This window comes from Rattus norvegicus, chromosome 3, assembly GCF_021556685.1.
Source record: "Rattus norvegicus strain SHRSP/BbbUtx chromosome 3, alternate assembly SHRSP_T2T, whole genome shotgun sequence".
NCBI lineage: Eukaryota > Metazoa > Chordata > Mammalia > Rodentia > Muridae > Rattus > Rattus norvegicus.
Genome location: NC_141536.1, coordinates 159656771 through 159728859, shown reverse-complemented (window position 1 = coordinate 159728859; position 72089 = coordinate 159656771). Strand labels below are relative to the sequence as shown.

The following is a 72089-nucleotide window of genomic DNA, read 5'->3' as shown; positions in this document are numbered from 1 at the left end:
AACTGCCCATCCTGGGGGTTGAAAAAGAGCAGCAGACTTCCTGAATTACTCAGCTGTCTGTCTTGATAGAGTCAGCCTGGGATTTTCAGAGTCCCAATTCTCTACGGTCTTAGAAATATATTCTCAGAAGAAATCAGTTCAAGGGGGAAAGGAGAGGAGAAGTCAAAAATCTTGCTGAAACATAAAAAACCTACACAGCTCCATAAATTTAACATACGCGGCATATTCCCGCAGAACTAATTTGGTTCCAAGAGGCAGGCTTTAGCCTTCAAAGTCATTTGTCAACATTTGACAAGGATAGGTCCTTTCTGATTTTTCTGAGATCTCTTTGCTTGTGTCTATGTGTGTTCCATCGGCCGCCTGTAGGAGAAGAGGTACCCAGTGTGTGCACCACGCACTGCTCCTAAGTTCAGAAGTGAATGCGGCTGCAAAGCTACACGTTGCTTTGCAGCAATAGATTGAAAGGCCAAGGCCAAGGGCAGCCATGTTTTTCAACAGTCCTCCAGCACATCAGCCAAACTGAGGCTGTCATTTACATTTAGACAAGCTGTCTGTGGCCATCCTTCCTTGGGAGCTCTTAAGGGAACAACGCAAATGATACAGGAAACTTTGGTTTCTTGTTTCCTGAGGACCAATCTTGACTTGTTAGGAAAACCTGCCGAAGTCTAGTACCTACTAAACTATGGTCAGAGACCTTGTCGATGGACTTACACAAGTTGAAACTGTTTGGTTTCCTGATAGTTTTCTTACTAATATTGTGTGGATCGAATAGTAGCAGGAACTACTCAGGGAGCCCCACCAGACACTGTGCGGCAGGGAGGAAACTGTCAATCCATTGCTGACCTCATTCGCTGACTCTTACTGAAACCCGAAGAGAGAAATTAGCCAGTAGCATCTCCAAAACCAGAAAACGCAGGACTTCTTATTGTACAATGCATCTTCTGCTTGCTAATTGCCAAACACAGATGCCTCTCGTTGGACAGGAAATCAATGACGTGGCTTTGTAACTAGAGAGCCGGGTGCCACACAATCAGACAAAAGCAAGGTGATTTAAGCTGAGGTATAGCGCAAATGAAGAAGACCTTCACCTAATGTCTGTGGGCAAAAATGGTTTTGTGCCCTAAATAATGCATACATTTGTCATACTAAAGGCACGTTCTGTTCTGTGTGTCCCACTCCTGAGATGCATACTGCATGCATCACAACACCAGTGGGCCGTGAATAGAGATGTGCCGTGGCTATTATAGTCACAACACGGGTATGGCTTCCGGTTCCAAACTAATCCGCATGAGAAGGTTATAGACCACCATGCACGTAAGCCGAGACTAGAGCCATTTATATTTGTCTAGAGCCCCTAAAGCCTCTAGGTCCCGAAACAAAGGGCATACAGTGATCTTTAAGGCAAAAGACGACACCAACCACTATCATACCAATCTTAGATGAGCGTCAGAGTCACATGACTCTGTTTGATTGATGACCGATGCCTTTATTAATTATTTAGTTTGTGTCTCATTTGTACAAACGTTTATTGTTTCGGCTTGTTCATCTGGACCAGGGCCACAATCAATCGCAAAAGTGCTGCAAGGGCAGACACAGCCACTGTGATCACAGTCACTCAGAGCCATTGTGAGGACAGAGGGCTGAGAAGGCTCTAAGCAGACAAAATGGCGTCGGGACAAGACGGTGTCACCATAGTTCCAGAAGAGTCCATTTGCAGGGAGGCAGCCTAGCAGCAAGCATGGAGCAGAGAACAGAGATCACATCCTCAGTGCCAACAAGAAACAGGGAGAGCAAACTGAGAGTTGTGCGAGGCTCTGAACTCTCAAAGCCTGTTTGTCAATGATGTGCTTTCTCCTGCAAGGCCATGCTTCCTAAACCTCTCCAAACAGCGCCACCTACTGGTTACCTAGGGCTCAAACGCACGAGCCTGTGGAGGGCGTTTCTCATTTAAACCACCACACAGGCCCTCTTCATCTTTTATAAGCGAAATAAACTCCTGTATTTGCTGTCATATTTCTTTATTAATAGGTAACACCTTTATGTGTGCTGGCATTGAGATTTTAGAGTTATTGTTATTATTGTCATCCTGATTACGTACTTTGAGTGGTTTGCCTAACTTTATTTTCCCCACAAGCCCCATTATTTTTACCAAGTAATTCTGCAAGGCTTCCCGGGAACACACATACTGCAGTCTGGTAATACGGATGGACAATATATATGGCATATAGATCAGAGAAGGGCTCTCACGAGACATTTACCTTTCGTTCAGCTCCGGAGGGCTGGCGCCTCTTGGAAAGAATGACTTCATCCTGTGAGCAAGGTAAACTCTGAAATCTACCTTTTGATATTAGGCCCGTAGAGAAACTTAGGGCACGCTCTGTCAATTGCGTGGGTAGGGACGATCTTTTGTTCTAAACCTATTGCTTGCTTCCTGGATTTCTCATGCACTGCTTAATGGTGAGTGTGGAGGATCCATTGCTCTCCCACCCACCCCCACCCCCACCCCCACCTAAGTCCTTTTATGATTCCATTACTTCATATGTGTTCTTCTAAGCTAAGTATGATATTGTCTGGAGACAGGAAAAAAACCCATTCACATAAACATGTGCACTCACGAATACATATCGTCACGTAAGTAACACGCGTACCTGCAGATGTCCCTGTTCTGCGCTTAGAACCACTCGGTTGTTTAAATGGAAGTCGCGGGTGTAAAGTTCAAAGTAATTCATTTGGAACTGAACGGAAAGACCGGTTGCTGACCTGCTTCCTGGCTGTTTCAGAGTTGTGAAAAGTCGGCCTCTACGGCCCCACTAGGATTCTGCTTGTCAGGCTGGAACAGAACCAGAATCCCCTACAAGCATCCTGGGTTCATTAAGAAGTTAACGCACCCTCAAAGTCCCCGACTCACCCCGAGTGAGCGGTAACAACCCCAAGCGGTGCTGAGTCAGCAAGCCATAAACTTTGCGTGCACACAAATGAGCGGGAACTGAACGCCCAGAGCGTTCTAGTTGTAAAAGGTAAGCTATTACCAAGACACGGGACAAAAGAGTGTCATAAAATGCCCATCACCTCAGCTCCACGATAGTCCCCAAAATGTAAAGGACAGTAAATAATTTCAAAACGTGCAGGACCGTAACTTGGGTCGCTCGGATGGAAGCGGGACGAGACGACGGAACATCACGCCTTTCTTCAGTACCTCAAGAGCGTCCTGTGATAGTGGGTGCAGGCTCCCTTTTCTCTCTGCCTCACAAGATTCCCCTTTCTAGGGACTCTACTCATTCCATGTCTGTGTGCAATTCCTATCCACAACGCACAGACTCCCCTCCTGGAGAACTGCCCCAGCTCTGGGCACTACTATGCATGGCGGTGACTGACCCGGTGCTTGTTGGGTTTGTCTTCAAAGTAAGGTGACTGTTCAGTCGAGTTCTTCCCCCAGGGATGCTCACGAGAACAGGGTGACGAGGGATAACACACAGTTCCAGTAAAGGCTCTGTCCTGGCTTTGGCACTAAAGGCTCTGGGAATGTCACGTCAGTAGCAAACAGGAAAATTGGTCACTCTGGAAACAGAGCCACATGTCTGCTATTAGGTTCTTCCCCAGTTAACGTTCTGCTGCCTCTGTCTTCATAGTCCTCTGCCCAATAAAGCACACGCACACAAGAAATCTCACCTCAGCCTCCACATCTGGACAAACCAAACCGAGATACCCACTTGCTCTGTGCCTAGAAAAACTCTGAAAAGTGTTTTCTCGGGAAAGCAGGCAAGCGCACTGTCCTGGTTACTTTCCTGATGCTGTGGTCAACACCATGACCAAAAGCAAGGTGGGGGAAGCAAAGGCTTGCTTAGCTCACAGGTTACAGGCTTGCCTTGAAGGGATGCAAGCTAAGAATCTGGGGCAGTAACCAAAGCAGAGATCGTGGACCGATGCTGTTTCTTCCCCCTTCCCTCAGAGTTTGTCGTTTGTTTTCTTATACAGCCGGGTACCATCTGCCCAGGGGTGGCACTGCCCATGGTGCTAGCAATCTAATCAATTTAATTTCCTCAATTAAAAGCACCTCTTCCCAGGTGATTCTAGTTTGTATCAAGTCCACAAGACTAACCAGCATGTATAGTTTCACCAAGGGACTGACACTTTATTGGTAAAGGTAGATATTCCAGGATGGCGTCCAGGATCAGGTGGACATAACAGTAGACAGGGCCAGGGAAAGGCCTCTCTGAGGACCACTTTGACTTTGACTAGAAGCAGCAAGAAGCACATGGACACAAGCATTCTGGGTACAGGACACAAGGATGTGGCATCCTGGGCCTGAACACACTTTAAGAATCCATAGGATGCCCTCCTTTCCGATGCTCTTTCCTGAGATACTGGTGCCATCAGCACAACATCTGCCATCTTCCCTTCTTCCATGCCCTTTGCTCTACAGTAGGTGAAGCAACAGTCAGGTGGTAAACTCAGGCAGAATCATTTGGATCCTTTGTCCTAGGAGCAAGTCCAAGAGCTGCTGAGCGAGGAGCTGTTTGTCTGGCTTCTGTAGAGGCTACTCTGCCCAGCTGAAGCATGGAGAAACAGGAACGCCACCTTGATATGGTGGTACAATGTGGCCTCCAGCTATAGCCTCCAATTTAGCCTCTGTGGGAATCAAGGGGATGTTTGACCTCAGTTTCTGCATCTGGTTTTCAATGTGTTCGGAACCAAAGCAACATAGGTCTTCCGTACCTGGGAGCTGCAGGATGGACACTGAACGTCAAGTTGCGTCCAATAAAGGACTCTTCCAAACACAGGATGGAGGAAAGATGTCAAGCCGCCTGAACTAGACAAGCATTGGTTAAGCTTCTATTCCACACAAAACTTTTCAATGACTGTCCTTTAAAAAAAAGCTAAGTCCTGGCTAATCTCTCCCACACTGCAAGATTTTTTGTCGCCCTTTTATCAGTGCTTTCTAGTCACTCTAGATCCTTTAAATGTTTTTACATTATTTTATCTGTTTAGATATTTTGGCTGTATAAATCTCCATGCAAACACATAGGTGAGGTGCTCATAAGGCCAGAAAAAGGCATGAGATTCCCCTGGAACTGGAGTTAAAGACAGTGGTGAGGTAGGTGCTGGGAATCAAACCCAAGTCCTCTGGCAGAGCGGCCAGAGCTCTTAACCTTTGAGTCATCTCTCCAGCACCTCTTTTGGGCTCTTGATCATGTATCACCTCTTTGTTGTCCCAGCTCACTACTGTCTAGTTTCCTTTCACGGGAGATTATTGGACTTCATCGGCCCATCATTCTCACATCTGGATCTTCATTTCTTAAGGTTCAGTGTCAGTAGCACTACAGGAAGGAGGGCTCCCTAAAACATGCTTAGTTCCAGAATGCAATTTCCTGGTAACTTGATGTTGTTCATTTGGGGTTTTTGTACAACAGTCTGGAGATTCCTAGGAGTTTGTTGACCTGTGCAGTACCTAGTGCCTCTATTTCCCAGAATTCTGTTGAGCTGTGCCTCTATTTCCCAGAATTCCACACACTCAGTGACGCCTCAGTCAACCTTTCCCATCTCCTGTTTATCTCTAGCACCCAATGCAGTCGTAGGCAGAGGGGAGATGCCCCATTAATAATCTGTCAGCTCTGTAAAAAACAAGAGAGACATATAGAATTTGTGTGGACACGCGTTTCCAAATTGCATTCTACAGCACCTCACCATGGGGTGTGCCAGAAGAAAAACAGGGCAAAGCGTCCCTGCACCCAAAGCCGGCTTCATGGGGGAGCATGGCCTCTCACCTGTCTTCTCCAATTCAGACTTCTCAGCAAGGGTTCACTTGAAAGATTTGCATCCAAGTGAAGCCAGACAAAGAGACATTCAACCAGAAGAAAGAAAATTTATTAAAAGAAATTTGTGCTTTGATAATTCTGATAAAAGTTCTCGACGTAGATGAATAGCACTGACAAATGGGTGTTATTCAACTTGACCTGTATCTTTTCTAAATCTTCCCTCCCCCAAAGAATTATGCACGGAAAATTACCAGTAGAGTTAAGCTGAGCATAAAGCTATTCATGCTTCTGCATGCATTGGCCTCTGTCTCCACCATGGTTTCTATGACTATCTAGGATTTTGTGTCCACTAGAAAGTGATTAAAAGTCCAGGAGTAAACCAGTGCTTTTCAGGAGGAAGGCTGCAAGCAAGCAGGGCTCACTCTGTTCATCTCATTCCGTCCAGTGTCTCCTGTCTTAAGATGGACGCTGTTCTCAATGTGGTTCACAAAATATCACATGGATGAGAATTCCAGAGCAGTGAAGAGCTGGAAAGAAATCTCAGAGACCAACCTTACTGAGGGACAGAATTCTAAGCAAGGAAGGCAGAGGTAACAAAGTCCTTGTGTCGAGTGCGAATTCAGTGAGTGAATTTATTAAGTGTGTCAGCAGCTGAGCTTTCACTGTTGAAGGAAAAAAATTAAACATTTGAAAGAATGAGGAGTGTTGATGGAGTCAGATATATAGATGCAGATTGATAGAGAGAGATGCTTGTGGTACAATAAGACCTTTCTCCTTTCTCACCCCTACCCCTGAGTGTGACCTCTGAGAAGGGTCAGGGAGTGCTGATAACCCAAAGACAACGAACACAGCTGTGTTCACCCTATGGTTTCTAGCTGTTCTCTTCTGGAAGTAAGAAGTCTGGGACAGAACAGAACCAGGTAACATCGGAAAATTTGAAGCCAGGGCAACAGGTACTCTGAAATGGAACCTGGGTCAACCTCAGGACTCCAACTGGACATGACAGCCAGTGACACCCAGTGAATTACATACAAACCTCTGAGCTCCTGCTGATCCAAATAAATGGGGAAAAGCAGAAATGGCTTCCTACAATAGAATATAAGAGACGAAATGTACAACGGAAGTATAATGGAGTTAAACACTCGTCTGACAGCCATGTGTAATACTTCAGTCTCAGAACGTGTGGATATCGAACTGGGCAGTAAAAATTTAATGATAAATTGGATGTTCGTGCATTTTCAAGTTATACAAATATGTCCCCCTCTGTACTAATTTTTTGAAAATTCACTAGATGTGAGCATGGCACCTTGACTATCCAGCCCCTTACCCCCTCTAGCTACCCTTAGATCCCCTCTCCAATATATTTCCCTTCAAGCTTCAAGACTCCTTTTAATTGTTTATTATCAAGTGGATTCAATTAGTGCTGTTTCTTTGTGGAATTACCTACTGTGCTATAGAGAACCTACCAGTGTCTAACCCCCACCCCAGAAATTTGAATCTCCTTCCTTATCAGCCTCCAACTCTCAACGGTAAGGATGGGACTTTGGGAGCCACTCCCAATGCCATTCTGGGTTTTAAATGGTTGATTCTGTACAGATCTTGCAATCATGACCACAGTTGCTGTGTACAATAGCCATATCATTACAAAAGGAGATCGTTTGCCATAGGAGAAGCCTGGAAATGATTGGAGGGCAGCCCAACAGCAGCAGAACAAATGTCCTCCATGAACACCAACCAGAAGCATACAGAAGCCCAATCTGTGACTTTCTGGACTCCAGAGTAAATCCTGAATAAAATGATGAGGAGGCATTGGGGAACTCTGGGATAAGTGCCTACTGTATGTTTCTGAATTGTTACATGAATGCTGTGGAAGTTAAGCTGAGATGGAGGTGCTGTTGCATAGTCCAGAAGGAAGGGGACATAGGTCATTGTTCCATAATGAAGAAGATAGAGGGGACATAGGACCTGCAAGGATTCCCATGCTCTAAATGACATCACTGAAAAGTCTGGAGATACCAAGATTCCATGCAAGAAGGAGACAGAATCAGTATTGGTGTCAATGGCCTGAGTTCGATGTCACACTGCACTTATGTAGAAGAATGTCTTCACATGTGGGATCAGTAGGTGCTTTTGGGGGAGGAGTATCCTGTCACCAACTAGGCCTCTTGGGATTGATGAGCAAACTATTTTTTATATTAAACTTTCATCTAACTTTTAACTTGTTTCAAAATTGAAAGAATGCTTGTAGGTACTGCTTTAAATGCTCTGAGTAATGCATTCTATCGGTTCATAAAAATCAAGACAAATTAAAATGATGTGAGATTTTTCTTTTATGTGGGTCAGAAGAGGCATTTTAATTAAGTATTTCTCTTCTTCCCATAGAAATATACTTCTCACTTGACAAATATTTATGGACCACATCCTGCATGCTTCTTGCTGTTCCAAAGAGAGCGGATAGTAAATGAGCCCTTCCCACCTCTAATGAGCAATGCATCTCCTCTCTCTCTCTCTCTCTCTCTCTCTCTCTCTCTCTCTCTCTCTATCTCCCTCTTGCTCTCGCTCTCTCCCTCTCTCTTGCTCTCCCTCCCTCCCTCCTTCCCTCCCTTCTTTCCCCCATGAACACTTTCCTTGGGTGCTATCTCCTGGAGAGGTTACATAAATTTTTTTTTATATAAGAAAATTTAAAAAGAACAAGATGTAGGCGTGTCTTCAGTTCTCCCATCTGTCCTTGCCTCTGGACCATGTCACTGGTCTCCACAGCTTGATGAGAGCACTCCCTGAACTCAACAACTCACACAAAAGATCAGGGAACGTGTCCAGCGCATTCTTGATTATTGTTAAATGTAGATATGTCTTTGACCATTTCCGATGAATTTAGAGAATTCTCATAGGGAGAAGATGCCAGCACAGAAATGGGCCCTACAGTCCACCTTCAGACGGCCTAAGGAGGAGGCAGGGAGACGGCAAGACCATGGACACATGCTTAATTGCTTTTCTTCTTAATGAGGACACAACACAAGGATGGGATTAAGAATCCTCTTCCAGCATGGGTGGGAGGGAAACACCATGGTACAGCTGACATCGCAGGCGTAAAATCCTTCTGAGGATATCATGATACGGCTGTCAGAATGGCAGGTCTGAAACAAACCTGCAAAACTCTGCAGTGTGTCGTGGGTGCTCAGGTTGGGGTCGTTTCGTGACTTAATGTTTATTTTATTTATTCAAGAATTTCTCTATCCTTTTGATATAGGCTAAAATAAAATGGTACCAAGACTTGCCCCTCGTGTGCATGAAATACTGTTTTCTGTTAGGTTAACCTTATTTTCATCGCTTTTCTGTATATTCAAATAATAAAGTCCATTCCAGGAAATTTATGACACACAGAACAGCATTCTGTGGAAGTCTGCATATGGCCACTGTGGGTGTTTCAATTTACATTTGCCAATCACGTGCTAATGCAGACATATTAGCTCACAGAAGAGAATCCATAAAGTCCGAGGGTTCTTTATGAACTACGTGGGGATGGGATGTGTTTTTAATAAAAACATGTTCAATGAATCACATAATAATTCTTTCAGTTAAACCCTTTGCTTTTAGACATTAAAATCATTTCAAACTCTGGCCGACATGCCTGCCAACAGAAGTATAGATAAGATAATGTGATGTGAACACACAATGGAGTCTTTTCAGCCATAAAGGGTTAAAGCATGTAGAATTCTGGGAAATGGACACACACACATATACACACACATACATAAATTACATATATATGAATATATACACACATATATATTTATATATAAAGTATATGCATACACATCATATATATGCCACATATATTGCAAATATTCATGAATATATATGCACACATGTATGTATATACATACATATATACACACTACAAATATATGCAAGCATACATAAACACACACACAATGGAAGTAGAAGGAAGATTTTAAAAAAGAAGAAGACAAGTGGGATTGAGAAGGGGAGAGGAGGGAATCAGTGTGGTTAGTGGGAAGAGTGAATACAGCCAAAGTACATGAAATACTAAAGCAGACTTATATGACACTCAATATTATTTGAGATGAGCTGAACGTGTGCCAATAAAAATTACAAAACAATTTTCAAGGCTCTTTTCATGAATAATGCTGTGATCAATATATAAATATATGATGATTACACTGTACTTCATTATGAAATCATAAATTAATTGGCCAAGCTCCTCTCTGCATTTGGAAATTATTCGTGTGTGTGTGTGTGTGTGTGTGTGTGTGTGTGTGTGTGTGTGTGTGTAGAGAGAGAGAGAGGGGGGCATGTGGGGAAGAGAGAGGGGGGGAGAGAGAAAATTATAAGATTTACTAGGCACGAGTTAGTATGTTTAGGTGGAAAGCCACTTGATGTTGTAAGCATGTGCATTTCGGATAAGAAGCATGAAACACAGGACACACATATGTTCTAGGCATCTTCCTCTTCAGGCTAACAAAGGCAGCAGCAGCCCTTTTCGGACTCTTGAGCCACAGACATCCTGAAGTCACCTTGCTTTGTCTTTGGGCAATTTCTAAGTGTCTTGCCTTCCCATCGTCTTGAAGTTGATGCTAAACAGTTACTTTTAAAGCTTGGTTTTGCTTTCCCTCCGTGCCTCTGGGACACATGCCTGGCTCAGACACTTTGGTTCTCCAAGTCACTGACCAACCCTTGGAACTTTGGGGCAGCATCTCAGCGAGCACATTTACTATACAGAGCTCTGACCTCTCAGCCACTGGGGACCGGACCCCAGTATATACTCAGGCTATCCTAGGCTACCTGTCTTCCTTCCATGACAATTCCTAATTCAGCCCAAGACATTTAATGTGCAGCCTAGAGCAGAGAACAAGCAATATTCCAGAGGCAGATGTAGACATTTCCAGCCTGTTCTGTAGTGCTGGAATCATCCAGAGAAGAGAGAACTGTGGCACAGAGAGGAGCAGAGAGCTGGCCCAGAGCCAATGTTGTGAAGCCTGAATTTGGCTGTGTCATTCCTTCCCTGGGTCACAATGATAAAACCCTGCAGAAGACCTCCTTGTTCACACTCTACCCAAAGTTCCCAGCAATAAAATAATAGTGTTTATAACTGGTACAATTCTCCTGGTCCCATGGCTGAGATTAGCATATTTTAGAGCAGCTTGTCCAATGTAAGTATTTTGTAATAGAAAGGTCCAGAATTGAGCTCACTGTCTCCTGTGTGATCTGTGTTTCATACTGGTTCTGTGTCCATTGCATGCTCCCTGTTTTACCACCATCTACCAGCGGTGATTTTAAAAACATGTGTGCAAACTGTATACATACAAGGATGAGAGAGAAGATGAGACCATTAGTTCATCATCCCACCGAAGACCCTCAGGGTTTTCCTGTGTCTGTGAACACCTTTGCGTGAATCTGTGTGTGCATGTGTGTACACATGAATGTGGAGGTCAGATGCTGTCTTTGTGAGTCATCTCCAATCCCTCTCTACAACATTAGATTTAGATACGGTCTCTGAGAGAGCCTGGAGCTCGCCAAGTGTAGAATAGCCAGCTGGTAAGACCCAGGGATCTACGTAAAGTCATCTCTCTGGTGCTGGGATTATTTACTGAGCCATTTCCCCAGGCCTGACTATGAACATTCTTGTGTTCCTAACATTGTTTAGGGGTGAGAGAGAGAGAGGGCATTAGAGCCAGAGAAGCCAGAAGAAACCCAACCTGGGAAGGCAAGAATAGACAATCACTGAAGACTTGACCTCCCTCCATATATTTATGTGTATATATACATGTGTGTGTGCAAGTGCATGTACATGTGAATGTGTGCATCTCTCTATATATGTATATATGTATATGTGCACATACATACATACATACATACACATACACACATATACACATATGTATATACACACATGTGGCTGCTTTCAGGCCATTCACACTCTAAAGACATTCTTTCTTCTTTATCTTTCTTCAGAAGAGCAAGGCACAAGTTTTAGTCTCTGAGGCAGACTAGAAGACGTCAAAAGAAAACACCACTATTTCTCCATTAGTCGTGGAAGGAATGATCTGTCATTTGTTGTGTTTCAACATCTGTGCTGGCTGGAGACAGTTAATGAGAAGTGTTAAATTTCTTCCCGGCCTCCGCAGAAGGAAAACAGCATTGCATTAATGATTTAAACAACAGCAGCTAGAACTTGGCCTCCGGTTCATAAGTTAATCAAGAAAGGATTAAAAGGGAGGCTGAAGATCACATATCCCCTTTTAAAAAAGAAGCCTACTGAGAGACCAGCAGGGTTAGCCATCAGGGACCTGCCAGGGCTGCTATCTGTCCTCTTCCACCTGTTCTCTTTGTTTTAACCATGTGACTGAGGAATGACACCCACAGTATAAAACTCACCTGTTCAAAATCTTCCAGCTCCACAGTGTTAGCGCATTGGAGAACGGTGGGACTGTAATCAAACCCTAAATGCAGATTGTGCTTGCAAAGTCCCCACTGCCAGGATCAGTCACATCCCGTCCCCTTTCCTCCCAGCTTCTGGGAACCATCCATCAATTTCCCATCCTACTGATCTACTTATTTTGAAGAGTTCCCATTCATCCTGGCTAGTTTTCTGCCACTGTGCTCTCCACGTGTGAATTCTCAGGGACTGCCACAGACTCAAAAACAGCAGAAAAATGAGTGAGTTGAGGAGTGCCGGCCACCCCAGCACAGAGCTCAAGGCCATCTGCAACTACTTAGTGGGTTTGGATCCAACCTGCGTTAGACAAGACCCTGTCTCAAAAGCAAGTTAAATAATAAATATAAACCAATTAAAGGACAGGGCTCTGAATCCCCACAATGATGGATTTGTGAGAGTCACCCTGTCTTTAGGTCATGACCTTGAATACTTCGTTGTGAGTTCAGATATCACAGACAAGCTCTGGACAAACATTAATGTCATAAGACACTTGCTTCTGTGGGCACCTTGAATTGAGAACCAGGGTTTGAATAATGGAGAGGTGGGTCCTGTGTGGGTCTCCGTTTTCCTCAGTAACTGTTGGCCACCAGATTATGTGTGTGGAGGGTGGAGAGAGCAGAAGCTGCAAGAGGAGTTCAGTATGGCTGAGAGTACGGTGAAAAGAAGCCAGCCTTTCCCAGAGTCAGCTTCAGAGAGACAGCTCATTTGATTGTTCTAGGGGCAGGGAATATAAGGGCTCTTAGGGTTAAGGTCAGGAAGGGCTCATTGGTCATAGCACAGTACCTAATTAGCATATAGGCAGGAGGAAGGAGCTGGACTTACATGCAAGCCATGGAGCACTTGCAGAAAGCTCTATACAGTGTCATCCTCCAAATAGGGTCAGGCATGGAGCTCAGTGGTTTTAGTGCATCGTAGGGTAGTGTATGTAGAGTTTTAGTGTATTGGTGAGACTATAATCAGACTCAACCAAGGTCAGACTGAGAGCGGGAAGCCCCGTGGACAAAGGGAGTCCTCCATTTTGAGCCGAGCTTGGAGAGCCATCCATACACAGTAGACTGCAACCTTAATAGCCGGGTTCTCCAACAGTCCTGCATGTAGGTAGGGGTGGGGTGGGGAGGAGGGTGAGGGGTGGGAGGTGGGGTTGGGGTGGGGGAAATTGTCTTTGGAGAATTTTTGAATGACAAAGTGACTCAGAGTTGGACCTGCTATAAGACCTCTAGACTCTACTAGTCACAAAGACAATCCTCCCCAGAGACACTTACCCTATCTTAGTTGCAATTGACTACTGCGATTGCCAGCAGGCTTTATTTCACAGTGTGTGAGAACTTCACATCAACCCTGTGTTTAGGAGGCGCCTTCCTCCCTGGATGGTAACTGGGAAAACCCTTTCAAATTGGCCCTACACACCCGCAGATTCGGCTGCATGAATTTATTCTGAGAATACATTCTAGACTCTTCGGAGCCCTTCGGAATTGCTTCAGGCATACCTCCTCTCCGCCCCTGTGGAATGACGCGCTTTTGCCCTGAGACGGGGCTTAAACTCCACTCGCCCAGAGATTACAGTTTAGTAAAAGCTGAGCCGGGAATGCTGTAAGTCTGTCCCTTTATCTGACCACTGGAGCTTTCGTGTTTAAAATATTTATGATGTGCTTCGTGAACAGAAGCCCTGAAGTTACTCGTTATGTAGAAAGACACGTAGGTACAAATCCCCCTGGTAAAACACCAACTCGTATAATTAGAAATGATTACTTGCTATTGGCACGGTGGCGCATTGTCTGCCAACGCAGCACAGAGACGGCTAAGGCAGGAGAAGTGGGGATTTGTGGCCAGCCTGGGCTGTGTGGAGACAAACATTTATGGAAGGATAATGGAACTCTGTCCCCAAAACAAGTAAGATTTAATATACTACTGTTTCGGACTTTTTTCTCATGGCTGTTTGTCATCATGGGTAAGGGTTTACTGTTTGTTTGGCGTGATCGGGCAAAAAAAAAAAAATAGTACAATCCGTCTGCATAAATCTATGTCAGGATTTTATTTGTTTCATGTGATATGGCTCCTTGCAAACTCACATGGAGGAAGGAGGTAAAAAGGATGAAAGGCACAAGGACCGGTGTGCATAAGAGGGCATCACTCACCTAAAAGTGTCTGTAACTATCGAGGTATCACTCACTCTGATGCTTCGTATATGCTCCGCCCAGGGGGTGGCACTATTACCACCCCCTGGGCAAATGGTCGGAACTGGGAAATATCATCCTGAGTGAGCTAACCCAATCACAGAAAGACATACATGGTATGCACTCATTGATAAGTGGCTATTAGCCCAAATGCTTGAATTACCCTAGATCCCTAGAACAAACGAAACTCAAGACGGATGATCAAAATGTGAATGCTTCACTCCTTCTTTAAATGAGGAAAAAGAATACCCTTGGCAGGGAAGGAAGAGGCAAAGATTAAAACAGAGACTGAAGGAACACCCATTCAGAGCCTGCCCCACATGTGGCCCATACATATACAGCCACCCAATTAGACAAGATGGATGAAGCAAAGAAGTGCAGACCGACAGGAGCCGGATGTAGATCGCTCCTGAGAGACACAGCCAGAATACAGCAAATATAGAGGCGAATGCCAGCAGCAAACCACTGAACTGAGAATAGGTCCCCTATTGAAGGAATCAGAGAAAGAACTGGAAGAGCTTGAAGGGGCTCGAGACCCCAAAAGTACAACAATGCCAAGCAACCAGAGCTTCCAGGGACTAAGCCACTACCTAAAGACTATACATGGACTGACCCTGGACTCTGACCCCATAGGTAGCAATGAATATCCTAGTAAGAGCACCAGTGGAAGGGGAAGCCCTTGGTCCTGCTAAGACTGAACCCCCAGTGAACTAGTCTATGGGGGGAGGGCGGCAATGGGGGGAGGGTTGGGAGGGGAACACCCATAAGGAAGGGGAGGGGGGAGGGGGATGTTTGCCCGGAAACCGGGAAAGGGAATAACACTCGAAATGTATATAAGAAATACTCAAGTTAATAAAAAAAAAATAAAAAAAAAAATAAAAAAAAATAAATAAAAAAAAAAATAAATAACAAAAAAAAAAAAAGAAGGTGTGGCCTAGTTGGAGTAGGTGTGGCCTTGTTAGAGTAGGTGTGGCCTTGCTGGAGTGGGTGTGGCCTTGCCTGAGTGGGTGTGGCCTTGTTGAAGGAGGTGTGTCACTGAGGGTGTGGACTTTAAGCCCCTCATCCTAGCTGCCAGGAAGCCAGTATTCTGCTAGCAGCCTTCAGATGAAGACGTAGAGCTCCTCCTGCACCATGCCTGCCTGGGTGCTGACATGTTCCCACCTTGATGAGGATGGACTGAACCTCTGAACCTGTAAGCCAGCCCCAATGAAATGTTGTCCTTATGAAAGTTGCTGTGGTTATGGTGTCCTTTCACAGCAGTAAAACCCTAACTAAGACACCCACCCACAAAGATTTGTTTAAGCCCAAACAAATCCAAGGATGCCAATATCTTACTAAAATATTTATTTTGAAGTTTTCAAGTTGTATATATTTGTGTGTCTCTGTGTGGGATTCGCTCCCTTGTAAAGGGCCCTGGGGGAGCTTCCAACTTCCTCTACCGTGTAAGGAAAAATAGAGAACAATCTTGAAACAGAGCACAACCCAACATCAGAATTGGCCACACATAGAAAGTTCTGGAAGGAGTCACAGAGCTCATAGCCAACGTCACTGGCCATGGCAAAACAGGAGGTTCTAAGATGAGGAGGGGCTTCATTCTCAGTAGACAACCTCCTGAATCATGAGACCACTTAACAATGCAGCTACACTGCTCTTCAGTCAAGAGGGAGAGACGCTGCTGCTGGTTAAGGAGACATCAAGCCTCGTTGATTGAGGCTGGCTGCATTCAACCACAACTGTTCTCAAGAAAGGCTCAGCCCTCTGAATGGAGCCAAATCTCAAGAATCAAATGCTCAGAGTAATCAGGACAATTAAGATGTATTTAAACATCACTGGGCGGAAGAAACATGGATTTTTTTTCCCTTGCTGCTGGCGATGTGAACAGCAAAAGTCCCACTCTCTAACCAACTTAACTTGGGGAAACCTGCGACTTGCTCAAAGAACAAATGATTGTAATTGAGCATCCCAATAGCTTCTTGCTGATTCGATTAACGTAATGCTCATTTAACAAAATCCACCAACGTTATTAAGCTGCACTGATGAAACACAGGCCAAACCCTGTCCAGGGATTCAGGCCTTGGAAACCTCTGCCAGTTGGTACAAGGTTGAGCATCTTATTGCTTCCATCCCAGCTGGTTTTTATATGAAATTGGAAAATAAACTTCCAAGCCTGAATCCATGCTCTCGGAGAAAAATCATGTTGAAGTAAAGTCCGTCGTCCTTTACCAAACGGGGTGATTTTCTCCCATCACAACACTACTCTATGGGCTGGAGAGATGGCTCAGTGGTTAAGAGCACTGGCGGCTCTTCCAGAGGTCCTGAGTTCAAATCCCAGCAACCACAAGGTGGCTCACAACACTACCCTGTTTCCCTGAAGGAACGAACATTAGGCTCCTTGTTTGTTTCTTTTCTGTTTGTTTGTTTGCTTGCTTGCTTGTTTTCAGTATGGAAAAGGAAACTAGAAGAGGTGTTACCTGGGGTTATTCAAAGAATGGTGGGGATCCACTGACAGCCAGTGTCATTCGTATCAGTATTCAATCATCCGGGGCAGTAGGGAGGGTCTAGGGTCATGAGGTTCGGCCTCTCCATGTTGTCATCAAGCGTAGCCCAGAAGGAAGGGGTGTGAACCCTCACAAGCTGAGCAGCTCACCCTGTGTCTGAAGGAGCAGCCACTAGACTGCTTGCTGCCACAGCATCCCCAAGGGCTTACAAGAGCCCACCTCAGTCCTTGACCAGATGTCAACGGCTCCCCAGTGTCATTCCATAACTGTGGTGTGGCATCTGTGTTCAGCAGAGCCTGTCTCTTCCTGTCTACAGTCCTATGGCGTCCTGCTTCTCCCACTGTGCCCAGACTGAGCCAGTGCTTGCCTTATCCCCAAACCTTTTCTTCCCTCTGGTGTCTATCTGGTGCTGGGTGTTTGAAAGGCTCTTCCAAGTGCCCAATCTCCAGCTGGCAAGGTTTTACCCACACTCCCGATTTTAGATCACAAACGGTTTCTCAACAAGTCCGTTTCCAAAGCGAACACCTGCTCCAGGTCCACCACTGTTAGTTCTTCTTGAGTTTAGAACCCTGTCCTCATAAGACTTACAGAACTCGTGTCTTCATACATTTGACACTCTCCTTCCTGTTAAGGTCTCTCTTTGGCTACTGACTGGCACATAGTAAGCCCTCCCCAGGCAATTCACCAACACTGCATTATGATATTATGAGGTGCTTATTGTGTAGCAGGAACGTTGAGGGGAAAGAGAAGTGGGTTAAACATGAACTCCTTCCCCTAAGACTCAGAGGTCAGGATGTTTGCAGCAGACTAGCTGTGTGGAGCTGAGACTATGGCTTAGTGGGGAAGGTGATTGCTGAACAGGCACAGGGACCTGTGTTTGATCCTCATACCCGATGTGAGAACGAAGGCATAGCATTGCATGTCTGTAACCCCCGGGTGAGAGACAGAAATGGGAGGAACCTTGGTTCTGCTGGCTGCTCTATCCAGATAGCTGTTGATGTCTAGGTTCAGTGAGAGACCCTGCTTCAAAGCAGTAGAGTGGATAGTTACTGAGGAAGATAGCAGAAGGTGACCTCCGGCCTCCACAACACAAGCACACGTGTGCTTACTGTCACACACGCACATGTGCACTACAAACAAAAGTAACACAGACACATACATTCCATTGACAGGGAGCCTGTCATTTCACTTATACAATTTGATTAAAAAACAAAACAAAACAAAACAAAACAAAAAACCACCCAGACATGGGAGTTTTATTTCAGAGCTGTGCAATGGGGCTTCTCATCTTTGCCACATGTTATTCCAGGCTGAATGGGCCAATAGCCGTAGAGTGTAGAAATAGCCCACTCTTAATATTAATTGATTGCAGTTCTTTATAAGCTCGCCACAACTTCTCGTTTCTTTTTAGGGCGTTCTAGAAGGCCACCCATCAGCAGCTGCTCAGGGCTGGCATGAGGCAGCTTTTCAATCTCTAGATCCAGTCCTCTAAACCCAAGCACAACTGACATGGTGAGAACCAACTACTGTTCAAAATGGGATGCTCCCCCACCCCTACCTCTGAGGTTCAGGTTCGGACATCCCCCATGGAATAAGCTGCTCATGGCAACACTGCAGACAATTCTCTTCAGTACAGAGGCTGTCAATCCCTCAGGCATCCTCAGAAAGTTGCTGGGAAGAAGGGTTCCATGGCAGTGGGAGGGACAACTGAGGACAGTGGGGTATATAGTGTCAGAAAACACTATACATGTGCAAAATCTTCACTAAAACTTTCTAGATGTACTTCCTATTGTCTTCAGTTATTGAATCTGTGTATGCATGTGTGTATTTGTGTGTATGTGTATGTGTGCACGTGTGTATATTGTGTGTGTGGTGTATGCATAAATATGTGGGTGTATGTGTGTATGTGTATATGTGTATGTGTATGTGTGGGGGGGTTTATGTGTATGTGTATGTATGTGTGTGTATGTGTTTATGTGCATATGTGGGTATGTGTATGCATGCGTATATGTGTATATGTGTATGAGTGTATATGCTTCTCAGGTGTCCTCCAGTTTTTGTTTTGCTTCCTGAGAAAGGCTATCCTTTTGGTCTGAAATTCACCAAGTAGGCTAGACTGGCTGGCCAGTAAGCCCCAGTGATCTGTCTGTCTCTGCCTCAAAGGCTGGGGTTACAAACACAGATCACCCAGCCTAGCTTCCCAGGGTTAACTTATTTTTATTTAAATAAAATCTAATTCCATCCTTCTACTCTCCCTTTCCTCCCTCATAACTTCCCGAGTCCCCTGTCTAAAACTCACAGCCTCCTTGCCTTTAACCGCTTTGCTAAACACACCTATGATCGAGCAAATATAAAAGCACAACTTGCTGAGTCTTGCCTGCACGTGTCGGTGCAGTGCATAAAGGCAAACACACAAGTCCGGTGTGCTAGCCTCAGAAGCCATGTAGAAGTGGAAGGAGGGAACCCGCCCCACAGGGGCCTGCATCTCCTGTGAGCTCTGGGATCAAATTCCGGTCTTCACGCTTTTAAGACCTCCCCTGTAGAGTATTTTTGAGAAAGGGCAAAGTTCCCAGAGAACTTACTTTAAAGTGCTACTTAATTCTCAGTAGGCCCAGGAAGACCACACCTTAGCCATGACCCATGCATCCCTGAGTTCTCCCTTTGCAAGAGGACAGCCGCATGTCGGCACGCTTGCAGGGCACATTAATTCATAAGCCATCACGGCTTTAATTACTTATTTATGAATCTAATTATCCCCTGACACAGATGCGTGTGACTCAGCACAGTATGCATTCTCCATTAAAGGATTTCGAGCCATTAGTGGAAAATCCATAGGCAAATTAAGTCTGGAGCCCAACTCTGTGTGTTTCGTTGGTGTAAGTACTTACATTCCAAAGGAGGCTGATCTGATGGTGCTCAGTGTGTGTGTGTGTGTGTGTGTGTGTGTGTGTGTGTGTGTGTGTGTGTACACAGGCTCTGAATGAAACTTCCTGAGCCTTCAGCTCTTCATAACACAATCAGATAAATAAAAGCCGCATTAATATTTTATATATTATTAAAAGGATTTTAAAAAGGAGAAATCAAATTATTTTCCAATTAAGTCTAAAAAATAATTTTAAAATAACTTAAAGCATTGGCTCAAAAATTCCCGTTCTTCAAAACCTAGAGACAGCACCTAAATTTTAAGAGCTTCTATGAGAATTATATAATTACAATAATTTAATAACACATTTGCTTATATGCTTATTAGTACTATGCTAATCATCTTACATACTGTGATTCATTGTGTCTTCAGAACAATTATGTTAACATCTCTGCTTTATGAGTAAATGAAGGCACAGAGAAGCTAAGTAAAACTCCCAAAGCCACACAGCTGGAAGGCCAGTTGCCTGACATCATCCACCTAGGTGACTTGGGTCGAGTCCATACTCTGAATTCCCTCACTGTACTGCCTCTAAAAATGTGCACAAATCTTTTATCTTTTCTGTGCACATGTGTCTGGCACTTGTGTGCATATTTACATATGTGTGGGGGCATGTGTCTATATAGGCTGGAAGCGGAAGTCTAGTGTTGCCCTTAATAGCCATTCCTTATCTGTTGAGGCACGGTCTCTCAGCAAACCTAGAGCTCTATGACTCAGCTATTAGCCAAGCAGCTTGACCCGGGATCGCCTGCCTCTGCCACCCAGGAACTGGTATGGCTGCCAAGCCACCACACCCATCCCTCATTCCACAGGTCCTAGAGCTCTAGACTCTGCAGCGCTGCATTGTATCCCATGAACCATCTCCCCATCCCCTTCTTTTATTTTTTTTTAATAACAACTATAAACACTATTGCCTTCTTTAATGGATTTTTTTCTTTTATATCAGAAAAGACCAGTACACATTCTTACATACAAAGCCTGGATGAGACATCCCAATGTTGTTTCCTCACTGGATTGTGAGTTCTGGGACCCTTAGTATCCACGGATGCTAAACATGTACGCGGATTGCTTCTTCCACATTTAAAACGATGTAGCAGACAGTCACTCAGCATGTGGAAGGATTTCTCCTTAGAGCCTGAGAAAGTGGCTCGGTGTGGTTAACTCCAATGTGTCGGTGCACAAACAAAAACATCCTCTGTGGAGCCGAGTATCCGGAAACAGATGTTTGGACTTAGAGCGAGTTATTAGCCTTCATTGCACGGCACCACTGTCTTCGAAGACATGGTGGGGGTGTAGATAATAAAAACTGAGCTGTCAATCAGATAAGTCCATAGAAAAATGGGGAGGAGCATGTCCTGGAAAAGTTTTAAAAATTAGTATTAAAGTAGCTAACATTTCCTTAATTTGTATAGAGCGGGGAGAAAAATGGAAGAGACCAGACGATGAGCACGGTTGGAAACAGCTATTTTCACTCTGAATGTTGTTTCCCCGCCCCCCACCCCACCCCCGCTCCCCCTTTTCCCCGCCCCCCGCCCCCAGCCGCCGGAAGCTTCCGTTTGTAATGACTCTGCAGCTTGCTCACTTAAATGTGTTTCTGTCTCTATCTGGTAAAGGCATGTTCGCCATAAAGCTGTTGTTTGTCAGGCAAGCTCAATACCATCCATGCTTAATGGTTCACGCATCCATATTTTCACCACAGACGCTGTGTGTCCCTAGAATGTTGCCGTACATTCGAAGGAAAACCGACAGTTTCAACCGTCTTCCTCGTGCCAAAAGTCAAGTCTTCATACCTGCATTCGCCTCTCTTCCACGTGTATTTCTAAACTTCCCTCGTGGAAGGCTATGGCAGGTAATGGGTTGATTTCTTCTCCTTCCCTATAATTTTGATTGTGTTGTGGTTAGTACACTTGGCATGAAATCTACCACGGAGAGGTGTATGTGTGTGTGCAGGTTCATGTAGGTGTGTCCTTGGAGTTCATGCACATAGATATACATGTGTTTGCAGAGTGTGGAGGACCAGTACTGTGTTCCTCAGGCTCTGACCATCATTCCTTTTGTCACTGACAGAACTCACCCAGGAGGTCAGGCTGTCTGGCTGGAGAGCACTGAGGATCCACCTTTCCCGCCTCCCTGGATTGAGATTACAAACACATGCTATTATGTCTGTGTCTTTTGCATGTGCTGTAGGCTATGAACAGGTTCTGGTGCCTGTAATGTGGCCCTTTTCCAGTGTTTTATTTTGGAAGTGCATTATCAATGACTGTCTTAGTTAGGGTTTACTGCTGTGAACAGACACCATGACCAAGACAACACTTCATTGGGGCTGGCTTACAGGTTCAGAGGTTCAATCCATTATCATCAAGGCAGGAGCACGGCAGCATCCAGGCAGGCATGGTGCAGGAGGAGCTAAGAGTTCTACATCTTCATCTGAAGGCTGCTAACAGAATACTGACTTCCAAGCAGCTAGGGTGAGGGTCTTAATCCCATGCCCACAGTGACACACCCACTCCAACAAGGCCACACCTACTAGTGCTACTCCCTGGGCCAAGCATATACAAACCATCACATTCCACTCCCTGGCCCCCATAGGTCTGTCCAAACACATGAGTCTATGGGTGCCATAGCAAAATGCAAAATATATTTAGTCCAACTTCAAAAGTCCCCATAGTTGATCGCATCTCAACAACGTTAAAAGTCCAAAGTTCAAAGTCTCTTCTGAGATCCATCCAATCGCTTACCTGTAATTCTCAAAGCAAGACAGGAAACCAGCTGGGCAAACTCCAACCTCTGCATCTCCATGTGTGATGTCAGAGTGATTTTCAGATCTCCAACTCCCTTTTCATCCTTGTTGACTTCAACAAACTTCTTTCTCCTGTGCTCGTTCTACTCTCCGTTAGCAGCTTTCCTCAGCAGATAAACCATGGATCTGGCATCTCAAACATCTTGGGGTCTCCAAGGCAACTTCAATGTTAAACTTATTTACACCTTTTGTTTCAGTGTCTGAAATCCACACATGATCTTCTGGGCTCCTCCAAAGGGCTGGCATCACTTCTCCAGCTCTGCCCTCTGTAGGACTCCAAATTTAGGTTGATCTCCTCCATTGTTGCTGCTGTTCTTAGTGATCATCCTATGGTCCTGGCATCTCCAATACTCTGGGGTCTTCTGCTGCAACCAGGCTTCACCAATAGCTTCTCATAGGCTCTCTTCATGGTGCCAAGTAAAGTCGTTTGCATGACCCCTTTAGCCCTGGGCCATCAACTGTAACTAAGGCTGCAATCTCACCAATGGCCGTCCCTGGCCTCTCACTGTGCCCAGTCTCAGCTGCTCTTCATGACCTCTTCATACACTCAAAAGCAGTGTCACCTGGGTGACTATTACACATTACTAAGTATAGCTGCTTCCAGAGGTACAACCTTGGCTATCTCTGGAACACAGCTTCTTTGTGCTCTCAGAAAACATTTCCCAGAAGGTTTCACCTCGGTGACGCTGGTCTCTTCTTAATCACCACTAATTTCTTAGCTCCAGCTAACTTGACTAGGTAGGATCTTGCCCCCAAGTCCCTTAATCTGCCATCTCCTAGAAAATATGCTTCAGTTCCATTTCACTTCCTGGTGCCCCTGTAATACTTGAACCATATATTTTATATTTTTCCTTTCTAAGCTTGTTATGCTTGTTTAAAATACTCTTCATGAGACTTAACCAGAGAACAGAGTCTATGTTGGGCATTTCAGAGACTTCATTGTCAATGCAATTAATCTGAGTCTCTTCACCTTAGCCTTAGATAGACTCTTCAGACAATGGCCACATTCTTCACCAATGTACCACAACAACAGTCTCTAGGCCACATTCTGAATTCTTCATTGAAATCTTTTGAGCCAAGTCTGCACAGTTCAAATCATACTCAACATCAAATTCTTCCATATTCCTGCTAAAATAGCCCATTGAGCACAACTTAAAGCATTCCACTGCTTTCCAAAGTCCCCAAATCCACATTCCTCCAAATAAAAGCATGATCAGGTCTTTCACATCAATACCCCACTCCTGGTACCAACTTTTGTCTTACGGTTTTACTGCTGTGAACAGACACCATGACCAAGGCAACTCTTATAAGGACAACATTTAATTGGGGCTGGCTTAGAGGCTCAGAGGTTCAATCCATTATCATCAAGGTGGGAGCAGGGCAGCATCTAGGCAGGCATGGCGTGGCATAGCTGAGAGTTCTATTTCTTCATCTTCATCTCAAGGTTACTAGCAGAATAGTGACTTGCAGCAGATAGGGTGAGGGTTTTATAGCCCTTACCCACAGTGACACACCTACTTCAAGAGGGCCACACCTAGTAGTGCCACCCCCTGGGCCAAGCATATACAAACCATACCAATGGCCATCCCTATGCTGTGGTACAGTGGGTCTCCAAAACCTAGTCATCTTAACTTAGAATATTTTTCTTGTCATTCAGTGTCTTCCCACTTCTTACTTCTACTAGACCTTGGTGGCAACATGCTTCTCTTTGACTATAAATCCATAGCTTCTACTCATGGCCACACACATCTGAGGGTCAGTTTATTTCACTGACCACAATTTCTTTAGGTTGCTATTATTATTTGCCGCCATATCTCCTTCAGTTTAAGACTGAATAGTATTATCTGAGTGTACTTCAACCACATTTGTCCACTCATCTCTCATTGCACTTAGGGTAGACCTATATTTTAGTTGTTATGATTATCAAGGTATATATACCAGATTTTCGAAGTAATGACTTTCCTAGAAAATCCTTTGCTGAATTCTTTTTATCTCAGCACATTAAACATAAGAACAACTTCTTCTTCTTCTTCTTCTTCTTCTTCTTCTTCTTCTTCTTCTTCTTCTTCTTCTTCTTCCTCTTCCTCTTCCTCTTCCTCCTCCTCCTCCTCCTCTTCTTCTTCTTCATATTCTTCTTTCTGCTTCTCCTTTTCCTACTCCTCCTCTCTTCCTTCTCCTCTTCTTCCTCCTCCCTCCCTCCCTCTCTCCCACCCTCCCTCACTCCCCCCACCTCTCTGTTTCTATTTCTCTGTCTATCAAGCTGTTGGCTGGAAAGCCAGCATGAACCACCAAACTTGCCATCTCCTTAACAACCACAGTGGAAGCTATGGAGTTTCTGTTCAGCATTCCATGTCAAATGAGCATCTAATTACAGCAGAACCCTGGTCTTCTCAAAGGATACATGTGTCTGCCTTTTGAAGCCTCCCTCACTCCACACGTTGCATCAAACTTCCTCAGTCAATGCTGTAATTGCAAACTGCAGTACTTGGTGGTGGTCAGCCATCACGTGGGAGATACTAATAGAATGCCGGTAATTCACGAGAAATGACAACACCAGGAAATTGACTGTGCTCGAGCCCTGATGCAAAGCCCTTACACACCCATCACAGCAAAGGAAGTTTAATTTTGTGTCTCAACATCTTTTATTGTAAAAGGCTCCAAACAGCAGCTTGTAACAGGAAGGCTCGTATCAGGCAATGCGTTCATCGGCTGCTTGGATGCACACATCTTAGGCTGCAAGGTTTGCCACCATCCTTTCTAAAAGGAATAGTTCAGTCACAATTCCAGCATGGATAGGGGAGCATTTCACTCTCCCGGTAGCTCCTTGTTTCTAGGGAAGAGTTTTCCCCAGGGATGTTTCTCCTGGCAGGTCACCCATGTTCCGGTGGATGGCCCACATCTGAGCACATACGGGCAGCATTAATCAGACTCTGTTGTTATTAATTACATTTAACATACTGACAAGTTCAATTTTCCTACAGCTTTATTAGCCAAATTACTTACAACCTGGGAAAATGTCAAGCCTCTTAAAGGGAAGGGTAGGAGTAGCGGATAAGCACATTTGTGAGGTCTGAGGAAGAAAGCCCTGGTGGCTTCTCTTGGCATTCTCTGATTGGCTCTCTCCAGAGTTTTTGTTTCAGGTTTGTCATTTGCATGAAAATCACTAGTGCTTTGGTTCTCTCCCTTGCTGATTATTAATTTGCTGGGTGAGTCAGCCTGTTGAAGCTCACTAGTAAATATCTCATTGAAGAGCTTGTTGGAGGAAGGAAAGTGCTAGCTGTGTGCCCATGGTACAGGAGACCTCATGTGCGTCTGGTCGCCTTCACAATGATCATGAGGGCTGAACAGAGTAGGGGAAGTGCTTGTCACGGAAGCATGAGCGCCTCAGCTTGAAGTCAGAATCCACATAAAGAGCCAGGAGTGAGGGTTTGTAATCCCAGCACTAAGGAGTTAGACAGGAAGTCCCCTGGGGCTTTCCGGCCAGCCTAGCTGATTCAGAGACCGCAGGTCCAAGAGAGCGACTCTGTCTCAAAAAACAAGGAGAACCGTAGCTGAGAACAGCTCCCAAGAGCACTGGCTTACACGGACCCACATATCTTAAAAGTATTCATGATAACTAGAAAGACATACTCACTGTAAACTACTCTGAGGATAAAACTTGGAACTTGAAATTGAACTAATAAACGTCTTTCGATGTTCAGTGTTGAATGATGGCCGACAAACCCCTGTGCTGAGGAACAGGGAGCCATTATTTTGATTTCAATTATTAGGTCACTGTGGCATACATCAATAAGCAGTCTGCTGCCTCAGACACAAGGTTCATGGTGAAGATCTAATGAGACTGTGCGAGTCCAAAGATGACATCTTTCCTAGCTGATGTGGGACATGCTGGTTTTAGCGATGAACCCCAAGGTAGTTGCTGTGGTCCATGTTTTTAAGTCCAGACCTGGGGATGTAGAACCAGGGTATTTGTGAATTTAAGGTGATCTGGGCTGCACTGTTGGAACCTGACTCAACAAGGAAACACACACACACACACACACACACACACACACACACACACACACACACCTTCAGAGCCAACTACACTAGAACTGCAACCCTTTCATTGTTAAAAATATCAATGTATTTAATTTGGCCATATAACCTGGAATTAAGTTTTAAAGCATGCAGAACAAAGATCACAGTAAAACTGAGAAACCGTAGAGAAGAAACGAAGGAAGTGTAATGAACCGGATGAAGAGAAAGCCCTGTATGAATGAATCAGTCTTTTGATCACATCAAATATGAAAGGATTAAAAAGAATCCTAAGATGTCTCTCTTACATATCATCCCATCTCACGAGAGAAAATGAGTTTGAAGAGATGATCTGGTGAGCCCTCAGCAGCCCGTGCTACTGTGCCATTCTTTACAAAACTCCTACTGAGATTTACCTAATGATAGCTCACGGAACACAGCGGTGACGATGACGTGCTGGATAGTCTCCATCTGCTCTCCAATTATGCTATAACTCTACGTCTGATTGATGTGGATCTTATAAGGCTACGTGATGTGCTTCTGTCACCTCGAAGACCTTTATAACGAGGGCGCACACAAGTGTGTGGGAACGAATGGCCTCTCGTTATTCGAATCGATCACTCTTGACCCATGAAGGCTTTGAGAGGTTTGCTTTCGGTTTGCACAGCATGGCACACTGCGATTTCTGCTCACATTCTGGTGGGCAAAAGTAATATTCTCTGTGCAAGCTCAGTAAGTAGTAATAGAGCACTTGGGAGCTACCCCAACCTAACACTGTAATCTGCTATTGATTGGCCATGTCAAACCTGAACAATATGCACTCAAGTCTCTCTTTGTCTCCCAGTAGAACAGTGAGGTTCCAGGCTTCATAAAATTATTTAGCTCACTTGAATTTGGTGTAGATGTCATTGTTAGCTTTAGCTATCATCTTGGCACAAACCTAGAGTCACCTGAGAAGAAGAACCACCTGGATCAGATTGGCTTGTAGCCATGTCTGCAAGGCATTTCTTAACTGCTGATTGATGGAGGAGGAACCCAGCCCACCGTGGGCGGTGCCCTCCCTAGCCAGAAAGACCTGGTCTGTATCCTAGGTACTGTATACACAAAGGGAACTCAGCAACCCATGGGAAGCAAGCCAGTAAGCAGAGTTTCTTTACTTAAGTTCCCTCCTCAAGTTTCCTTCTTTGAGTCCCTGCCTTGGCTTCCTTTGATGGACTGTCACTTTTAAAATTAAATAAAGCCTTCCCTCCTTAATTGATTTTACTCTCGGTGTTTATCACAGCATCAGGGAAGCAAACTGGAACAATAGACAGAAGTGTTAATTCTCCAAGTTCTCAGATTCTCATCTACATAACAGTTTATATAATAAGAGTGATAACTCTGTAAATTGTTAGCAAGGTCCATAAACGGAAATGCATATTATGTCTGTGGCTGTCCACGGGACTCAGAAATTGCTTTACCTATCGTTAAAGTTTATTACAACCAAAGATAAAAAACAAAAAGATGGATAGGAAACAGGTGCATTTGGCAGAGTTGAAAAGTCAAAAATGCATAAGTTAGTCTTCTGTTGCTATGATAAAATACCATGGCCCCAGCAACTCAAGAGAGAAATGGATTTTTTTTTTACTGCCAGAGACGAGAGAGTCCATCATGGTGGGGAAGGCAGGAAACTGCAGGGCCACACAGGGGAGGGAAAGAGGGAGGGAGGGAGGGAGGGAGGGAGGGGGAGGGAGGAAGAGAGGGAGTGGGGGAGGGTCAGACACAGACACAGACACAGACACAGACACAGACACAGACACAGACAGATGTGGAGCAAGGTTCTCAAAAGTCTTCCTTCAATTTCTTCCTTTCTCCAGCAAGTTCCACCTCCTAAAGGGTCAGTAACCTCCCCCAAAATTCCACCACTTGGGGACCAAGTGCTCAAATATGGGAGCCTATTCAAAGCATCATGCAAGAGTACATCTTAATGCTCTCCCCTGGAGCTGCATAGGACACATGTTATTCTTAAGTAAGGAACTGAGGCCACACATGTGAAGCATTTTCAAACAGAGGACGTTGTTTAATCCTCTGAGCCTAGGGTTTTGCTTGCATTCTACAATCAGGGACACATCTTCATGATGGACTAGTCACGGCAAAAATCCCATTGTTTACACAAACTAGCTTCCTTAACTCAGTGTCCTGCAAGCTTCATATATCACAACAGCATCAACATTTGAGAGACTTGACTGAGTCCCACTCCCAGAGGCCAGTGTCCTGCTCACCTTTCTTCATAACCACCTAGATTTGCAAACAGTCACTACGGTCTCTGGAAGCATAGGCTTGAAATCCATGTCACTGTCCAGAGAAGGTGAATGGGAGGGGAAGCTAGGTGGATGCCTGAAATGGCCCAAGGAAGTCTGAACTGCTGACTACGGTTCTTGCTAACACGACTGCGCACACTCTGATCAGAGCTCAGTGGGCCATCTTGGACTGTGAGCTAGTGAAACAGGACTGACAGCAAAAGCTATAGTGGGCAGATTGCTTTAGAGTCTGACAGGAAACACACAACGTGTCAGCACGTTTTACATGTGCTTGTACAGTACAGGAGAAAAATAAATATATATAAATTAAAATAACATCCTATCTATGACTTATGTGTATTTGTGTGCATGTGATATGTGTATGGTATGTGTGTGTGTGTATGTGTGTTTTTTGTGGGTGTAGTGTGTGTGTGTTGTCACTAAGGACAGTGTCTTCCTCCTTGAACAGACGAATGGATGTCTATCTGTAAAGAGCCTAACTGATATTTGTAAGTGGATGATTTGCCTTCCTACCTCCCCACCCTAACCTCGCATGCCCAGTGGTTACAGTACAGACCTGAATCCTCCCCACAACCGTGGATTGCCTGCAGAGAAAATAGGGAGCGAGCACTGTGGAATCATGGTGTTAGCCAAGAGCTCGCTCTCGGGGTAGAAATGCAGAATATTCTCCTCACAATGTTGCTTTAAAGTGACTTCTCACAAGCCTCTTTATTCAGATATTTCTCAAATATGGAAATTGCAAATTCTACTAAAACCAGATTGTATCTTCTTCTGTGTCTCTGTGTTCCTATTCCACTTCACCTCCTCAGTGAAACAGATACAAACCAAATAAACGCGTCCACACAGGAAGCTACCCACTTCTGCAACAGGAAGTGGTCGTCGGCTTTCCACCAATGGGAAGCAAGCTATTAGTGTTTGCTTCCTTGCTGCTTAGCTTTTAAACCCTGCTACGCTGGGGCATGAGTTCCACCACGAGGTTCCTCAGGAAGCTACAAGAGCAGCTGGATGGTGGAATAAGTGGGTGAACAGAGCAGAGTTGTGAATAACTTCCGTTGTCAGTTCTTGGAGAACGAAGCATGTTTGAATACACATGTCGACGAGTATAAAGGAGTTTATTTCCTCATCTCATAAGGAACACTAACTTTTCGTGGTATTCCTCACTGCTGTTTAAAAGCCCCTATGGCTTCTAATGGCCGAATCCTGAGTGGCTATAGGTTAAAGTTAAAGGGAGCTCTATCTGCATCTTCTTTCCCCAATGTATTCAGCCCTTCCCTCTCTCTCATGTTCCCGTTCAAATTTTCCTATTCTCAATAAAGCCTCTGCTGCCCATTTCATTTAAAATTATAGCTCAGATCCTTGGATTCATTTTCTGACTTATAATATGCATGGCCCCATGTAATATAAATGCATCCATTTATTCGTTGCTCTCGGTACCCATCGCTTCTCCCCACGTTAATATAACGTTTATGATAGGAGCTTTTCTTAAATTTCTCTAGGCCCTGGAACAGAGTTTGACACACAGCAGGAGCTCGATACTTATATTTTTTAGTGGTCAGAATAAAACTGTTTCCTAATTTTGTTTTTCCACACCCTTTGCAGAAAAAGAAATGTTCTTAAGACTCGGGGCACCTCATCCCCCACCAAACTTAGAGACAGCGGGGCTTTAACTTAGCAATATCATTTATTAGTTATAGGTGTGAGGCAGTGAGACAGAGGGAGGGAGGAGAGGAGGAGGGGGAAGGAGGGAGGAGAGAGATTATTCTCACTCCTCGGCACATCTGTGGAGATCAAAGAACAGCATTTGGTGTCTATTTTCTCCTCCCACTCTATTGCCACAGGGTCTCTCCTACAGTTTCTCCCATTCTACATGACTCAAGCTAATTGGCCTGGGAGCTTCCAGAAGATTCTATTGTCTCGTCTCCCACCTCACTGCAGCAATGCTGGGACTGAAAGTGTGTGCCGTCACATCTGTTCCTTTGTGTGGCTTCTGGGCCTTGAGCTGGAACCATCGGATCTGTATAGTAAAGTGCTTTTACCCACAGAGCCATCTCAATGGCCCAGATTTGATATTTTGGAAATTACCAAGTAGCCTGCGACACTTAGGGCCCGTGTCCTTTACGAAACTGCTCAGGAGACACACAGCAGTACTCCATATGCATTGCCCAGATGAGAGCCGGCCTCCCACTCCTGGATTTCGTGAGAACAGTCCCAGTCATCATCATGGGTCCAGCATAATCACATGAGCCTTACAGGGTGGAGCGAGCGGACGGCCACACAGAGTTGAAGAGCAAACAGGAGATGAGGCAGAAGAGAACGCCAGATGTTGAGAAGCTGCCTGGCTTTGACTTTGCAAAGAGAAATAGCGAGCTGTGAGGCAAGCAACTCGGGCAGCCTCCAGATTCCTAGAACAGCTCCTGGCTAAGCCAGTGAGGAACTGGAACGAAGCCCTCAGTGTTACAAATGCTTCAGCTGAGTCCATCCAACAATGTGACTGGAATTGGAATTAATGCTTCTCCAGATCCCAAGGACAAAACCATATCCTTCCCAATTCCTCAATCATGGCCTTGGGAAAGAATCTGAAAGAAAGACCTGACCCAGAGATATTCCTTTTCTTCTAATACCTTCTTTTCTCCTCTAATGAAACCTTTGGGTTCACGTTGTATGTTTTTATTTTGCTTTGTCACCGCGTCAATATTTCATCCTTTCCTGGATAATTTCAAACTGCAATGTCATTAGACACCACAGGAAATAAGTAATAAACTGTTGGTGTGTGTGTGTGTGTGTGTGTGTGTGTGTGTGTGTGTGTGTGTTGCTTAACATATTTCTTTTGTTTGCTTTGATTGTTTGTCCTTTGTTGTGAGGAGGAAATTTCAGAATCTCAAATAAAACAGGTAGCTTCATGAACTACTGATGGATATCTAAGACAGGGCAGTCTCTCCACAGGCTCATTTGCCGTTAGAAGTTTGTGATGGTTAAATTTGTAAACATGACACAACCTAGAATCACCCAGGAGTAGTCTCAATGAGGAACAATTTTACACTGGGTTAGACTGAAGGAAGTCCATGGGGAATTACCTTGATCAATTGATATGGGAGGAGACTGCTCACTGTGGGTGGCACCATTCCCTAGGTAGGTGAGCAAAATCAAGCAAGCAAGCAAGCATGCATTATTTTCTCTCTGCTCTTAACTATGCACAGGATATTGTTAGCTGTTTGAAGCGCATCTAGACTTTCCCTCAATGATGAACTGTAGCACAGCACTCTGGGCTAAAACATCCTTCCTTTCCTAAGTGGCTTCTTGTCAGGATATCTTATCACAGCGACAGAAATGTAATTGAGACAGTATTAGTAACTTCCAAGTTCCCTCAGATCCAACTGTTCCAGATCAGGAATTTCTCATCAAGGAACACAATGGTGGTAGCAAAAGACACACAGACATTTCTATTGCATTAGTATTTAAGGTCTAACAAAACAGGCCAATTGCGTACCAGTCCAGAGAAGATAATCATTTAAAATGATGAAGAAAATAAAATCACAAACATGTAAATTAAATATAAAGCAGCTATGTTGCCCAAACACTAATATAATGTAGCACACACTATGTACCTGGTTTGTAAATTGACTTCTCTCTCTAAAGCTAGATAGCTACACAGACATACACTAGACAGATAATTCCAAAGCATAAAGGCAATATAGCTCTTTTAAAGTTATTTTTGTTTCAGTTACATATATACCTGTATATCTGTGTGTGGGTGTGTGCACATGAGTGCAATTTCCATAGAGGCCAGAAGAGGGCATTAGATCCCCCTGCAGCTGAGGCTATAGACAGTTGTGAGCTGGCTGACTTGGGTTCTGGAAACAACTCCAGTCCTCTGCAAGAGCACTACATGCATACTCTGAACCACTGGGCCATCTCTCTGGACCCAGGTTTTTGTCTGAAAGGGAAAAAATAATAATAAAAAAGTGCTATTTCAAAAAATAAAGAGATAATGTAGTTTGGTAGTGTTGTCTGTTAAAAATTTAGAAATACTTTCCATTTTCATATAAAGTTGAATGGTGGGATTTACTTAGCAGGGAGGATGAGGATATCCTCTGCCTGCATGGCTTTGTTTCTTTGTTTTTTGTTTCCACCTGCCTTTTCCTCAATGCTGGAATTAAAGGTGTCTGTCACCACTGCACAGCTCTATAGAGGAATAATCATATAATTGCAAGTCGGCTGCCTCCTGACCCGCCACATCTGCCCTCCGGCTCCACTTGCTTAGGCTTCTCCACAGAGCTGGCTTTAAAGGGCACAGTGACAAAAAAGTACTCAAGGGTAATGCCAGTAAGAGGAAAGCACTCGAGATTTAACGTTGGGGAGTAGGGGGTGGGGGAGTGTCTCTAGCTTTATCTGAGCTAAGCCAGCCAACACTTTGTTTCAAAACCATAAAGGTGAAAATCCAGTTTGGGTGCTTGGTTTTCTGTCCAGTGTAAAGCTGTCATAGCCAATAGGGGTCCAGTAAGAAATGACTTGTGACAAGTGGCTTATCTGAAACTTGCAGGGACGGCTTTAGGAGACACTTAGAGTTCTCTTGATTTTCTTCATCAGATTCACCCCAGCTGCTTCGCCTCTCCTGTCACCCATCAGCACATCTTCATCTCTTACCCTATCCCCGACAACCCCTAGCCAATCAGTTGAGCATCTGCATTTGAAAAGGAAATTTCTCCCAGCTGTCATGTACCAGGGACAGCTTGGCAGATGCTCTAAGATCAACAGATGAATTCTTCACCACAACTGATAGGTTTTCCATGCCTGGCAGGGAACCCAGAGAGACTGACAGCGTTCAGACCAGCCCATTCTGCTAGACTTCCTTTAATAGCTTTGATTTAATGCCAGCCCTGATATGTATATTGTGTCCCATGTGCTTTCCTTAGCTCTAAAACCTTCCACTCTGAGGTGAGGGTGACATTTCTTTTGACACAGTGTGACAGGTCCTCATCCATGCACTACTCATAGGGTCTAAGAAATGGGGTGGGGGTGGGGGTACAGCTAGTGTGGATCACAGGCTCTCCACCTGCATCTCAGATTTTCTCTGCCTCTGCATTATCCTTAACACCAAACATTTAAGAAGCCAGATCCCCCTGTGTGGGCCTGCTGTCTCCGCTTTAAAGTACTGATGGTCCACACACCTTGTGGGACCTGATGCCGTCAAGCCAGAGTGTGCCGACAGTGGTGCTCTATCTGGTGAGACTGCACATTCTATCCAGCAGCACAAAGATACCCCTCAACGTTGCGTGATACAGGCTGGATCTCCGCTGGGCCCACCAGCACTTCCTGTCTTCAGCTCCTCTCTAAGGTACACTAGATGAGTTCTGAGCTATTCTCACTGTCTGAGACTTCCCACCTGATGTCCAGAAATATAGACCCAGATTTCAATAGGTGACTTGTCCCTCCAAGAGAATAAATCAGTCTCAGTATCTACTGAAGACACTAAGACTCATGTTGCCCTCTGAGTCTGCCTGTTCTTTCCTGTGTTGCACACTTGTCCCTGAGTGATATGGGAATACAGGGTCCAGGCCAGCTATAGACAGAAAGGACATGCTTGAGACATTGAAATGTAGGTACTGTCTACCACTGAGTAGACAGTAGCTCCCTTGGACTCCCTAGGAAATCACAACTGGGTCTCCATCATTTTATGTATTTGTGCCTTGGCTTTTGTGAGACAGGGTGTCACGGAGCCAAGACTAGCCTTGAGCTCATTACATTGCTAAGGATGAATTTTGAATTCTGCCTCCGCTCTCCAGAGTACTGGAAGCGTGAGTACAACCCCACCCAGTGTGTGGAGCTCTGGATTCCAAAGTCAAGGCTTTGTGCAGACCAGGCAAGAATTCGACCAACTGAGCTACATCCCCAGCCCCAGTCCCAACTTTGGTTTTTGACTATGAAAAAATTTATACAGCAGTCCCAGAAGTTTCCAAATACAACTGTGTGGAATGACTTCACGGTGTCACCAGTGTGTCCTCAAAACCACTCATTCCTAAGGCACCATCACTTCATATCACACATTTTGTCAGACCTGTCTTTCCAGGAAGCCCAGCAGGCTGGCCTCAAATATACACTCCTCTTGCCTCCACCTCCCAACTGCTGCCGTATACTGCCACTCCTAGCTACACTATAGGTTGTGCTCTTCTGTTTCTGTCACAGGATGCTTGACAGTGTCAATCCAAGGGTCTGCCACTCATGGTGTTTGCTTTTCCAGGCACAAAAGAAGTTCGGGGTAAATGTACAGTGATGTGTGCTAATCCTTTGGTCTTGGCAATCACGTTAGATAATTTTCAGTTCCAAAAAGGAAGGTGTCCTTTGACTTGAAGTTTCTAACATGTCTGTGTACAGCACGGTTCTCAACCTTCCTAATCCTGAGACCTTTCCTCATGTTGTGGTAATGCCCCCAGCACAAAATTTCACTGCTACTTCCTAACTGTCAGTTTGATATTCTTATGAACCATAATATAAACATCTGATATGTAGGATATCTGCTATGAGACCCACAGCGTGAGAACTGCTGGTCTGAGGTGATTATTTGTTCTATTAAACATTTTTCCAAGTTACGAAATGAACATTTATTTATTCTATTTGCATATATGGTGTATATACGCACATGTGTGCCCTTGTATGCACATGGAGGTCAGATAATGATTTTTGGGTTTTTTCCTACTGACATTCAGGTTTGGGGACTTGAACTCAGGTTGTAAGGCTTGGAAGCGAGCATCTTTACCGCTGTGGGATGACTACTTTTGTCAGCTCTTGGTGAAACTGCCTGGGGGATCACTAAAGCACATCTTCTGGGCATGACAGATCTCATGAGTTCTCTCATCTAAGGAACTGATTGACCCTTTGATGGACTCATAATATTGGGAAATTATGAATTGTCTGGAAATGGAATTGGGTTAGGAACAGGGCCTCCATGTAGATGGTAGGTCATGGGATACATCATCGGAAGCTATACCTTGTCCTGACTTTTGTGTCTATCCCTCTCTCCCCTGCCTCATGCCCGCCAACTCCTGAAGCATTTTCTCAGTTTCCTTTACAGACCTGGCACCACAGCCAAATACTTGAAGCCAGACGATGATAAACGGAGCCTTCTGCTACCGAGTGCCAAATCAATCTTTCTTCTTTAAACTATTTCTGTTGGGCATTTTGTTACTGAAATGAAGAAGAAGAAGAAGAAGAAGAAGAAGAAGAAGAAGAAGAAGAAGAAGAAGAAGAAGAAGAAGAAAGCTAATATAAAGTCCGTAATGAACTGACTCCGATTGCTTGAGTCCCGGGGAAGAACTTGAGGGCTGCAGCATAGGGTTGATCAACACTGCCCGTGGGGAGGAAGGGAGAAGAGGAAGGGAGGATAGGTCAAGGTCACATATACCCTCAAGATTGATCTGTGACCTAAGGATTCCCAGTTAGATGCCAACTCTTAAGGCTTTCACACTATTCAACAACAGCAAGCCAAACAAGCCCTCAGGAACATGGAACCCTCGGGACTAGTTAAGAGTCATTCTATCACATCAAAACTCAGATGCCACATTAGTTATTCGTCCTGTTTCTGTATTACACAGAACAGAGGCAGCTCACCTGTCTCTTTTACTCACTCCAGAACACCAACCCTTGGAACGGTGCCATGCATAGTCGAGGAAGCCCCCTTACTTCAGAGGCCCTAATCTGGATGATCGCTCCTAGGCATGCCCAGAAGCCTGCGTCCAGTCAGTCTAATCTATCAGTTTAACGATACCAACCTTTGTAAACGGTACTGCTAGTAGTGTCTCCATCTTGTGCTGAGGGGAACAGTTGTTCCAAGATGCTCCCAGGTGACTTGCATGCGATCACATACTGGAAAGTGGGAGCATATGAACTGAGTACAACCCCCAACTCTACACATCTGAGCAACGCTGCTTTCCAGAGTCACGAGCTGTGCTATCTGGTGTTGCTCACACAGGAGGGCTCGTGACAGCCTGGGGGTTGAATTGTTTGATGGATGTGAAGACAGCAGACACAGAAACCAGCCACTGGAGGGCCTGGCATTCATCATCTTTCTGCTTCAGCCTTCTGAGTGCTGCCATTGTAGGCACGCACGGCCACATCCAGGATGGAATTATTTTAGGGCAATGGTATCATCCACTCTCTGTCTCCAGCTTTCTACCCCTTTTCTCTCCTACCCTTTCAAGCCACATGCTTAACCATCAGGGTTGAGGTCATCTTGGTTGGAAGGAACATCTACCAATGTCTGCACACTTTAGTTACCATCCTTTAGGGTCAAGAATACAACTAGGATTTACAGGAGTGGCCCTCTGTGCCACTCAATACCCAACAACACACAGAAAACCCTTCACAGTAATGAGAGATCCAACTGAGAACTGAAAACTGCATTAGTGTCAAAGACTAGGTCCTTGGGGTAGGCTATGAACTTCCCATTAGCACTCAGTCACCTCTGGCTTCTGAAGTCTGTTATTAACTCTGGAACTCAGCTTGCATTTCCACATGAAAAGGGACTTTCGTTCTCCTGCTGCTGATGTCCTGTAAGAGGTGGTAAAATCTGTCCACCATTGGTGGCACCATTCCCTAGGCTGTAATGCTGGGCTAAATAAAAAAAAGTAGGATTGAGCTAAGGCAGAGAAACAACTGCTCTGTTCTTCCTGGCTGTGGATCCCATGTGACAAGATGCTTGAGGCTTCTGCTTCTGTGACTTCTTTGTCATGGTATACTATACTTCCAAGTGTAAGCCAAAATAAACATTTCCTTATGTTGCTTTTGCCAGGGTGCCTTATCACAGTATTAGAAAATGCACCCAGGACGGTCACTAACTTATTAATCTCAGAAGAATTAGCTCAGATCTTTACAATTATGTACAGTATGCCCCCATGTCCTGAACAATGTAGAAGAGTTTTCATGACCTGTAATTGTCATACAAGCAGAAAAAAAAATGGAAATGCATTTGCAGTTTTCCAGGAAGTCATTAAAAGTTAGCTTAGTTCCTCTTTAGACAGCCTTTATAAACCCCAAACATGCACTTACTCAGAATTATACCTCACCACTGTGTGTGCCTTTCGTGGGGACAGATTCATTCTAGAATGAATTCTTGGGGGGTGGTATTTATCTAGATATAGAGGCCAACTACAGAGCAAAGAAATGATTCCAATTGCCACAAACTAGTTAGCAATGACAAGTCTGGGAACCACAGCAAAGGAGATATTCTCAATTAAAGTATGTTAATTAAATTATAAGTACTTCAGATAGTCATAGAAGAAGAAATAGCTTAACCAATAACATTCTAGGCAATTAACTCCTTGTGTAAGTCACATGATAAGACACAGGAAAAGAGGCAGGGCTGTGTCTTCCAACACTAGGTCAACTGCCTTAGTTTTAGCAAGAGCATGAGGTGGGGGATATACAAAAGTCACTCTTTTGGGGAGCAGGAGAAGCAAAGTGAGGAAATATTACCCGAGAGTAAAAAGGGTAGAAAAGAGAAATTTAATTTCAAGAAGTGAGAATTTTATGAAGGTCAGTGTGGAAAACAAACATCCAAGCCCACTTTCATGGGAGCTTCAGGGAAGAATTATTCATTTCAGGGACAAAGGATAAGAAAAAATAACATTGGGATAACAATAAAAATAGGAGATAAATTCACCACTGTGAAGGAGACAAGACAAGATAGCTCCACACAGAAAGAAAAGAACGACAAATAATGATCATTAAAAAAGACCCAGTGTTTCAATGGTGGGAAGAACACAGAAGGGCATCAGAGAAAACTGTGATGTACAAAATATTGGTCCATGATTATCCATTATTACATAATGCTTACGAAGGAGAGTACCAGAACCGCCGTTTCAATATGACGCCGAAGAATATCTGAACTTTCTTTTTGGGTTAATCAAAATGAGAAGGGAAAATGCAAAACTCTAGACATTTAAAATAGCTATTTCACTGCTGTAAATACACATTGTGGAAATATCTGTATTTTAGAAGTCACCAGGTACATGAGCAATGGTGTTTTCTTCTGCAACATGTCGCATTAGCATTAACTAAACCCCAATGCTGAAGACAATTTCAACCCATAGATTAAAAGCAGTAATAAATTTCAGCTACAGGAACACTTAGAAATAAGGAATCCAAGAGAAATGGCCAAGCTAGACCTAGCTGTATTCAAATCTCAATTAAACTTAGCCTCCTCAAGGTCACTCTCCTGCAAAGAAATGGAAAGGAAGACCAGAAGATATCATATGACTCCTGGGTATATGCCACCCCCTCCCCAAAGAAACCCCCACACCCTAGAGACATCCGCACTCATGTGAAACTGTACACAGTACCAAACTATGATGTTAGCTTATAGTGCCCTGTGGATGAATGAATCAATGGAGTTCAGCCACAGAGAATACGAAGGGATGTTGTTTTCCAAAAGAAAAACAAGGATTTGATTGGTCATCAAGACATTAAGCAATTTAAACCAAACTCAGAAAGACAATGCCATACATTTTCTCTCATGTGAGGAACCTACATTTAAAAAATATATACATGACAAGGAAAAAAAGACTTTCAGGGGGAATATCAGCAGGAGGAGGGACAGACGAAAGAGTGTGGCAGAGGGCAGGGGAAGTATTGTCAACGTCCGTCGCATAAAGATATAAAAATGTATTGGAGGTCACTACTTTAGACAAACACTATACAAGAATAAAAGAATTCGCTTCCAGAATTTCATAGCCTAAAGATGTATACTTGAATGACAGTCACACCCCACCACTGTGTAGGATGTTTCCTAGGGACAGCATGATCGATAACTGTTCACCCCAGACGGCGAGGGAACCAAAGACTGAAGGAATGATTTCACCAACACCCAGTTCAGTGAAGCAATGAGCTTATTAGTGTTACCTAGAGGAACCTATGTGAGAGATTTGCTCTGAGAAAATACACAGCAGGAAGCTATGTCTCCCAAAAGCCCACTGGCATGAAACCTGCCTCACTGAAGTCTCCCTCCCTGAGAAAATCCCATTCTTCTTCTTCTTCTTCTTCTTCTTCTTCTTCTTCTTCTTCTTCTTCTTCTTCTTCTTCTTCTTCTTCTTCTTCTTCTTCTTCTTCTTCTTCTTCTTCTTTTCTTCTTCCTCTTCCCCTTCCCCTTCCCCTTCCCCTTCCCCTTCCCCTTCTCCTCTCCTTCTCCTTCTCCTTCTCCTTCTCCTTCTCCTTCTCCTTCTCCTTCTCCTCCTCCTCCTCCTCCTCCTCCTCCTCCTCCTTCTTCTTCTTCTTCCTCCTCCTCCTCCTCCTCCTCCGCCTTCCTCCTTCTTCCTCCTTCTTCCTCTTCTTCTTCCTCTTCTTCTTCTCCCTCTTCTCCTTCTCCTCCTCCTCCTCCTCTTCTTCCTCCTCTCCTCCTTTTCCTCCTCCCTCTCTCTCCTTCTTACTATTAACCTTTTGTCTTTCTTTCTTTTTCCCAACAGACGTTCTTTTGTATCTATTGTGTTCAAAGTTTCCAGATGGACAAGCCATGCAGTTGCAGGCACTCCCTTGTTCACATGGTATTGACTAACAGTTCTATGGTTACGTTCGGTTGAAAGAGATACTGAATTATGTGGTCCCCAACTGTGTGGTCATAAACATTTTAGTACTGGGACCTGCCTCAATGAGGAAGAAAATTAAAATGACTTCTGCAGTCAACTTGCTAAGCTATCATCCATTGCTTCTGGTAAGTATTAGCATATCCTGAAGATAAAGCCAAAGTGGCATTGATGATCATCCCAGTCCCTCAACTCTCCCCTCCTCTCCCCCTATATGCCCTTCCTTTTCCCCCAAGAGATGCAGAGACCTTCTGTGGACATCAACCCGCCTGGGCATATAGGACTGGATTCATCTTTTCCCATTGAGGCTAGACAAGACATTTCAGGTAAGGGAAAGGTATCCAAAGGCAGGCAACAGAATCAGAGACAGCCCAGCTCCTGCTGTTAGAGGTCTCACATGAAGACCAAGTTGTACATCTATTACATGTGTGTAGGGGAATGAGGTATGTTCTATGCATGCTTTCCGGTTGGTGGTTTGGTCTCTGTGAGTCCCCATGTGCCCAGGTCAGTTGGTTCTGTATGTATTCCTATGGTGTCCTGAACCTCTCCAGCTTCTTCAATCCCACCCCGCTTCCCAAGACTCCTGAGTTTTGCCCAATGCTTGACTGTGGGTCTCTGTATCAGTCCCCATCAGCTGCTAGGTGAAGCCACCCAGATGACTGTTATGCTAGCCTCCTGTCTGTAAGCATGGCAGAATATTATTAATAGTATCATAGGCAGGTTCCCTCCCATTGCATGGGACTCAAATGAGGCCAATTATTGGTTGGCCATTCTCTCATTTTCTCCTCCATCTTTACCCCTTCACAAACTCTTACAGGCAGGAAAAAATTATGGGTCAAAGGTACTGTGGCTGGATGTGGTGTCCCCATCCCTTCTTTGACTAAACTGCCTAGTCACGGGAGGTATTGTTCCACACTCCATATCCCCCATTGCCAGAAGCCCCAGCCAAAGTCACTCCTGTAGACTCCCAGGAGCTTCTACTGTCCCAGATCTCCAGCTTCCCCCAGAGATACCCTCCCTCCACTGATTCCAATTCTCTCTCCCAGTTCTCCTGCCCCCAGCCATCCTCTCCACACCAAATTCTCCCCTGATCCCCCCCCCCATTACTCTCCCACCCAACCCCTTCCTCCAGCCACCCCAGATGTATATTTTATTTCCCCTACTCAGTGAGATTCAAGCATCCTCCCTTGGGCCCTACTTAATACTTACATTTTTGGGGTCTGTGGACTGTAGTGTGGTTATCCTGTACTCTACGGCTAATGTCTACTTAAAAGTGAGTACATAGTATGTGTGTCTTTCTGGGTCTGGGTTACCTCGTTCAGGATATTTCGTGGTTCCATCCATCTGCCTGCAAATTTCATGATGTTTTTGTTTTTAGTAGCTGAGTAATATTCCTTTGTGCAAATGTACCATGATTTCTTTACCCATTCTTCAGTTGATGGACATCTGGGTTGTTTCCAGTCTCTGGATATTATGACTGCAGCTGCTGTAAACAGTTGAGCAAGTGCCCTTGTGCTGTGTTTGAGCATCTTTGGGGAATATGTCTAGCAGTGGTACAACTGGGTGTTGAGGTAGAACTAGTCACAATTTTCGGGGAAACCATCAAATTGATTTCCAACATGGCTGTACAAGTTTGCAATCCCACCGGAAATGGCGGACGCAGCGTACCCCTCGTTCCACATCCTTGCCAGCACGTGCCTTCCCTTGAGTTTTTATCTTAGCCCTTCTGATGGGCATAAGGCGGAACCTCAGAATTGCTTGCTCCTTTGTCTTCTGAGCCTCTCGAGCCTCTGTCCAAGTCCTGTCATTTCTTTTGACTTTCATGAGCCTCGGGAACCTTTTGTAATTCCCCAAGGAGAGGAAGGACTATTGCAATCTAGAGGAAACAGTGATTCCACAACCAAACGAGCACAGTGTCCATCGTGATGAACAGGGTGAGCTGCCATCTTTAATGATGAAATTCGTAGGCAAATGGATGGATCTGGAAAATATCATCCTGAGTGAGGTAACCCAATCACAGAAAAACACACATGGTATGCACTCATTGATAAGTGGCTATTAGCCCAAATGCTTGAATTACCCTAGATGCCTAGAACACATGAAACTCAAGACGGATGATCAAAATGTGAATGCTTCACTCCTTCTTTAAAAGGGGAACAAGAATACCCTTGGCAGGGAATAGAGAGGCAAAGATTAAAACAGAGACAGAAGGAACACCCATTCAGAGCCTGCCCCACATGTGGCCCATACATATACAGCCACCCAATTAGACAAGATGGATGAAGCAAAGACGTGCAGGCCGACAGGAACCAGATGTAGATCTCTCCTGAGAGACACAGCCAGAATACAGCAAATACATAGGCGAATGCCAGCAGCAAACCACTGAACTGAGAATAGAACCCCCGTTGAAGGAATCAGAGAAAGAACTGGAAGAGCTTGAAGGGGCTCGAGACCCCATATGTACAACAATGCCAAGCAACCAGAGCTTCCAGGGACTAAGCCACTACCTAAAGACTATACATGGACTGACCCTGGACTCTGACCTCATAGGTAGCAATGAATAGCCTAGTAAGAGCACCAGTGAAAGGGGAAGCCCTGGGTCCTGCTAAGACTGAACCCCCAGTGAACTAGACTGTTGGGGGGAGGGTGGTAATGGGGGGAGAATAGGGAGGAGAAGCCCAGATAGAAGGGGAGGGGAAGGGGTTAGGGGGGATGTTGGCCCGGAATAACAATCGAAATGTAAATAAGAAATACTCAGGTTAATAAAGACTAAAAAAAATAAAAATAAAAATAAATGTCCTCATCCCAGACCTTTGCTCTTCACCTCTCATCTTTGTCTTCTTTGTGATCCCTCTCACCATTAAAGGGTTCAGGGATCCTCAGAACTGAGACAGACACTACAGCACTCTGAACTCAGGGATGCACAGAGCTGAGACCCAGTACAGCACTCTTCCATATTGAGGCAAAATGTGGATCTGATTTTTGCCTTTAGTTCTTAAGAAAAAAAAAACTCCAAAGGAAAACCCATAGATTTAAAATATAAAGGGAAGATATGGCATAGTTCTGACAAGAGGCAAATGAGGAACAAAATGGATGTATTTATGTAGGAGATGAAAATGTCCCTTCAACTTAGGGAAAAGAGAAAACAGCCACACGTGCCTGTGGAAACTGCTAAGGGCTTTACCTGAAGTTATTTAGAGGTCTTTTCATGAATAATCAGAATTTAGTCAGGAATTCTCACAGTTCTCTGCAGGGAAATGGACTCGGAGCAGTTTTCTAAATCACAATCCCCTTTTCTTTTTACGGGGCTGTTGCTTGGCTCCTCCAAACATGTGTGTGGAAAAAGAAAAAAAAAAGTGTTTCTGAAATTATTTCCCACAGGAGTGCAAAGGAATGGTGACCACTTTAGAGAGTACACGTTCATTTTCATTATCCAATTTTGAAAGAAAAAGAAAACAAAACTGTGTTCAATGCAGTGTTGAACTAATGAGCTTGCATGCATGGCTGCCAATAAACGTTGAAAAACTTTTCCCTGAATTTCTCTCCCTCCCTCCCTCCCTCCCTCCCTCCCTCCCTCCCTCCCTCCCTCCTTTCCTTACTTTCCATCCCCCTTCCTTTCCATCCCTCCATTACCATCCCCCCTCCTCTCTCCTTTCCTCCCTTCCTTCTTCCCTTCCTCCTCCATAACAGAGAATTATCCCCCCTCGGAGCTCAACACTGCCAAGATGGATAAACCTGCCTCTCAAGCGCTATTGACAATTGTAGCAGAAAAGAATCATTTTCCCTAAAATGTATTAGCCGAATCTAGCTATTCCTCCCATTCCACAGCTGGCTCCGTGGAACCTTATTAGTATATAATGCAAAAGTAATTGCTATAACAAATCACTTACAGCCCGTGACTTTATCCCCCTAGAGATGCTAACGGATCTTCTCATTGATCACCCCGATTTTGGTGGCCTGGGAACTGCAAACACGCTATTGGATTTTGGACAAGAGCGAGTTCTCTGCCTGTCTGTAGCCAGAATGTTCTTTTTACATGAATGAGACCTAATGTGTTAAGTTACTAGACTGTGTTTCAAGAAGGGAACTCTGTGACTACAAAGTTAATAGAAGAGAAAGATTTACTTAGAATAAACTCTGCCGTTAGAATAAGCAAGGTGACACACTGGACGGGAACCTTTCTGGCCTGATCCAGGAGCAGCGAGGAGCATAGGTCATCAGTGACTTTAATACTGGGGAAAGCTGGCTCCTCTTCCTCAGAAAGCCTGGTGGGAATTTACATGTATCTGAGGCTGTGATGCGGTTAAATTCTGCGATCTAAGAACTCATAGCCAGCAGCGCCTGCTTAGTGAAACACTATGCAGACCATAGCCTGTGGTTGGGTTAGGCCACAGAACATTAGTTGTGTTACACCAGCAATACTAACCCTGGTCCTTCAGAGAATTATGAGGGAGACTCACAGAGATAGAGAGACACGGGGAGAAGAAAGGGAGAGAAGCAGACACTGAGAATGCAACCATGGAATCATGGTCAGCAGTGTGAGCTATGGGGCAGGGATCCCAGCAAAGCGTGGCTCAGCTGGGAAATTGCCTTCCACAAAAGCATGGAGTCTCTGGCACCCCGATAACCATGTAAAATGTCAGGCGCAGCAGTGTGGACATCTGTAATCCCAGAACTAGGAAGGCATAGATGGAGCGATCCCTGGGACTGACTGGCAGTTACTCTGCCAAATGGACAAGCTTAAGACTCAGTGGAAGACCCTGTACCCGGTCAACTTCTGTCTTACACACACACACACACACACACACACACACACACACACACACACACGCCATGGGGAAGGAGAGAGAGAGAATGTATATGTGTATGTATATTCTGGGCAAAGCCAGTAAGAGAACTGAAATCTGTCTTAGGTAGAGCCAAGGTAGCATCCTGCCTGCTTCCTGGCCCATGAATGGCATTCTTGCTGTGCCATCATTTGGTCACTAGAGGCAGTAGGATCTATGGTAGCTCCAGTGGGTTTTAAATCCACTTATGATGGCTCTGCCTTCATGACCTAGTGTCATCCTCATGAATTCCTGAAGACTTTCCCTCCTAACACCACTTATTATCATATATGAGACCAGAGGGACTTAATAATCCACCCCATAACAGATCCAAAAGAGTGGTCATCTAGAAAAATCTCTCTGAATGACAGAAGGAAAGATCTCTTCTGTCTGGACCCTCAGCTGGTTGGCTTAAATTCATTAACATTACACTAAATTAAAGATAATCTGCTTTACCGAGTATATATTCGATAATTCAATGTTATAAAACATAATGACATTTGTTCAGACATGTGTGGGATCTCTCTCTCTCTCTCTCTCTCTCTCTCTCTCTCTCTCTCTCTCTCTCTGTGTGTGTGTGTGTGTGTGTGTGCACATGACATAAAAGCAGAAAGGGAATTACTTTGGTACAGGATGGAGACTATAAAGGAAGAAGGGACAGGGTGGGTGGAAGTTAAATATAAAATGAGACATGATGTACGTGTATGAAAATGTCAGAGTAAAACCCAGACATTTGTGTAATGATAAAAAAAATAAAAGAAATTGAAAGAAAAAAATCTACTGTTTAAGCATTAATCTCATTTTAAAAATCACAGGAATATATAGAATAATACTTGGTTAATGAGTCAAGCATCTCAGAGCCCCGTGAAAGGGGCTCATACAATTCGCCATCACTGGACCATTCCAGAATGGAAGAAAAGTAAGACTTGCTTTCCAAGGAGAAACGTGAGTTTTGGATGTAATCTAGAATGAATTGCTTATGAACAGGACATGTATGGGAGGGGAAGTCTGTGTCCAGAAAGGAGAGTAAAAACTGGTCTGGCAGAAAGAAATAAATGGTGGTGAAGGAGAAGGGACAACTCTCAGAAGAACCAGGGAAAGCAAAACCTGCTCCTGGATGTTTGTGAGGAGGAAGTTGAAACAAAGCACTGCCTCCTACTTTCAGGTCTTGGGAGCCAGGGAAAGTGAAGAGAGGCTATGGACACACAGCAAGAGAGAGGTTGAAGAAGAAAAAGACAGATGGGCTGAAGCTGAGGCACCACAGTAGAGCACTTGTGTGGCCTGCGTGAGCCCTGGGTTCCGAGTCCAGCACAGGAAACAAAACCACGACCCATAACAAGGGTGAAAGCAAACTAGATGGCCTGCCCGAGAGCGCAAGGACGGGAGGTGCTCCACTGCTGTGTTAGAGCACTCTGGCCGTCAACAACCTGGGGAGAAAGGTTTGTCTCAGCACAGAGTCCATGGGGTGGAAACCCCCATGACTGGGAAGGCATGACAGCAAAGCAGGAAGCTGAGAGGTCACCTGAGCCAGTGAGGACACTAATTCAAATCACCACACACACTGGCCTCAAGCAAGAGGCAAGGCTGTCCACCAATAGTTGGGGGATGGGGACGCTGAGGTTTACAGTCGGACCCAACCTCATTCTGTAGAGCAGTGAGATGCCTCCTGTTAAGTAATAATAATAATAATAATAATAATAATAATAATAATAAATAACAACAACAATAATAATTGTCTGATGTTATGAGAGGGCATTAGTAGAGTATTTGGGATTTTGTTAAAATACTGGAAAATAAAGAATGGTTGACAGTGTCAAGGCCTATGAATTTGCAGGCTTCCACTAAGATTTAGCTCTAATATATACGGCTTCAAGTATTTCTATGAAACAGTCTGTATAAAAGAAAAGTCAAGTTCTCTTTAGAACTAATTCAAATGACTCTGTCTTCTAATCTCTTTCAAACCATGTTCCATACAGTGCTTACTACAAGATGTGACGGTGATTGAACTAATAACTTTTAATCGAACTCTCTAATAACTTTTTCAGTGAGCGCAGCATGCATGTGTGCACATGCACGCACATGCACATGTGAGGAATACACACGCTCAGCATGTATGCTTGCTCTAACCTGTACTCATACATAAAATGGCCTCCATTGCCAGATCCTATGTTAGATGTTATCTAAACATCTCTCTACACAGAGAAAACAGGGAGACGTGTCAAATAATCCACATCAAACATAATATGCCATGGACTTATTATAGAGTTACCTTTGTAAATATGTCAACATAACATACAATGTCATGCATGCGTGTGTTTTGCCCACAGATAGGATAAATCTCACCTAAGTGCATATAATGAATAAATTTGGAGTTTCGTGATATTGTGCATAAATCTCAATTACATGTGTGCTCTTGGCATGTGCACATGCTTATGATCATGGACATGTACGTACATAGGTGGGTGTGGGTAGGGGTCAAAGTCAATAATAGGTATCTTGTCAGTTGCTTTCCACCTTATTTCTGGAGAAAGGGTTTCCCATTGAATGTTCACCTACCATCGCTGGCCAGTGAGTACCAGGGATACATCTGTCTCTGTCTCAACTGGTACCAGGGTTGCTTGTTCAGATTTCTGTACCCAGAGTTTATATGGGTCCTGGAGATTTGAACTCAGATCCTCAAAATCAAACGGCAAACACTTTACCCATGGAACCAAGCTTCACCCCCATAATTCCCAGTTCTACATTATAAAATCGTCCCAGGAAACCGTGAGCTTCACTCAGAGATGATCATGAGTCTGAAACCTGCCTGATGCTTCTTTTAGACTTTCTCCACCAGTTGACTGATGACTAAGCTAGACAGGGCCGCTCGACTGTGGAAGTCCCGCACAGCAGGCGGTGCCTTATAAACAGATTGAGACGTTCTTGCTGAGATTTAATATAGGGCGCTGCCGTTTAAACACTTTCCGGCTCACTCACGCAGAATCTCAGGTGGCCACTAAGTGATCCTTGTTTTGTTGTTGTAATACTGGGAATCATAAGAGAAAGCCAACGGTAACAGATGTGATAAGATGTCAAGGAGGAGTTTAAATCAGCACAACACGCTGTGCTATTTATTTAGACAACATCATTACCTGAGATGCCAGCGAACGTACTGCGTGGTCCCTTAAAGAGGCATCGGAGCAAATGCGTGCATGCTCTCATGCAGCAATGGTCTCCAGTTCCTGTGCTCTGAGACTGAGGCCTTGCACATCCAGCTGCTACGGGGAGGATAATCTTGAACCGTGTGGGTCCGGGATCACACTGTGTGTTTAGGAGGCCTTCCTTGGCGTGGGTATCATGGCACCATTTAAGCTGGGGGAGTCCCGTTGGTTCATTAGGAGATTTGCATGCCAATGTGAATGAGAGAAGTTTCATCTTAGTCATTTCTTTGAATCTCTGTTGTTTGATTTGTAAGAATGTCCACAAAACTTTATTTGTATAACATGGACAACAAATTGGCCATAACTAGTGAGTTAATCAATGTCACCTATTCATGTAGCTAAGAAAATAACGTGAAACTGTTTAGGAAACTGAGGGGAAGAGCTAGAGAAAAGACTGAGGTTAAGAGGACTTGCTGTTCTCTCAGAGGACCAGAGCTCATCTCTGATATCCATATCAAGTACCTTACAACTTCCTGTAACTCCAGCTCCAAGATAGCAAATGCCTGTGCCGGTGCCGCACATATGCGTTCATATATACACACACAGACACATAGATAAAAATACATAGTAAATCTTTTAGAAAATGAACTGAGGTAGTTTTACGTCGATGAACCCAGGGAAAGAAAGAGCAGCAACCTGGGCTGACTTTGTTCTAACCCCAAATATAAAAACATATACCCATAAGTCCATAGCAACATACATTATTGACTGAGTAACCGAATGAAGAAAAGTCAGAATAACCTGGCCATACAGAAGGAGAGGAAACTCTTGTATGCAGAAGGGTCCGTTCATGAGAAAGTGCGGACTCCTCATAAAGTGAGTATGAGCCAAGAATAGTACTTCTTTTTTCAACGACTACAGTGTGAAAAGAGTAAATATAACTGCAGCAAAAAGAGATGGGGAAGACTGTCCCAGGCAGAGATGAGCCTGAACGGCGACAGTGGCCGGTCCAGTTGACGATGGCCAGCCAAGTTGACGATGGCAGGACATGTTGACTGTGTACCCTTATGAGAGCATGTAGATCATCAACTCCAGTGCCGTGGTGAGGAAAACCTCACATCGTTCTGAATGGAAGCACCTGAGCCATCCAAGAAAGAGAAATCCAAGGAAAATCAACATGGCCGAGGTCAGGATCCAACACTACCAATTTCCGAAAGAGCTAACAGTCCATCTATGATAAATCTATGGGCTATGAGCCCTGCGACAAGTCTAGAGTGCTGTAGATAGTCTCAACCTCGTAAATCTCTGCTGTCGTCCTCTCCCCAGCAAACTCAGCTTCCTCAGGCTTGTCACCACTCTCCCTCTCTGTAAAGATCACTTTCCTCTTCCTTCTGACAACTGACTTGCCTCCCCCACCCCCGGCCCCTACCCAGGACTAAGTTTGAGGATTTTTTTCCTCCATTTTTATTAAATTGGGTATTTCTTATTTACATTTCAAATGTTATTCCCTTTCCTGGTTTCCTGTCCATCAGCCCCCTAATCCCTCACCCTTCCCTTCAATATGGGTGTTCCCCTCCCCATCCACCCCCCATTACCGCCCCCCCCAAGCAATCCCCTGCACTGGGGGTTCCAACCTTGGCAGGACCCAGGGCTTCCCCTTCCACTGGTGATCTTACTAGGATATTCATTGCTACCTATGCAGTTGGAGCCCAGGGTCAGTCCATGTATAGTCTTTGGGTAGTGGCTTAGTCCCTGGAAGCTCTGGTTGGTTGGCATTGTTGTTCATATGGGGTTGCAAGCCCCTTCAGCTCTTTCAGTCCTTTCTCTGATTCCTTCAACTGGGGTCCCGTTCTCAGTTCAGTGGTTTGCTGAGGGCATTCGCCTCAGTATTTGACAAGTTCTGGCTGTTTCTCTCAGGAGAGATCTACATCCAGTTCCTGTCAGCCTGCACTTCTTAGCTTCATCCTTCTTATCTAGTTTTGGTATATATATATATATATATATATATATATATATATATATATATATATATATATACCATATGTGTGGAAGGCTCTGAGTGGCCATTCCTTCAGTCTCTGCTCTAAACTTTGCCTCTCTATCCCTCCTATGGATATTTTTGTTACCCTTTTAAAGAAGAAGTGAAGCATCCGCATTTTTGGTCATCCTTCTTGAGTTTCATGTGGCCTGTGCATCTTGGGTAACTCAAGCATTTGGGCTAATATGAGGATTTTCAAAAGTCTTTTTCCTCTTCGGTTTTTGGCTCACTCTGTCCCAAGACTGACTCCCAAATCAGTATCACCATCTTTCCTACGTACCTGCTATGTTAAGAAGTCTTTGTCCAACCACGTCCTTGATGAACCCATTTGGAAGTCTACTCATGGCCCCAATTTACAGACTAAAAGAGAGACTGATTTACAAAAGAAAACCAGGAAACCAAAATTAAGCCTGAAACTTTTCAAAATGCTACGTTCATCCTAATACGACAACCCCCGTGTTGTTCAACCCCAAGCCAGAGGTCCTATTGCTCCCTCCTCAGCCACGTAGCTCATTTGTGAATAAGCCCTGTCTACCTCCAATGTCCCCAAGAGTGCATCCATTGATCGTGACGTACACTGAGCCTGGATCTTCCTAGGACAGCTCCCACCTGCAGGGGCAAGCATTCATTCCATGTCCCCGCCAGCGGGGACCCAGTTATTCAGGGTCCCGAAGGGGCGCTACCCTTGGGCCTAAATGGGGGGCAAGAGAAGAAGGAGACCAAGCAAGATTCTGTTGTCAAGGTCTCGTTTATTGAGAGAAATGTACAGCATTTAAAGCTCTGAGGCAGGAATAGAAGCGGGAACTGAAGCTTAGGGTGGGGGAGTTTGAGAAGTGCCCAAGGATATAAGGTGAATCACTACACTGCAAGATATCCTCCTATAACAAAGAGGCAACAGTCTTCCGGGGACATGTTCTTTGAAAAGGTCGAACCCTTCTTAGGAATCTGCTCAGGGACATCTGGTGTTTTGCTCAGGCTGAAACATCCTGTCATTGCTCCCAGGGTCTTCCTGGGAGAGGCTCTTAGTTCAACAATCTCAAGTCTGTATGGCAGTCATTTCAAGGTTAAACCTCTGTGGCCATGCAGCCCAGAGTCAAGTAGCCACCTTGAGCTATGCAGTCACAAAGCGGCTAGGCCCAAATCCAATATGGCTCACTACAATTCCACTTGCTTCTGTCACAGACCTATCAACCACTGCTGGCCTCCCTAAAGCTTCCTGAGCATCGCCTTCATTTGCACATGGAACACCTCAGGATTGGAGTGTGTCTGCCAATCAGTGGGAGGCACTTGAGAATCATGCTACTTATTTTCCTTCTCCCCTTTCCTTTCAGAATCTGACGTAGTAAAAGTAAGAGCGGGAGACTGCAATCAATCGTTTCCTAACTTCGATGAACTCAGAAGCGGATAGCTTCCACAAAATGCGAAAGAAAAGACAGATTTTACAGTTCCCATCAGACTGTGTAACTCCCCTGACAAACTGTCCCAATGGCTTTGCACTGCTCTGAGAGATAAATAATAAATACCCACCATTGCTAGCCCGACAAAACCTTTTACTATTAAACCTTTGCCCGCCCCTAGATTTATCTTCTTCCATACACCCACCTCTCCACAGCTCGGCCCCACTGGTGTTTATTATATTTCCTAGAACATGTCAGGACCACTCCAGCCTAGCTACTGCCTGCACTGTGCTTGCACTAGGTCTGCATGGCTCTTTTTGTACCCACCAGGTCCTACTGAAAATACAGCTCTCAGCCTCTCAGTGAGGCTATCTTTCATCAATTGTGTCCTGGAAAACCTCGCTTTATGTACAGTACTTAATAGCCTATGAAATGGCTTATTTCTTTTTCTCTTGGTCATTTTCTTCTCTGCAGGGATATAAGCTACATAATTTCTAGGAACGTCTGTGCTCATCATCTGATCCCCAAGACCCAGATCAATGTCTGACGTACAGGAGGGACTTGGCCATTTTGTTTGCTTGCTGAGGAGATAGGGGACTTTGTATTTAGTGCTTGGAAGTAAGTCTTTCTCGGGATAAGAGTCTCCTGAGAGGGCACTGTGCTGCCATGTGTTTTAAAGGCACAATCTGGAAAGTGTACTTTAAAAAAAGCCTCAGCTTAGGGGGCTGGAGAGGTGGCTCAGAGGTTAAGAGCACTGGGGGGCTCTTGAAGAGGACCTCAGTTCGATTCCCTGCATTCCCATGATGGCATACAGCCATTTCTCACTTCAGTCCCACGGAATCCAAAGCCCTCTTATGACCTCTGAGAGGACTGCATGTACATGGTGCACAAGCATATATCCACATAAAACCCATGCACATGTAAAGATAAAAATAAGGAAATCTCAAAATCCCGCCTGTCACTCACAGGTCCTATATCACACCGCAACATATTCTTCAGGTGTCACTCTCCCATTCATAATGTGTGGTATTTTATGACTTAGTATATCTCCTACTTACACCAGTAAAATGGTGAGGTGGTACATAGGCCCATTGGTCGCCACCACAGCCCATTTTGTGTTATGATTCTGGAAGCCCCTGCTGATAATCCTGCCCATACATTTATCTCCATCACATCAGTCAGTAATCAGCTGGCCTTTACAAAACTCAACGTGCACCTGGTGTTCGGACCTTAGGTTTTGGTCCCATGGGGCAACAAAAGGAATCAAGTCTCCCATGGAGAAATGGCTGGGTCTAAGGCCAAGGAAAGTTCAACAAACGCAAGTCAATATCCGACGGTGCCTGTACACTTAAAAACAAGTAAGGAGAGACACAGAAGCTAGTCAAGCGTCAGCAGAGCCAGTTGAGAGAGTCTCCCATGTCCAAGGCTGGAAAAATATAAAAAATACAATGACTTAGTACTGATTATAAACAAATGTGTAAAACAAAATACTTAGTTCCCAACTAATACAGAAAGCTTCATAAATCAAGGGAGGAGAAAGGACGCCATCTAGCTGGGAACTCTTGATGCCATGTGGCCTATCTTCATTTCTGCTGCTGTGGCACATGCCCTGATGTAAAGAAACAAGGAATGAAAAATGGTTATTTGGGCTAGAATTCCAGGTTACAGTCTACTAATTTTAGCAAAAGTATCAGGATCTTGTGGGGTGACCATAAAGGAGACATTAAGTGGCCTGGAGGCACATGAGAACTGACACATGACCTACCTTCATCATTAACTAAAATTCCTTTAAAAGCTTACTTGAAAAATTCCAATAGATTTCTAAATGAACAGTATTTCTAGAAACACTTCATTCTCAGGAAATGTTTGATATCTAACATATGAGTTTCCTCACCATATTCCAAGTGACTGGGGCCAGCATCGGGCTTAACAAGACTACAACTCCCATCTTGCATTGTAGCTCCCACTTACTCCAGTGATCTGTGGCCATGAAATGAGATCTGAGCCAAAGTTACAGGAGGGTTTTCAAATGGTGAAGAGACAGACGAGAAAGGTCATAGCTAAGAGGCTTTTTGTTTGTTTTCTGTTTTCTCTTTCTAGCTGCCAGGGATGTGTATTAGACAGCAAATGTTGTCTGAAATCCCACAGTGACCCCAAAAATGGAAGATGGGAGAAGTCACATCACACAGCGCCAGTGAGTACCCCTGCCACACCAGTCCTCGATGGCAACCACTGCCTGTGATGTGTGTGCAATGAGCACTCAGCTTCTTATTTTGAGATCTCATGGCAGCTAAGAGCTTTGCCTCCTAGGATTTCCACTACCCATATCTGTGCACACTGATAAGAACTTCTGTCCTCTCACCTTTAGCAGTAGCTAAAAGGAAAACCATGGTAGTCTCTGTCTCTTAGAAACACACTTTGACCCCAACACCGTGGACCACAGGTAATCCCAGGCCAATGGGATTGGCCAATGACCCAAGTCTTGTGTCCTATGAACCATAAGCCATTTCCTCTTTTTAAACATGTGTTAAGGAGTTCTCCAAGAAGAAAACATACATTGAGGATGCAGTACAATGTCTTGAGATTCATAGATATTCTGAGGTAGTTACCGACACCACACTAATTAAATCTCCACCACTATAGCTAAGCTCTTAACAAAGTTTACGTATACAGAGTGCAGTTCTGGTCCGTTGACTTTCTAGAATGCACAGCTCACATGAGCAAACCTTGTACCTCTAGACCAGTAGCTTCTAATTATGTCGGCCTGCTCTATGACTTCTGGCAACTGCTCTCTGATTCTAAAGTCACCATTTTAAGACCCACGTTTAAATGGCATGGCACCACATGCATCCTTCTGGGTCTGACTTCCTTTGCTTTGACAGATCCAGACTCACTCTATAGATACATGATACAATCAGCGTGGAAATTAAAACCAAATTTGGGATAGGCTTCATTTTGCTTCTACAGATGAACACAACGATGTGTCTGAATGCCCACATAGTCAAGTCTACATTCAGCCACGGACCCTGTACAGAGCTGAGATGAACCCCAGGTTCAGCCCTCACCTTCTACCCTAAGACACAGTTCACTTTTGAGTACTCCAGGCTCATCAGATTCTCTGGTCTCAACTTCCTGTCTCACCCGGGCCTGGCTTTATGTGGGTTCTTCAGAAGTTAAACTTAGATCTTCACACTGCTCCAGCCAGGGAATTTGTCCACTAAGCCATCTCCCTGGCCTGAACATGTATCCATTATTTTTTGGGGAGGGGGGTTAATCTGTGTTTATTGTTGTTGGTTTTCTTCTTTTTGCTTGTTTGTTTTTAGTTGAAACATTTACATTACCTAGCTGGTTAGAACCTGTTGGTGCTTAACTGTGGAGATCCTGAGGTCAGACCTTTAATATGCATCAGACCCATTGGCTACTTAATGATGTTTCACTCTATCTCCTGCCATTTTACCTATATTTTTGATGATAGCCTTAGTTGATAAGTCTGAGAATATGAGAGACACAGAGATCCAACTCCTTGATCTGGTGTATTTATTCATAAAAACTTTCAATGGGCAATCAAGTCTTCTCATTGATTGAGCCTGAAAAGCAGCGAAATTATACCTATACCAAGGTTTCTGCTTGATACATATTCCTCAAAAATATTATCTCTTTCAGCATATATAAAGCTAAGGGAAGTCTTTTTTTTTGTTTGTTTTTTTTTTGTTTGTTTTTTTTTGCCTGTAAATATGTAAGTGTACCACATGCGAGCCATGCCCACAGAGGTCAGAGAAGGCATTGAATCTATAAGGAACTGGGATTACCAATGGTTGTGAGCCACCACGTGGGGGCTAGAAAACAAATGTATGTCCTTTGCAAGGCTAACAAATGCTCTTAATGACTGAACCATTTCTCCACCCAGAAGAAGGGCATATTGGGTGGGTGTCGGTGCCTGCACTGACATGGTACCGAGAATCAGGCGAAAGCCTGTGGGATGAAAGAAACACACACACACACAGGTTATTCGTGTCAAGCCAGAAGAGGAAGAGAGCCTCTGGTTTCTTTATTGACCAAACTATATATCCAAAGAACACCACTTAGCAGGTATCTGTCAAGCACAGTGGGGAACCCTGGCTGAGACTTCGGTAACAAAGGACCGACTATGTGGCCTGAATAAATTAGGGAAATAACCAGGAAGGCCAGCCTAATTCTGACTCAGGTGAGAAGTACCTGGCCAGACTGTTCCCAGTTGGGGACAAAAGGCTTCCACATGCAAGGGCAGGGCTCAGCAGGGGTCAAACCTTGCTGGAGACCCAGAAGGGTCTTGTTCAGGCTGACAACATTCTGTGAATGTAAACTTCTTGTGCCATAAATTACAGGGAGGGGCTTTTGATCCTACAATCTAAGACTAAGGCCACACAGTGACAAAGCAACCAGGCCCAAATCCAATATGGCTCCCACAGGTGGGAACAGTTTTCAACTAGGAGCTTCTTTAAGATCTTTGACAAGACAGAAAATGGCAGTTCCTTCACTAAGAAACTGAGCCTCTGTTTCTGTATTCTGCCAAAAATTACAGTGTGGCCAAAAATGCTGATGTTCTGAAACCTAGTTAGCATAAAACACTGAGAATGTAAGTTTTGGTGAAATGCAGTCTGTCTAAATGCTATGTAATGCATTTGTGACTTCACCTGGTCCTAAAGAGGACAGCCTTGTAGTAGACATATTTCCACCATCCATTTAATGACTCTGCCTCATGCCAATCCTGTCTCCATGGATTTGAGCCAAACTGGTTATTTGATTATAAGCTGTAGAATCTAGCAAAGATCAAGGAACTTTGCAGATGTAATTAAAACATTTAATCAGTTGACTTTATGTTAATGGGAAGAAAGATTAGTGAATGATTCTTTTTAAAGAGGGTCTGAGGTCAGAGAGCTGCTACTGATGGCTTTGAAGATGTCTGCTGCTGTGTTCAGAGAAGAAGCACAGAGAACCACATGGCCAGCCTATCTGGAGGCCTTGGGAGATGACGGATTAAAGCAGACCCTCAGTAACAGCCATGGAGGTCTGTCTTGCAATTCTGCCAGCAATCATGTGAGCTGAGGGGAGGAGGGAAACACCAAGGGACAGAAAGAAGCTGGTCCAGTTAGAATATAAATGCATGCCGGCTTGTTAGAAATCATGAGAGTAGACACAGCTAGGCAAACTGCATCCAGGTTTCTGACCTACTGATGCTGTAAAAAAAATACACACAGATTGTTTAAAAGTTGCTAAGTTTGTGGTTACTAGTTTTACAGCATAGAGGATATATGTAAGGCTGGCATTATTTTCACACGAAAGATACCAGAGGAGAGAGTCACTGGAGAGAGGTCCACAATATCCACCTGATATCAAGTAAAAGCCAGCACCAGAATTTGAACTCAGAGCAGTCAGATGGCAAAGTCTATACTCTCTTATCACTGTATAGTCAGTCCATCTTCATGGTTTGCCTGTCAGAAGTGACAGAGACGCTGGCTTTGCCAAGTTCCTGACACTCGTGGAAGCCAATGTGTGGTTTAGAAACACTGAATACAGGAGAAAAGCAAGCAGGGTCTCACCGATTCAACAGCCAGATATCAGTCATCCCCTCAGAACTATGCTGAGCGTTTTCTGATACAGAGTCGCAAAGGTTAAGGACTTTTAAATCTTGTCTTCAAGTGGGCTGGTGTTTTATGTGCAGAATTAGACTATGGCATGAGAGTTCTACAAAGCCTTTCATTTCTGCTTAGCTCTGTTGCCTGACTGCACAACTTGAAATTAGAATTTGCTTCTTTTTTGTGCATCCCGGGCTGTCATTTTCATGCCAACTGTTCGGTGCTTCATTTTTAAAGATGCATCCACTCTATAGGTTACAGAATTGGTCCCATTTCCATTTTAATCCCTCCAAGTAACATTATTTGGAAGTAGCCACAGATTTGAATCCTCTAGCTAGACAAGGAAACAACACCTTTCTATAATTTACCTCTTCTTGTTAAATACATGCAGTGTGCGCAGCATACAGATTAGAAGGAAATCATGATGTCATTGGATGATGCTCCTCCTGCAGATTCATATTGTCTTGGCTTACACTTACTCTACATGAAACAGTGCCTGAAATACTACAATTTTCTATTTCCTTAAATTCCATAACTATCCTACACTGTTCTTTAATTTTTAGTGTCATAATAGGAATCATTTGAAACCCAGGGCTGACATATTTTATAAATTATCATGGAAATCCAAGATATCAAGTGTTACTTTATTAACCTCCATGTCCTGAGTTGTCATCAGCTGGTCTGCCACAAGGTGGCTGAATCCATAAACATCCACTGTACTCTCCTTCAATGTTTTCTGATCTTGTTTAAGTCCAACCATTTTGGAGACTTCTCAGATACCAAATATGTTCAACATCATATATTTGTTGTTTCTTATTAGCGTTCGTTCATTGATAGAGGGATTAATAAATAGAAGAAGTGATGAAATTGGAAAAATCAATAGATAAGTAGAATACACAAAGGGTGGCTAGCATAGTGGGTAAATAGGTGAGTGGAAGGATGGATGGGTGGATGGATGAGTAGATGGATGGATGGGTGGATGGGTGGATAGATGATGGATGGATGGGTGGATGGGTGGATGGATGAATGGATGGATGGATGGATGGATGATGGATGATGAATGAATGGGTAGATGGATGAATGAGTAGATGGATGGATGGATAGGTGGGGTGGATGGATGGGTGGAACAATGGAGGGCTAGGTGAATGAATGAACAGATGGATGATCACTGGAATGATGGATACTAGGTTGAGTAGGTGGATGACCACTTCAGTGTGGCTACTTTTTTCTCCTTTAACATAAATTCATGAGAATGAGGGACCATGGAACTATCCTTGCCTCAAAAACCATGTGACAGCACCCAGTTCACACTAGATATACAAGAAACATTTTCAGCCAGAACAAAGTTGTTTTGCTTAAAAGTCAAAATGTTGAAAATACTGAGCAATCCATGTCAGTGCTTAAATTACAAGCAAAGAAAGGGTTCTTTCATTCTGAATGAATAGAAGCACAATTATCTCCATCACTCTATATTCAAGCTACTATTGTGGTAAAAGACTATTTATGCAACAAACACACAGTGTCTCTGCACTGCCACTGCTATGTGGCTGACAGGATGGGGCTAGGGAAAATGACACTTTTGCGCATCAATACCTTAGATCGTTTTCAAAACCTCTTTGCAAATATTGTCTCATTGTCCTCTCAAAAAAGCTACCAAGTGTGGTAATTGTACTCACTTGAAGGTGAGAAAAATCAGAGCTAAGTGTCATCAGCTGTTCAAGTCCCCAAAGCCAGCTATTTAGATGGCACGGCAAAGGCAAGATGGGAGGCCATCAACCTACTGCAGCTCTTGGTACTAACTGCAAGAGAAACATGTCAACGGGATGATGCATGGGTACCGTCCATCTATGAGGTGGATAGCATGTACTAATCACACCTGCATCCTGCAAGTTCTTTATTTACAGAGAGAAAGGTTCTTGGGCTTGGAAGTAGGCTCAGACTCTAAAAGGCTGGATGTGCAACCAACCACGAGAACTGAGCATGGATCCTTAGCACTGACTTAGACGTTGGGCTTGGAGCCAGGAGAATTGTGAGGCTCCCTGGTCAGCTGGTCTAGCTGAAATGCTGAGCTCCAGGCTCAGGGAGAGACCCCATCTCAGAAAATAAGGTAGAGAGTGATTAAGAGGGTCAGAGAGGTACCCAATATCCACCTTTAGCCTCAACACACATGTCTGCACACACATGCAAATAAATATGGGCACACACATACTTAACACATGCACACACATACGTAAAAGCCTGCTTAAAACAGAGAAGAATTCTTACACTACTGTGCCATGCTAACTGGAACTCCCCCCTCGTGTCTGGAGCAAGTTCATTCACGTCTGTGCCTATATCATCAAGTCTGGAGCAGAAGTTGCTCTCTGACCAGCTCTATCCCACCCTGGTGCCAGAACGGAAAAGGTCAGACATCGAAGTCTACCATAAGTTGCCAAGTGAAGAGTATATTGTTCGGTGATTGGAGTTCAGAAGTCAGGTTCCTGGGATAAGCCCTCTCTGACCATGGGCAAGTCGTGCCATTTGCCCAGATCCCTGAACCACAGAACTGAATAACAGCGGTCTGTAACAGAGGTGTCATGGAGACTAATAAATTCATGGAAGCACAGGAGGTGTTCAGCAGAGGGCCTGCCATCCAGAAAGACTATACCAGGACTGTTACACTCTTAAGGTTGATGGCCCAGCTGATAATTCCTGTGAGGCTCTCTGTTTCCCTTCTAACGTGATGCGTTTGTCAACATTCTCCGTTTGCAAACCACCATGCTGGCTACAGATGAGGGAAGAGATAGTTAGACAATTACCTGGAAGGGCAAACACATCCGTTGACAGCTCCTCAGATTTACTGTTCATTGCAGGCCACGTGTGCCCTGATACCTGTCTCCTTCCCGATGCCGTGCACCCAGAACAAAGCAATCAACATGATAAACAGGAGTTTGGCTCGTTTGCGTAATGACGAAAAGTCCAAATGAGCCTTTGCCTCTTATTAAAACCAGCAGATTTTGCCCCAGAGTGTTAAAAGTTTTAATCCAACATCCTGTGTGCCCGCAGGCAAGACATTCTGCTAGGTAAAATAAAAACACATTTCAAGTTCTGCTCCCAGAGTGTGATAAATCAAGGTTGTAAACAAAAATGACAGCCGCGGTGTCTGTGCACGCGAGTGACGCTGAGGCCTGGCTCGGCGGCTGCTCTGTACATCCTGCTCCTCTGAGCTCACACCAGGAGACACATAGGATGCTTGGCTCGTCGCTAGCAAGTTCTAAGAGTGAACCCAGTCATTCCTAAGAGATCGTCTCTGTATCTCAGATGTACGTGTCCTCGTGAACTTGAGCCTTATTATTTGCCACCCGCCACACTGGAGGAACTGGCGTATGCTCACTCTCAGCTAAAAGGAGCAAGCGTTATGGTCGGATACTCTCCAAGTCCACCCTTGGAAATTCAGAATCTCCCCGATAGCTCAGCAAACAGAATTACTAATCGGCACAATCACCATTACATATTGACACGTCACACAATCGAGTCACACCATACATGGCAGTGCCACATACCTGCCTTGAGGTAACCTTCACTGTAACTCTGGATTCCTACTAGCATACTTCAACAGTGTTTGAAATGTGTGGAGCGTATTCCGTAATACACTCAATGCGTGACCCAGTCTTATCGCTTTATTCCTTACTTTTAGCATGTTTCGTTGGCCCCAATCTTTCGGAATTGTGACCTTCTAATTACACTCTAATCAGAAATCATAAGAAGGCTAATTCATCTCTGCTTTTTGTCTCAATTGCATTCCATACAAGCTCGTTCCTAGGAAAGAGCTCTTTCGAGCAAAGAATCATACCATGACTCATGGGCTCAACCATGGACAAGAGTGATGTGGCCCCGAAGGGTGACAGGTGCCTGGCGATGGGAAGAAGTCTGTGGAAAAGCACACAGATTGGAATTAGATGTAACAGAGATGGTCTCTCCTCTGTGTGGGCACAAGATCTCTAATCGCTTAAAGTCTAAGTGTCTTAGAATTTTTAACAAGAAGATGCTTAAATGAATAATATGACTGCAGTAACTGAATGAAAACCATGCCAAAAAAAAAAAACAAAACAAAACAATAAAACAAAAACAAAACCCTACTCCATAACCTACAAGAGGCAAAGCAAACATGTTCTCCTGCCGCCGTGCACACTGGGCAAGCAAAATGTTGTTCTGCAATTTAAAATGTTGACACAAAGCTTTAAGCTTTTGATAGTTTTGTGTCTTTGTGTTTTCTATTGCTATTTATCAAAGAGAGGCTGTCAGCCAATTAAGTGACTGAAGTATGATTCTAAACATATAGAGAACTCCCCGGGACCAACTGCAATGCCTTCTATCCCACAGAGGAGTCAGGTAAATTACACCATTTGGTAATGACTAGGAGATGAAGTTCAAAATGCTGCTAAATGCTCAGAGTCTTTCCTCATCGCTCAAACAAAAGGTAAACTGAGACCTCCTCATCTGTCCCTCTCTATCGCTCAGATGGCACACACTTTTAAATGATTCTATTCTGCATCGTCTCTGTAGGAAGGCAGGGATTTCCATCACGTGTAATGGATGTATTCATGGGTATGTGTTCTGTGGGGAAGCTATAATAATCAGTTTTTAATAAATTATTGGAGCATCGTTTTAAGTCCCAGACTCTATCACAGGACACAGACACGTGCCTGACAAACTACAACGAAAGCAACATTGCAAACAGCCTTACGGCCTGTTATGACTGTTTAAAAAAAAAATAGAGAGAAGGACATAGTCAAGACAAGAATGGGGAACAGCCATAAAAGGAAAATAAAAATGCAGTGGGATCCTACGGTACATTCCCCCAAACGCATAACACTTAACATGTTTTCTGACCAAAGTGCACCTGAGAACCGCAATCTCCCCAACTGCCGTGGAGCCTGGGCTTCATGGCGCCATTTTGAAAAACGGTTTGGCAGTGTCAATGTGTCTTCCCCATTCCCTCCCAGGTGTATGCCAAGGGAAACAGAAGCTAAGTTCACTAAAATAAGTGTACACAGTAGCTGTATCCACAGTGATTAAAAGCCGGGAACAGTCCAAATAACCATAAGCATTGATGGACAAACAGTGCACCTCTCTCAGTGTGACAATACACTGAAATAAAATAAGAGTAAATCCCGCTGCATGAGAGGAGAGATGATGGACAGACACAGTGATGATTAGGTTAAGCCAGCCAGGGCCTGGTATGAGGTGACGCCTGACTGATAGCAGCTTCAGAGGCAAGCAGTCTCTTTGGTCTCTTGATATGGGCACTACTTTTAGCATGACCCCAAAAGTACAGAAAAGAAAGACGCATGCAAACACACATAAATGTTTCTATGCAGCATAGGAAATAATCAATAAAGAGGCAGCCTGTAGAATAGAGAAAAGTTTGCAATCATCTATGTGATATAGGGCTAATATCAGAAATAAGGAACCCAATTCAACAACAACAACAAAAAAGAATATCCAAAGGAGTTTTTGTGTCTCAAATTAAGACACACAAAGCACCAATTAAAAGGTAAATTAAAATTAAAAATTCCAATGTAATCAGGAAAACATAAATTAGAACCATATTGAAATACCATCCCATATCCATTATTGTGACTACTATAGAAAGACAACACATAACACATGCTGGTAAGGGAGTAATAGAAAGTTCTTGTTTATGGCTGGATGGAATATGGAAAAAGAGCTCCTCAAAAAGTTAAAACTCAAAATACCCTAGGCTTTAGCCTTCCCTCTAATAGGTATATACCCAATGGAATGAAGTCAGTAGACTAAGGGGATGTATGAGTGGTATTCATTGTTCATGTGTGCCAAAAAAATAGGACCTACCTCAGTGTCTAGGCAGAAATGTTTTGCAACCTACTTTAATAAGGTTCAACCTCTCCTCTAGCCCCACCACCCAGCAGAGGTCATGGAAAACAAGTTATTAGGATGAGGGGGAGTGGACCTGTTCAGCAACAGTTCTTTGGGAGTGAGATTGATCTTCTTTGGTAGCAGTTCAATCCCTTAGCAAACACCAAATACAACTTAGCAGCTGCAGACCAGGCCTCTAAGCAGACAGCACACACGAACCAGAAGCTACAGTCCAGGCAGACCCCAGACGCGAACCAATAGCTGCAGTTCAATCCCGAAGAAACCGCCAGGCTCTCCAACCAACCTGAGGCCAGGCTGCTGAAGTGGCAAGCTGCCACGGGAGCCTCACCAGTAGTTCTTGGTCGAGTTTCTCTCAATGGCAGTGTTTCCACAAGTTGAGCTCAACAACGCTATGCAAGGCGAACCAATACGTGTGTGTTGTTGGCAAAGAATAATGAGGCAAAGCAAACGAAACCAACGCTCAGTGCTCTTCCACTGTCAGTGGGGTCATGTTTATACTCCTTCATTTCACATCCTTTCACGTGTCTGCTACATCCAAACACCCTTTCACCATCTTCTGCTTCAGGAAAACAGTCTTTAACATGTCTGCTTTAGCAAGACATCCTTTCACCTGTGTGCCCCAGCAAAACATCGTTTGACATAACTGACTTTCCAAATAAACTAGAAGTTTCCACTTCATCAGTGTACATCAACTGATGTGTAGATGAAGACAGTGTGGTTCATTTGCACAGGGAAATACTAGTCAGCCTTTGGGACAGCACAAATAGACCCAGAGGGATATCTTTGGTGGAGGAACTAAGCCAGGCCTAGAAAAGCAAATTCTACCTGACTCCATGTGTATGCAGTCTTTAATAACCCTGGATCTATAGAAACCGAGGGTGCATTTGTGAACCTTTCACCCTAAGGTCCAGAGGCTACTGAGGTACTGGGGAAATGATACACTGTTTTCCATTTGCTGAATAACTTCAAGAGGTCTTTTGTGCAAAACGGTAGCCACAGCTTTCAATAGTGCATTATAGTCTTCGTTATTAAGAGATCTGAGTGTAAGTGTTTTAGTCACACAAAACAAGATACATGTGCAAAGTGATTGACAAATCAGTTACCATGATCAATCCATACTCTACCACGATGCAAACATTTTTCAAAATGTCCTGTTATAAAACAAGACAATTTTTTCTCCTTTTTCTTTTTTCTTTTTGAATTTTCAATTAAAATAATTTAAAATGAGTTGAAGTAAACAGATATTTCATCATATTAAAAACTAGCTTTGGGCTTCTTTGATAGCTCTGTGTGGAAGAGCCCTTGCTGCTCTAGCAGAGGACTGGAGTTTGGCTTCCAGAGCCCATGTCAGTAAGTCCCAACTGCTCAGAACTCCAGTTCCAAGGTCTAATGCCCTCACACGCATGCACATGCATACACACACACACACACACACACACACACACACACACACAGCAAGAGAGAGACAGAGACAGAGACATAGAAAGACAGAGATAGAGACAGAGACAGACAGAGAGATTAAGAGTTTAAAATATTTAAAAAAGTGATATCTAAACATTTTCAATTTAGCCCCTTGCCACTTAGCAAAACAGGGATGACCACAGTTTTTCTGAATGCTGGCCTTCTTAGTGATTTGGGTCAACTTTGAAAGGGGATTTTACGTGATCATTTGTCTTTGAGATGAAAACCTCTGGAATTCAAGTGAAGTTTCCTATAATGTCACTTCAATCCGAAGTGCTTCCTAATTAAAACTTTGCTCAAAGTGGGGAGAAATATCTACACTAATAGATTGCAGAACAAAGTCTGCTTCTGATTATACATGCTATTACATGTAGGAGTCCTAACCTAATATTCTTTGATGCAAATGCACTCATGTGTGCGTGTGTATATTCATGTGTACATGGTTACATGTGTGTGCAAGTGCATGTGCGTGTGTGTGTGTTTGAGCATGTGTATGTGGTAGATATATACATATATATGTATATGGTTCTCTGTGTGTGTGTGTGTCTGTATCTGTGTGTGTGTCTGTGTCTGTGTGTGTCTGTGTGTCTGTGTCTGTGTCTGTGTCTGTGCGTATGCTGTTGTTCACTTTGGGCTTATTGAGGCAAGTCTCTTGCTAAACCAGAAGTTCACTAACTGGCAAGGTAACTCCAGGATTCTACCCATCTCTGCCCCCCAGTGGTGGACCACAGGCACATCCTGAAGTTTCTGCTTTTTGTCTTTCCACATTCCTACCCACACATACACAGGCATTTTTGTTCAGATTATTATAGAAGGAAATAGAATCTCTAAAGATTCAAGCTAGGAATCCTCATGGGACATGTGTGACATTTTACTTACAATTTTCTAAATCATATTTGAAATATAGTCCCTACATTCATGTTAATGGGCCTCATAAGTGAGTCATTGGTGATGAAATAGCACACGATGAGATTACTAAGTGGTGGGGGGACCTCAGGGTGGCTTCCTAGAGGAGACAACTCAGCTAGCACAACAGAAGGGTGTCACTCAGTGGTGGAGCCATCCATCTCCATGAACTCCCCAGCCTCCAGAACTGTGTCCTAAATGGCCTTCTGCTATTCCTAAGTCACCCAGCCTAGGATGCTGATATGCTAACAAGAAGCAGACCGAGACAGTCTTCAAATCTCCAGCTCAATGTGTTTGTGACATTGGGAGCCAAGCTCCAAAGGGACTCTGCATAGTCAATGGAGCAGCGCTGCTCAAGAGAGAGCTCACTGAGCTTCACAGCCTACTCCAAGCCACCCAGGCACACAGGAAAGACTAGAGAACTATGTCTTCAAGTGTACAAACAAGAGGATACATGCGTTTATTCACAAAGTAAGTGTTCAAGCTGGAGTGGGGGTGGGAGGCTCTGTAGTTCTTGCAGCCAACCCAGGTTCTTCTTACAGCACCACATGGTGGCTCACAGCTGCCTGTAATTCCAGTTCCAAGGAATCCAACACCCTCCTTGAGCCTCCTCAGGCATTCACCAAGGGCAGGGAAGAAGGCAAGGATTGTTAATATGAAGGTGCAGGAGGGCTTGGCAAAGCACCTTGGGTTTTTCTGATGGCAGACTTCGGGGTATGAACACCCTTATCACGTTTGCTTGCTGTCACAAAAAGAACAGTGACATAAAATAGAGCTGATTTGGAACTTCACCGTAAGATTTATTAGTGACAAAACTGGAGATAAAACACCACAGTAAAAGTGTGTAATAAATATTCCATAAACAGAATGCACACCGCCAAATTAAATATTTAATAGCGTCTTTTATCAAGAAAAATATCTTTGAAATCAGGGAATTTTAAGCAAGTGGCTAAAACTTCAGATAAGTTCTCTGAGATGAACTCGGCGACACAAAGCCTCCTCTCCCTTGCAGACAGGAGGACACACAACAAAAGACACTCAGTTTATATTGCCAGCTCTGAATCTATCTCGCCACCACAGGTTGACAGAGGTGTTAGAACCCCATTGGAGTTAGAGGAACAACCCATGTGTGGTGGATAGGAGTCCGTATGAATGTCTTTAATGCCCAGAAAGGTTCTGTGATGGTTCAAAGGTTAACTTCATAAAAACAAGAGCCTCCCAGGAGACAGGCCTCAAACCACGCTGGTTATCCTGATTGATTAACTGACATGGGAAGACTTGCTCACTGGGGCAGCACAGTTCCCTGCCCACAGTTCTAAGTGTGAATAAAAATGGAGAGTTAGCTAAGTGCCGGCCTTCATCACCCCCTTCTTTCTGACTGTAGATGAGATCAGCTGCCTTAAGCTCTTGATGCCTCAACTTCCCCACCAGGGTGGCTTACATCGCTGAACTGTGAGCCACAAGTATAGCATTTTCTCTGTAAGTTGCTTTTGTCTGGGTGTTTTATCACAAGAATAGGAAAGACCAAATAAATCAGCTTCCAATTAAAAGCTAAGGTAACAGAAAAGTTCATTTCCTGAAAGGCTATTTGGCTACCAGCTTCTACACACACACACACACACACACACACACACACACACACAAACACACATACACACATACACCCACATAAACACACACATACACATGCACCCACATAAACACACATACACATACACACACACAAACACACATACACATACACACATACACACACATACACCCACACACCCCCACACACACATGCACCCACATAAACACACATACACATGCACACACATAAACACACACACACACACACACACACACACACATAAACACGGAGGGAGGGAGGGAGGGAGAGAGGGGGGGGGTTGAGAAAACATTACCTTTAAAGGCACATCCAAGATGGCCACCACAATGGATGAGTTTGTGATTTAAAGTCCTTAGACTCAGGTGATAAGAAGGGAGGGAACCAGGCACATAAGATCTGTACTCAATTTAGCTGAGTCTGGCCCATTTCCCACTTTGATTTTAGATGAGAAAACTACTCAGATGTAACAGATGAGCGCAGGTCATTAGCACCTAAGCTAGGTGGGGCTGGGTTTTAGGGCCGGAGGAGGATTTTAGGAGGGAGTTTTGATATGGAATCCAGAGTTGGAGCAACCATGGTCTGAGGGGAAATGTGGAAGTACGTTATTGTCAAGACAGGAGGCAGAAAGAATGAAAACAAAGGATGGCGAGTTGAACAAAGGTTATCAAGAGACACCAGCAGGCTTTCTGTGTAAAGGCTCAGACATTAAATGCCTCGTTACTGTGCATGTCCTAAGAACTCTATTGCACCAATTCAACTTGGTCCTCCTGTTTCAAGTCAGCTCCAGGCAACATGTAAGTAAGGCTCTGTGCCACTTTTTAACAAAACTTTCTTTATAAAATGAGGCCTGTCTTCTGTTTGTCCACTTGACCCAATTTACAATCACCTGGGAAGAGAGTCCTAATGGGAAGTTGTGTATGTCAGGGTGGACTTTGGACATGTCCTGGGGATTGTTAGTTGATATAGGAAGACCTAGTCTATGGTGGGCAGCACCATTCCCTAAATCAGTGGTTCTCAATCAGTGAGCTGCGAACCCCTTTGGGAGTCAACTGACCCTTTCACACAGGTCGCCTAAGACCATCAGTAAACATAATTATTTACAATAATTCATAACAGTAGCAAAACTACAGTTGTGAAGTAGCAACAAAAATAACTTATAGTTAAGGGAACAACATGAAAAACTGTATCAAAGGGTCACAGCATGGGGAAGGTTGAGAGCCACTGCCGAAGCTAGAAGATTGTAAGCTGTGTAAGAGAGGACGTGGGTCCCAGAATTTATTCTCTTTCTTCTTGACCAAGCATGATGGGGCTAGCTGCTTTACATTACTGCCTTGATTTCTCTAAATAATGGACTGTAATCCTGGACTGTAAGTTAAAGAAACCCTTTGTTCACTAATTTGGATTTTGTTTGCTAGTTTTTGGTGGGGCATTTTATCCAGAAAAAAAAAATTGAAAAGAAACTAAAATGGGCCTTATTCAGACTTTGGACTATAATTTACCCCAAATTTTCATATTCTCAATAAGCATACATTGCTCATACTTTCCCTCAAGAATAAGTTTATGCTGTTTCCATTCCTCTAACGATTTATTGAAGTCCAGACCTCTAGATTCCTAAAATCTACTGACACATTAATTTTAACTCAGTCTTATTTTAGTGCTTCCCGCCGACACCAGGAAGTAAGATTTTTCACACCACACATTAATAGTGAAAACTACTTTTATTTATATGCAAAATATCACCATCCATGGATAATTAATATTCTAATAAGTTATAGCCACTCCACCACATCATGCATTATGAAACAGGAGCAAAATAATCTATGGGATGTTACAGTGCAGAAGAAAGCAAGAAGAAAGGGCTGCATGGCGATGGTGCCCTAAATGAAGGCTCTGTGCTTTAATCATTCTACAAATCTGTCTATTCCCTCTGGCCTGGTTTTCCTTCAGGAGATAGGTACGGTCAGAAAAAAAAAATCCCTAAACACACACACATGCGTACACACACACACACACACACACACACATACACAGGCATGTATGGACACACACATTTACACATACACATACTCATGAATGCACACATGCATGAACATATACACGTACACCTACACACATGCATGAACACATATACACATATACACATGTATGAACACACACATATACGCATGCACACATACACCCATGCATGAACATACATGTACACACACATATACACACTCATGGACATATACATGTACACACACATATACACACTCATGAACACATACATGTACACATACACACATGCATGAACACGCATGTACATATATACACATGCATGAACACACACATGCATGCATGAACACATGCACACACCCACACAAGTTACAAAAAGGAGTCAGAATATTGACAGTCTGTCTGAAAGATGAGAAGTCTTATTTATTTGTTGAAACTGACCTGGATTTCAGAAGTTGTGTTCTGTGGTTACCGTTACCTTTCTTGAATAGAAATGTGAACCTGAACATTGCAATGATTGTTGGATAGCTTACTTCCTATCTTAAATGCCCTGAGGGCGGAGCATTCGCTTAGCCATCCCGGTCTCTGAGACAGAAGGCATGAGAAGACCCGCTGGCTGTTAGCTCGGGGTGGAGGAGACGAGCTCTGCTGACAGGTTGGATTATTAGTAGTGACAGCTGAGCCAAGTGTGGACGGTATACTCCAGAGGTCTCCGTACACAGCTTCAGAAAGGGGCATGTCTTGGTCTACTGGAATCTGTATTCATATGTTAATTCTTTTCTGTGTGTGTGCTCTTGCATATGCATGTGCTTGTGTGAGTGTGTGTGTGTGTGTGTGTGTGTGTGTGTGTGTGTGTGTGTTCGAGTGTGTGTGCAGGTGCCTGCACACAGAGTCCAGGGGAGGATGATAGGTGTCCTGCTCTGACACTCTTCACCTTATTCTCACAGACTGGTAACCAGAAAGCTGCTGCAATCCCCTGTCTCCACCACCCCATTTGCAGGTCTGGAGTTATAGGCTCATATGTGGGGATTGGGGATTTTCGCTTGGTTCCTCTTGCTTTCTCAGCATTTGCAAGTCCTGAACCATCTCTCTAGCATCAAAGTGTTCATTCATTAATTCAAATGGCAAAAGCAGAAGCTGGGGGGATGACCCGGTATGTAAAGATTACCATAGGAGGATAATCACTTGAGGATTGATCCTCAGAGCATTAAAAAAACAGTTGAAAAAGTCGGGCTAGGCAGCAAGCATCTGCAATTCCAATTCCGGTGAGGGAGGGAGGGAGGGAGGGAGGGAGGGAGGGAGGGAGGGAGGGAGGGAGGGAGGGAGGGACATGCCAGTGGCTGGAGCTTGCCCACCAGCCAGTCTAGCTGACTTGGTGAGTCGAAGTTTCAGTAAAAGACATTGTCTCAGAATGTAAGGTGGAGAGTGATTGAGAAAGATATCTGGCATTAACCTCTGAACTCCACACATGTGGACCTGCACACACATCCACGTACACATAAACAGACGCACACTGGTGAAACAATGCCTGGACCTGGAATAGTCACTCGAGCAACTTCCTGTGAACTTCAAATGTTTTGAGTGACAGTCATCCTGGGTCAGCACCTTCCTGGCTCACTTCCTCTTTAATGTTCCCGAGAAGGGAAACACTTACCTTGAGGTGACGGTATTCATGAGATGCTGGCGATGGCCTCACTGTTTCTGTCGCTTCTCCTATGCGATCGGTAATTTTTTCAAGATTACGGGTGTTTGTGAAGACAACAGGACTTCAAATCAAACAGCACAATATCGACTTCTGAAACTGCTAATAAAGACAGGAGCCCCCCCCCCAATGGCCGAAGTTATAATTTCTAGGCTCTTTTCATTTCTTCTCACTGACTATTTTTAGCCTGCCTCTTTCTCTCTGTTTCTTTAATCTTCCGGGGAGAAAAAGTCTCTTTTGCATCAAATTCTCATTACCACTCATTACAAAAGCTGCACAAAACTAGGTAGAGAATATAAGGGGAATGGAATTAATGCTTCAATATTTAGCCAAGGTTTCTTATTATGGTTTGAATTAACAGAATTTTTTTTTTGATTTACTAAATTGGGTTTACATTCTAAAATAACACACAAAGTTTTAAATACCACTGTGGTATTTTCAGGAAAGTATATTTTAGGAGATTTCCCCACCCCCATCTCCAACTCCTGCAGCCCCCCTCCCCCATTCATCACCCCTGTTGCTCCCCAGCCCCACCAGTCACCTGTGGCATTAGCCATGTCAACGTCCCTTCCCTGTCTCTGCCTCCGCTCTAGTTTTCCAAGCCTCACGCATGTCTATGTCCCTTTACATGCATCAAACACATGTGCACGCTTTGTTAAGTTAGGCTCCACCGATGACCAAGAACATGTACTTCTTGTCATTCTGAGTTTGGGTCACCTCGCTTTCTACAACACTTTCCAGGACAGGCAGGCGCCTCTTCAGGGGACTTAGACAGCTATGCATGCTGTTCTTACGGAAGTCTATTGTCTCCGGACGAGGTTAATCTTCCCACGCTTTCACTGGTGCACAGGGGATCTTTCTAAACTCAGCAAGAACATTTTTTTAAAGCACCTTCCTTCCTTTGCAGCTTGTTGTGAGGACCTGAGAAGGTTCTAGATGAACGGGCTGCTGGGGCAAATTCCATTTTGCAGGAATCCATCACACATTTGGCTTCTCTCCCA

At 44.1% G+C, this 72089-nt stretch overlaps 2 long non-coding RNA genes across 3 annotated transcripts; one reads left to right on the top strand and one right to left on the bottom strand.

The window, feature by feature from the left end:
- Positions 1–20726: 20726 nt before the first annotated feature.
- Positions 20727–21577, bottom strand: LOC120101809 (uncharacterized). Its single transcript, XR_015684020.1, has 2 exons — positions 21394–21577; positions 20727–21166 (listed from the first exon to the last, which is right to left on the bottom strand). It is a non-coding gene; the product is annotated as an uncharacterized LOC120101809 (long non-coding RNA).
- On the top strand, positions 21563–52080 carry LOC102557230 (uncharacterized). Of its 2 annotated transcripts, XR_015684021.1 has the most exons (4): positions 21563–21660; positions 40382–40626; positions 40735–40824; positions 51834–52080. It is a non-coding gene; the product is annotated as an uncharacterized LOC102557230 (long non-coding RNA). The 2 variants fall into 2 exon arrangements; XR_015684022.1 differs by lacking the exon at positions 40735–40824 and having other exon boundaries at positions 51834–52045.
- The last annotated feature ends 20009 nt before the right edge of the window (positions 52081–72089 follow it).